This window comes from Bombina bombina, chromosome 3 (genome assembly GCF_027579735.1).
Source record: "Bombina bombina isolate aBomBom1 chromosome 3, aBomBom1.pri, whole genome shotgun sequence".
NCBI lineage: Eukaryota > Metazoa > Chordata > Amphibia > Anura > Bombinatoridae > Bombina > Bombina bombina.
In genome coordinates, this window is record NC_069501.1 from 525,315,270 (window position 1) to 525,387,358 (window position 72,089).

At 38.2% G+C, this 72,089-nt stretch overlaps 1 protein-coding gene across 1 annotated transcript; it reads right to left on the reverse strand.

Annotated features, from left to right (window-relative positions):
- Positions 1–12,013: 12,013 nt before the first annotated feature.
- LOC128653571 (pancreatic secretory granule membrane major glycoprotein GP2-like) lies at positions 12,014–28,060 on the reverse strand. The gene is made up of 9 exons (XM_053706952.1): positions 27,907–28,060; positions 26,178–26,279; positions 23,248–23,477; positions 20,692–20,846; positions 16,684–16,935; positions 13,998–14,157; positions 13,410–13,473; positions 12,807–12,842; positions 12,014–12,445 (listed from the first exon to the last, which is right to left on the reverse strand). Exons 1-9 carry the CDS (start codon positions 27,977–27,979, stop codon positions 12,384–12,386), a joined length of 1,134 nt encoding a protein of 377 aa, XP_053562927.1. The 5' UTR covers positions 27,980–28,060; the 3' UTR covers positions 12,014–12,383.
- Between the last annotated feature and the right edge of the window lie 44,029 nt (positions 28,061–72,089).

Sequence of the window (72,089 nt, forward strand, 5' to 3'; positions counted from 1 at the left end):
ACAGGGGGAAACATTAATCACAACCCTCTTCAGCAAGCCCACAGACAAGAACTCTCTTCTATATGCCTCAAGTTGCCACCCTCCAAGCCTAAAGAGAGCACTACCGACTTCCCAATTCAAAAGGGTGACATGGAACAATACCAGTATTGAACAGAGAAATGCACAGATGATAGAGATGGAGCACAGGTTCATACAAAGGGGTTACCACAGAGGTAGCCTGAAGGAGAGTAAAGAGCAAGCAATGAAGGATACGCAAAGGGAACTACTCTACAAGATGAAAAATAAGGAGAAAGATAACAAATTGACCTTCACGACCACATACACCACCGGTAAAGACAGCATCGCAGGAGCGCTGCTGGACAACTGGAACCTGCTCACAACAGATAAAGACCTACCCTTCAAGAACATGCCTCCACATCGGGTTGGATACCGCAGGGCACAATCCCTAAGAGATAAACTGATTAAAATGGATCCTATCAAATGCTATAGCAATGAGACTTGGCTAAAAAACAAACCAGGATGTTTTAGATGCCTTGGCTGTACCACATGTGGGGGCTTACCACGGGCAACCACTTTAGTCACCCCTATTCAACAAATAAATATAAAATCCGGCACAGGGTTACCTGTACCACATGCTTTATAGTGTACCTACTACATTGTGTTTGTTGGATGTTCTATGTGGGCAAAACGGTGGACGACCTACAGACAAGGATGGCCAACCACCGGTCAGCAATACGGACTGCCATTAAAAAAGGATCCTCTGACCAGCCTGTAGCCAGACATTTTTTAGAAGCGGGTCACAAGGTATCTGACCTTAAGTACATCCTCATCGACCATGTCCCCCCTCTTACTAGGGGAGGGGATAGGGCCATAATCCTCTTCCAAATAGAATCGAGGTGGATCTTCGACCTGGGGACAATGACACCCAGGGGACTTAATGTACACTTGGACTGGCATTGTTGCCTATAAAGGCTAGTAAATTGCCAACCAATTATGAAACATACGGTTGCTCCTTAGTATGCATGCAACTTGGTGTTTACAATTTTTTGTAAGATTTTCTGTATAGATTTTTGTAAATATTTTTGTAACATTCTTGTAACACTTTTATTGCATCTTGGTATGTTTAGAATATAGCTTCCACCACAAGCAACATGATTTAGGAACTATGTTGCCAGTGATACGTACATACATAATTGGCTTTGATATTTAGTTTTATTACCTATTTCACACCTTATGTGCTTTTCATGCATGGCCAGTATCCTTGCACTGGATATCTATTATGTATATTCTTTATACAGAATATTTGACTTGTGTACGGGTTAACATAACACTACTCCCTACTTTGCATGCAACTTTGTGTTTACGTGGGTATTGTATTTTATTTCATGTATGCGGTTCGCTTTTTCTTGTATTCAGTAACCAAGATATTGTAAGATTGTGGATCATACTGCCTATAACTTTCAGCCCTTCACCCTTTAAATGAGTTGTTGACTGCCTTTATTTACATATTTACATATAATATGTAGCAGCTGTGTTTCTGTTTTTATTACACCAGCTGTTTGCAGTTGGTGTCTGGTTGCCATGGCAACACTGTCACGTGACTCCGGTCACGGCCCTAATCAGCTGACGGATGTTAGATGATTAGTATGGGTATATAGGGGGTAAGTACTTGTCTGTTTTTGTATGCCTATTTTGAAAACAGGGCAACCCCGAAACGTCAATAAAGACTTTGTTCTTTACTACAAGACCCTGTGAGTGACTCCCTTACTTTGCTGATTTGTATAAATATGTATATATATATATATATATATATATGTATATTTATATGTGTGCATATATATATATATATATATATATATTACAATGAAGAGTGCTGGAAGGAATTCAGCGCTATTACAATGTCCCCAAAAAAATGTATCTTTAAGATAATTGCATGTGCATATACACAGATTATGATAATCTAAAATTCATAAAAAATGATTAATAAAAGCATAAAAGATGCACAAATATAGTCCCAAATGGCAAGAGGAGTGAAAAATTATTGAAAGAGATAAAATATAGTCACTGAAAAATTAATATCCATAAAAGGCTTCTGTTTTGTACTTACTAGACACTACCCCAATCATATGAGGTAAGTGTGATGCGTCGTAAAACCGATTATCTGTAGGTGGTGTGATGATTCTGGTATCAAACGATATGTGAAACCTCCCCTCACTGTCCTTGGAGATCCTTCCACCACATTCTGGTATATATCTACACCGGTATGAAGATTGTGTGTATGAACACGTAATCCCTTCAGCGGATGGTGATGAATTATTATAAATAAAGAGAGAAATAGCAAAACATAGCATGATCCTGTTTATTATTATAAAGGAAATAGACAGTGATAGCAAAATTCACACTTACATTTATAAACCTCAATGATAATGAGGTAACTGTAAAACATGAATCAAGAAAAACACATATAGAGCTAGTTTGGATCTATACTTCCACTCCTCCACTGCAAGTGAAAAAAAGAGGCTTTGCTAAACAAAGTGCTGCACCGGCCGGATACAGTCTTGTTATGTGTTGGTTCTTGAGGCCGAGAGTCAGTTCAGACAAAGAGTTAAGTGCCCGTTATATGAGCACTGATACCTGATGCATTTCAAAGGATATGCTATATAAGCTCCTTCTTCATCAGAGGTTTAATGTCGGACTGTCACTAACCCGGTCTTTTTAAATCTACGATTCGTGCCCCGTCCCCATGATCGGGAAATCCCATGGGCTCGGAAACGGGGGCTTGGCTTGATTCCATTGGAGACCAGAGGGGAGTGTGACTGATGTAAGATACGCAGTTGCGCGATAAGCTTACTTGCTAGATGTTCAAAAGGAATACACACTCCCCTTTATCGGATCTCGAAGGGAGCCTGACAGAAAAAAAGCGGCTTAGAACTTGAATTCTATAAACTAGTATTACGATGCGGTTAACATCTAAACAGAAGTGGGGATTTCAATAAAAGTTCAAATGGGATTCAAAGTAACTTATGAATCACCACACAACTTGAAACGTACATAAATATATAGAGTGAAAATTAAAAACTAAAAATGTATTTTTTCCTTTTATCAATATCTAAAAGTATTTTTAAAACCGATAATACTAATAACGACAAAACCCTAAAGATTATAGAGAATTGCCAAACGTTTAGCTGAAAGCGACTTTTGCTAACAACACTTGTAAAACATTATTCTTAAAAATGTATGTATATATATATATATATATATATATATATACGCGAAAATCAATTGCAAATGCAATTGGAAGAATGTACTGGGGTAGCACTTAACAGCACGGATTGGAAAGGAATTACAACTGTTGCCATGGGACATATAGCTCAAAGAAATGGGGGATTAAAACAACATTTAATAAAGTTATTAAAAAGGGGGATATACACGTTAAAAAATCACAGTCAGTGTGAATGTGAGTGAGAGGAGACCTGAGGCAAAAAATGTCTCAGGAATGGTATTTATTATGAAAAACTAAACTGTGTTCTCCAGGGGGTACCAAGCACATTAAATAGAGGTGAAGTTATCAATTTATAGTGCCAGGTTCAATATCTGACTTCAGCCAATGTTGATATTGTAATAACCCCTATTGGTAGTTTGGTGGGTAAAAAAGGGGGTCTCCTGCACAGGGAGAAAACCCCCAAGTTGAGTATATATGGTAACTCAAGTGGGAAAAGTTACCACCTGGTGGATGCCAGAGTTATAAATGGCCTCATGTTAGATACAATTATATTAAAATATATTGGGGTACTCTAATTGATTATTGCGTGGTGTACCGCAGGATACCGTATTGAAGAGGCCCCAGGTGTTATATAAAGAATCTTCTACTAGGTCTGAGTCAAATGTTAGTGGTAGTGTTTATACCTATTTTTCAGTTTCGTGATGTTGGGCTGCTGGTGTACGTCCCACACCTCTGCGCCAATATACCCTATTTAAATAGCGGCTGAATTTCTAAGCTTACCAACTGAAAGGCCCTTTCGTATATAATCCGTCCTCTATCTTAAGAATAACCCTCTATATCAAGATTTCCCTTAGTAGGTACCTGGATATATTCGGCACAACAATATCGAATTGTGGGGGTCTGGGGGCCTTGCTATAATGCCGTAGTATGACTACTTAAATTCAGTGGGCGAGATTGTTCTTATGGAGTATATGGCTATTGTATATTAGGTGTCTTATGTGCACTATAAGGACACAGTTTACGATGTACAATACGTTTATTTATAATGGTACGATTATTTGTGTAAGATCACAGTATATTATACTCGGTAAATGTATATATATATATATATATATATATATATATATATATATATATATATATATATATATATATATATATATATAAAATGTTTAAAATTATCATTTTAGAATGATACTAATAACGACAAAACCCTAAGGATTACAGAGAATTGCCAAACGTTTAGCTGAAAGCGACTTTTGCTAACAACACTTCTATTGAGTTATAAAACATTATTCTTAAAAATGTATATATATATATATATATATATATAATGTTTAAATTGAACTTTTTAGAAGATAAACCTTATTCTGTGTGTTAAAAAACAGATGTACAGTATATTTATACCCGGTGTCGGATTGAATCTCACAAATGTAAATTTTCTTTTAAAAAAAATGTAAAAAATCATTACACAAAAATGTAAAAAAATAATTACACAAGCAACCCCTAAGAACCACACTTACATTAATTGAATTAGTACATGAATGTATAGACCTTTTAAAAATACCTCAAAAACAATTCATTACAATTAATAATCTCAAAGGATTAACTAAATGAGCACATTACAAAAAGATTAAAAAGTGATACAAAATGTGTACTAATATAGTTAAAAATTACTTATTAATAGATAGAGATTAAAGCAAAAAAGTGGCTAAATCTATATCTTTATTGAGACCGTTTGGGGTGAGGGTCCCCATTTTATGTATCCAATAGGATTCCCTTTGTCTAAGATCTAGGATTCTATTCCCCCCTCTTTTTTGTGTTTAATGGTTTCAAGAATTGTTCCTCTTAGACATGAGGGATCCTGATTGTGGACATTTTTGTAATGTAAGGAAAGATTATGAGATTTCAACCCCTGTTTGATGTTCGTGATATGCTCTAATAGTCTGATCTTATAGGGACGGGTGGTACGCCCTATATATTGAAGATCACAACTACATTGGACCAAATAAATTACAAAATCTGTTTTGCAATTACACAGGGTATTGACCTCATACATAAAACTATTACTGGTCAATATTATCTTTTTGGTTGCCTTCTTATCATAATGATGATCGCATGCCACACAATTGGCTCTGTTATATTTATAGAAACCCACACTTTGGGTGGTCAGCCAATTATCAACCTTAAAACTTTTTAACTGACTCGGTGCCAGTAAGTTCTTAAAGTTTTTATTCTTGTGAAAGGTCAACTGAGGGCCAATGTCTGTAATATCTTTTAGCAACTCATCTTGGCCTAAAACATGCCAGTGTTTCTTAATGATAGCTTGGATCTCCCTGGCCCCTTCATTGTAAGTGGTAACAAAATTTGCACCCTTATATTTACATTTTTGTGTGCATTAGTTTGTAGTAAGTCGGCTCTGTTACTTTCTTTAGCCCTAGTGTATGCTTCTCTAATATGTTTATCCTTATATCCTTTATCTAGAAAACGATTGGATAATTGCATTGATTCTCTTTCATAATCTTCCATTCTACTGCAATTGCTACGGACCCGTTGGAATTGTCCAAACAGAATATTTTTAATCCAAACAGGATGATGGCCACTTTTAGCATGGAGATAGCCATTCCTATCTGTCTCCTTTTTGTATAATTTGGTAATGATAGTATTCTGTTCATGTGTTAGAACCAGATCTAAAAATTAAATTGCTTCAAAACTGGTTTTATGTGTAAAGGAAAGGTTATGATTATTTATACCAACAAACCTTATAAAGTCATTTAAAATATCAGTACCTCCCTTTCAAATAAGGATAATATCGTCGATATAACGCCCCCAGAAAACAATATGTTTCCCCAAGGGATTATTATTGCAGATAAAAAATTCCTCCCAGTGCCCCATATATAAGTTGGCATAACTAGGGGCAAAATGAGTGCCCATTGCCGTACAGCTTATTTGAAGGTAAAATTCATCTTCAAAAAGAAAAAAGTTATGCTCAAGTATGTATTTAATGGAGGTAAGAAGAAAAGTCTGTCTGTCACCTGATAGTGTGGTACATTCTTTGAGCCAATAGTCAATAGCATTCAACCCCTGTTCATGTGGATTACATGTATATAGGCTGCTGACGTCCATTATTACCCACTGAAAGTCTGATTCCCACTTCATATTGGATAATTTGTTAATAATATCCATAGTATCTCTTATATATGAGTTTAACGTGGGGACAAGTGGTTGACATATGTGTCCACAAATTCTGATAGTTTGGTTGTGAGCGACTTCACCCCTGACACTATGGGTCTACCTGGGGGATTTTGTTGGTCTTTGTGTATTTTAGGTAGATGGTATAGGATCACTGTTACTGGATCGGTGACACTTAAAAATTTAAGCTCATTTTCATTTAATACACATAAGTCCTTAGCATCATCTAGAAGGCTATTATATATCTTTAAAAATCAATTGTGGGATTTTTGGCAAGTTTCTTATAAACCTCTATATCCCCTAATAGTCTATAGGCCTCAGATACATAATCCTTTCTACCCTGTACAATCCCACCCCCCTTTTCTGCTTCTCTTATCAATTTCTCTCTGTCTATTTGTAATTGCTCCAAGAGTATTTTTTCTTTCTTGGATAAATTGTCTTTTTTAATCCTATATGATTTACACATTTTATTGAAATCCTCTTGTACTTTTATTGAAATCCTCTTGTGAGTGTCCTTTTGACTGGACTGGACTGGATAAAAGATTGGATAAAAGATCGAATTTGGTTTGTAAGAGGTGTGTTGATCATATGTTAAAACCAGGTTTCCATTTTCACTTCCTGATGACAGTTGTTCTAAACATTTTAAAGTCTCTAAATCTTCAATTTCATTTATTTCGATTTTTATATCACTTTGGTCCTTCACCAATGGATCCTTATTCTTTTTAAAATGTCTATGCAAAGTTAATTTGCGAATATATTTTTTCCAATCCACAAATAGTGTGAAGGAGTTCGGACCTTTGGTGGGAGCAAATGATAGTCCCCTTTTTAAGAGATTCTCCTCTTGTGAACTAAGGGTTCTTTTTGATAGATTGAAAAATCTTCAGTACTTCTATATCATGATTGGTCCCACTGGTCTTGATTTTTTTCTGTCTAGGTCTAAGTCCTCCTCTACATCCCCTCCTAGTCTTCTTTTTAGACTCTTCCCTCTCCACTCCGGGGTCTCTAGCCACTTCATTAGTTCCTGATGATACATTGGTTTGTATCTGTAACTGGGATGGTCTACTTCTAAAAAATCCTGCTTTCTATAATTACTATTGTAACTGGGTTTGTGAACATTGTCAGTGTTGTATATTGGGCTTTGTTGTGTTCTATAATGATATTTTTCTTTTTGGCATTTGGAATGTGATTTTAAGGGTTCCTCTGATCCCTCATAATATCTATTAGAACCCAAATTATTTATTTGGTGTTTATCTTTTGATTTGTGAAACATCTTTGATTGATTGTAATGGCTAAAATTATCATTATAATATTTACTCTGGACTTGTTTATTATTGGTTTTGTTTTTAGAATTAATGGTATTACTACTTTTGTTCCTATTTGTGTTTTTATTTTTATTCTTATCTATATTTGGGTTCCTGTTACTCCCTTTATATATATTTTCTTCGGATTGTTATTTATCCCATTACTTTCTAACCTGGTGTATGTGTATAGTGCACTAAAACTTTTGTTAGTTGCATAATCTGATTAGTCAATAGTTGCCCAATCAGAACCATGGGCTCCTTCTAATGAAGTGGCTGGGACTTCATCCCATTCATTATCTCCACCCCCCATAACTATTGTATTCTCTTGGGCATTTTCCTCTATATCTTTATTTTCTTTCAAATCTCGTAAGAATTTGTTTAGTTTATTGGACTCTACTTGTTTCTCAAATCTTTCAATTTTTATTTTGTTATCATTGTCCAATTCCCTATAATAGACATCTCCTTTAAAGTTATTTAATTTCTCCCTGATACCCTTGATTTGGTCTGTATATATTTTAACTTTTTTTCTGGCGAAACCTAATTAGAATATCCATTAAAGTGAAGGAGCATGTTTCAAGAGCTATTTCCCATTTTACAAAAGTTCGATTTCTGTAGTGTCAATTATAGAATCTTTTTCTAATTGTAATCCTCTAATTGTAATCCTATTATATAAAAGGCCAAGTGTGTTTGTCCGAAGCTGTCATGCGCAGTAGAGACAGCACAAGGACAAACACACCTGTCCTTACCACGCCCAGCATGATCAGAGGCACGGCCCGGCATGGCGGGGGGCGTGGCAGGGCACGGACGGTGCTACAGAGAGGGGAGAGAAATAGAAAGAGAGGGGGAGAGACAAAAAGAGATAGGAAAGAGCTAGAGAGAGGGGGAAGAGCAGAAGAGAGGGGAAAGTGAGCAAAAGAGAGCGGAGAGAGACAGAGCAAAAGAAAGGGGGGAGAGAGAGAGCAAAAGAGAGGGGGGAGAGAGAGAGAGCAAAAGGGAGGGGGAGAGAGAGAACAAAAGAGAGGGGGAGAGAGAGAGAGCAAAAGAGAGGTGGAGAGAGAGAGAGCAAAAGAGATAGATGGAGAGAAAGAGCAAAAGAGAGGGATGGAGAGAGAGAGAGAGAGCAAAAAAAGGAGAGAGAGACAGAGCAAAAGAGAGGGGGGAGAGAGAGCGCAAAAGAAAGGGGGGAGAGAGCAAAAGAGAGGGGGAGAGAGAGGGCAAAAGAGAGGGGGAGAGAGAGAGAGCGCAATAGAGGGGGAGAGAGAGAGCGCAAAAGAGAGGGGGAGAGAGAGCGTGCAAAAGAGGGGGAGAGAGAGAATGCAAAAGAGGGGGAGAGAGAGAGCACAAAAGAGAGGGGGAGAGAGAGCAAAAGAGAGGGGAGAGAGACAGAGCAAAAGAGAGGGGGGGAGAGAGAGCAAAAGAGAGGGGGGAGAGAGAGAGCAAAAGAGAGGGGGGAGAGAGAGAGAGCAAAAGAGAGGGGGAGAGAGAGAGCAATAGAGAGGTGGAGAGAGAGAGTGCAAAAGAGAGGGAGAGAGAGCGCAAAAGAGAGGGGGAGAGAGAGCGTGCAAAAGAGGGGGAGAGAGAGAATGCAAAAGAGGGGGAGAGAGAGAGCACAAAAGAGAGGGGGAGAGAGAGCAAAAGAGAGGGGAGAGAGACAGAGCAAAAGAGAGGGGGGGAGAGAGAGCAAAAGAGAGGGGGGAGAGAGAGAGCAAAAGAGAGGGGGGAGAGAGAGAGAGCAAAAGAGAGGGGGAGAGAGAGAGCAATAGAGAGGTGGAGAGAGAGAGTGCAAAAGAGAGGGAGAGAGAGCGCAAAAGAGAGGGGGAGAGAGAGAGAGCAAGGGGTGGGACCGCTGTACTGCAAAAAATGCCCCGTGTAAACAGGCTTTAGGACTAGTGATTTTATATTTAACATATCTTTCTAAGCTCGTGCTGTCATGCCAATTGATCAATTGTTTCCTGCTTAATTTTTCTAATTTCCCAAATAATTTCTTTGGGTCAATAATACTCAAATTTTCTAATAAAACTCTACCCTCCTCTTCACTAATAGATAGGTTCTTTGCTTTTTTGTTAGGATCAAAATAAGCTCCATACTCAAGTTCAGACATTATGGATAGGTGCTCAGAAATGCTGCTACCCTCCAAAAAACAGAAAGGATTAAAAAATGTGTGGGAAGTAGAATACCACTACAACTCGTGTAGCTGTAAGCTTTTTGGTATAGGGTGCGCAAAATCTAGGCCCAATCTATATAGAAATGTGTTATACACAATATGTTTATAAACATGAATAAATATATCATAAATACACACAAGTAAAATGTGCACGTATAAATAAATGTATATACGTGTATCTTTAAAAATACAATACCAACTAATATAAAAATATGAGTGAATAAATATTTCTACATATGACTAATATAAAAATATGAATGAATAAATATTTCTACATATGCAAACACATGTACAACTATATATAGGAAGACAAAACAATGGCTGCTATGAATAAAACATCCAGTATGCGGGAAAACCCTTTCCTGGTAATCCCTAAAATAAAATATTACAATGAAGAGTGCTGGAAGGAATTTAACGCTATTACAATGTCCCCAAAAAATGTATCTTTAAGATAATTACATGTACATATACACAGATTCTGATAATCTAAAATTCATAAAAAATGATGAATAAAAGCATAAAAGATGCACAAATATAGTCCCAAATGGCGAGGGGAGTGAACAATTATTGAAAGAGATAATATATAGTCACTGAAAAATTAATATCCATAAAAGGCTTCTGTGTTGTACTTACTAGACACTACCCCAATCATATGAGGTAAGTGTGATGCATGGTAAAACCGATTATCTGTAGGTGGTGTGATGATTCTGGTATCAAACGATATGTGAAACCTCCCCTCACTGTCCTTGGAGATCCTTCCACCAGATTCTGGTATATATCTATACCGGTATGAAGATTGTGTGTATGAACACGTAATCCCCTCAGCACAAAATGTGGAGCACAAAATATCGTTTTTGCTAAAGCGATATTTGCGCTTCACTTAGTAATACCAGCACACGCAAATGTGCGCAGGTATTACAAGTTAGGTGCAATGCAAACGCAACCTCACGTTCACATTGCACGGAAGCATTGCGCTCATGAGATTGTGCTTCCATAGGCTCCAATGAGAGCCTCGTTCTCATGCCGTCCAACACGGCATGAGAAACTAGCGCAGCAAAGGGGGTAAGTTGTGCAGCGATGGGCAGCAGATGAATATATACACATTAACACATAAATATACATGTATATAAGCATATACATATAAATTTATAAAGACCGCTATGTAAAGGCACTTTTCATTGGCGTTTTTTTTTTCTAACCCCCCACACATGTTTTTTTTTTTTTTAAAAAAAGGGACCTCAAATGTTATTTTGGGGGAAAATGGTGGACATTTAAAAAAATAACCATTGGTTTTTTGAGCGCTAATTGCTACCGCAAGCTCTATAAAGAGTGATTAATTGGCACTTGAGTTGTAATCTAGCCCACAATTATTTATATTAAAAAACAAAAGTGGCACACTTGGGACTGCAAGAAATGGTTTACTATGTATAAAATGTTATTATTATCATTTATTTGTATAGCATCGCAAAATTGCATATTCACATTTATATTTATATGCCTGAAAGGAGCCAAACAATATGTGCCTCCTTACCTAAGATATGTTAATGGACAGTTGGTCTTTACAATCCTGTGAGAATTAAAATCAAAAGGTATGTAGTTAGCTTTGAGACAGCAAGGTGCCAGGAAATATCTCCCTACCCCAAATAGACATTCAGGGTTAGCTGGAGGAGGGACTGGCCTAACCAGTTAAAATAATATAAAAAAAACAGTTGGAACTAGTTGATAGACTGCTGAAACTACCGATTCATCGAAGGCCACCTACCTGCACCCATTTTCATAGTGTTGGGGAACCCATCCCTCACCAAACATTTCTGAAGGTAGGGAATTCCCCCACATCCCCTCCCTTCCCCCCTCCCATGATGCATCCTTGCCTGCTTCTGTCCCACAGCAGATGAAAACAGTGATCCAGAGTGTCAATGTCTGCATCTGCTATCTGCTTCATCTGTCAGAGCTCCCTTACCATATGAAGACAGATCCCTTCTCCCTCTAGCTGCAGTCTTAGCTGTCAGAGCTGACAGCTGGGATTGCAGCATGAAGGAAAAGGTTGGACGTAGCTACTACGTTAACATAGTGCACTGGGCAAAGTCCCATTAGCAGAAAGGGTTAATATTGGTTTTAGATATATCACAAGAATTTCAGAGCAATACATTAGTTTATTCAAACATAGGTAAAACACGCACATTACAGTTTATCATTACATTGAGTTTGTAGCAGATGCTTATCCCAGACTACATAAAAAAGCAAGTTTTAGTGATCATATCTAAGCAGAAATGGTTTGATTATGTTTAAAAATTATGAAAGACAGTAAAAGCTCAAAATATTATTGAGTTGAAACTTCAGATCTCTAAGTTTGAATGAAATCTTATTTTTCGTCTCTGATAAGAGATATATAGTGTAGAAAAATAAATAATTTCTAAATCTTAAGAATAAGATGCTTATTATAAGTGTATAATCATGTGACTGATTCCTTCATATCTCTTCATAGCAATCCTTAGGAGACTTCTCAGTAGAGTTTATTGAAGACAAACATCAGTAGGCAGCTGATCATCATGGTGGCAGAAAAAGCTAGAGAAATTACAAAATAGTATTATAGCTTAATATAACTGACAGTAAGGTAATGAGGTTACATACATGTATACACCCACAGTGATTGTATCATAATGAGAAGATAGTTTAATTGTAGATATAAACCTAGTAAAAGTATCATAGTGAGAAGAGTATATCCGTATATACACACAGTGAATATTTTATACTAAGGAGGGTATATCAGTGTTTAAATACACAGTGACTGTATCATAATTAGATATAAACCACTGTGATATTCAGAAAATAGGATATCATGCGGTACTTGATTGAATATGATTAATATTTATCTGCACATAGTTAAGTAACAATATATTTAAAAATGTTTAGAGAATATTCATACCTGCATGGGTTCCTGAGCTGCCTGAATTGACCTGACCTGAAAAAAAGACATAACCATTTGATTAATATTGACAATCTTTCAGATAAAATATCTAATCATAGGAAAGGTTTTTCATAAAAGAGAGAGGAAATGAGTATAACAAAACAGAGGAGAGAGGGAGTGAAGGAGATGAGTGAATATATATGGCGGTTCTATATTAATACATCTAATACAAAAGGCAAAGAAAGAAGCTATTAAAGGGACATGAAACCCAACATTTTTCTTTCATGATTTTAGGTAGAACATACAATTTTAAACAACTTTCCAGTTTACTTCTATTAGCACATTTGATTCTTTCTCTTGTTATCATTAGTTGAAGGAGCAGTAATGCACTACTGGTTTCTAACTGAACACATGGGTGAGCCAATGCAGCCACCAATCAGCAGCTAGAACCTACGTCCTTTACTGTTCCTTAGGGTTCCTAGATAAACCTTTCAGTAATTGATAACAAAAGAAGGAAGCAAATTAAATAATAAAAGTAAATTCGAAACTTGTTTAAAATTGTATGCTCTGTCTAAATCATGAATGTCTAATTATGACTTATTATTTAAGGCATAGACTTACCATCCAAATTCAAAGACAGCGACACTGCACCTAGGCTTGGATCAGAGGCTTTGCCTGCTTTACACTATAAAGAAAGAAAAAATAAACATGATGTAATCTAGAAAAATTCTAAATGAGATATTCTCATTTTTTACTTTAGAATGTGTGTATGAACAATTGAGCTGCACATATTTAGGATGTCATTTATAAATAGTGACTATATATTTCACGCTAGACATATACATTTCTTGCTAGTAGATAAGTACACAGTAAGACAAAAGGAAATAGTTGCAGCTTACAATGATTCATTGATGTTGATTAACTGATTGGTTGATTCAATTTAAAGTCTTGGAAAACATAAAATACTAATAGTGCATATTCTAATTCTTTAGAAAAGCTTATTGATATTTTTTCTACAAAATTCATCATTAAATTCTAATGAAAATGTTGTTCATAAATCATTTAATAACCTAAACCTAAACCTAAACTATAATCAGAATTAAAGATTCACAATACAATAGTTTTATGGTAACTTCTTTTTTTTTTTTTTTTAAATTAAGGGGCAATTAAAATTGTATTAAATAAAAATGACTGTTAGGTTTCACTTACCCCAGTACAGCCCTCAGATTTGTCACACAGTCGTGCATCACAGAAAATGTTTAGAGTGTCAAAATCCTGAAATTTGAATGCACTAAATCTTATCCTGGATTCCAATGCAACTCCATTTTGTTCTACTGCCACATCAAAATCGGCATCAGGTGCTGGACAACTAAGAATAAAAATGCACTTGAATATATAGGTAGCCTCTCTCTTTGTTGTATAGCAATATATTAATTGCAAACAGCCAATAATCTCCAAAACATGCTCCCAAATTCTATTTAATCTGCTTATTTAAAAACAAAATATACTTTGTCTCTCCAGAAACACCACAAGCTATGCTATTGGTTAGAAAGAGTTCATCTGAGTACTATACAATATTGTACCTTGGTTAGAACTGAACTCACGTTTTCTTCAAAGACATTTAAATACAATGGGCTCCATGCACTAAGCAGCGTAAGCTGCTCCAGAGCCCTTGAGGGGCAGGTTCACACATGCAAGCCTGCTTCCCGCAATGTAAGAAGCAGCGGTCATTAGACTGCTGCTTTTTACACTCTACGCCACCTCTAAAGGTGGTGAGGAGAAATCACAGAGTGCTCACTCACTTTGGATGATTGACAGTCCCTTCTCTCACGCGATTGGTCGTGAGAGAGAAGGGGACGGCTTTACACGCTTACTTGAGTGTGTAATGATACACACAAGCAGCAGATTCTGTTTATTCACTGCGCTATGTAGCGAAGACGAGCGGATAACTTCTTGAGTTGAGAAGCTTGTCTGCTTGCCTTTTAATACATGGGGGCCAATAATTAATCACATAACTATTTCAAATAGGTACTGCCTTAAAAATCTAAACCTCGTATGGGATATTAAAGGGACTAAGTTTGAGAAACTCTTGTCTGAGGATTACTAATAAGCATTCAGGTAACACAGCACACCTGGATAACTATGCCTAGTGAAATTAAGCATCATTACACTTTCCTTGCAGCCCATTTCACAAGAGTACAGTAAAATGTAGGTCATATTAATCTGAAATAGTTCATACAAAATTCAGTTTTTCAATTCTCTTAATTGCAAGTTGTTTTCTGACAAATTATCCTGGACAGATTTGGTTACAGTAACTCCTGCTAGAATAATGATAAAGATAAAGGCTGGTTCCCTTTTTATATGGTGTATAGCAAGTAACATTAATGTGGAAAGGAACGTTTTTAAAATGTACAATTCAAATGGTTTAGTATTCATTTTACTTCACTTAGGACTAGTTTCCATTGCTGTTGTAAACTGTGTAAACTGCAGGTAATATGAAATAGCTTCATTAAAGTCTATGGAGATTTTTTATGTTGCCACAAGTTTACACAGTTTACAATAGCAATGAAAACTAGGACTTAAAGGGATACTGAACCCAAATTTTTTCTTTCATGATTCGGATAGAGCATGCAATTTTAAGCAACTTTCTAATTTACTTCTGTTATCAATTTTTCTTCGTTCTCTTGATATCTTTATTTGAAAAAGAAGGCATCTAAGCTAAGGAGCCAGCAAATTTGTGGTTCAGAACCATGGACAGCATTTGTTTATTGGTGCTGTCCAATCAGCAAGGACAACCCAGGTTGTTCACCAAAAATGGGCCGGCATCTAAACTTAAATTCTTGCTTTTCAAATAAACATACCAAGAGAATGAAGAAAATTTGCTAATAGGAGTATATTAGAAAGTTGCTTAAAATTGCATGCTCTATCTGAATCACAAAAGAAAACATTTGGGTACAGTGTCCCTTTAATGTATCTAGAGCAAAAAAGATGCTTCAACCTAATTTTTTAAACATACTTTATAACTATTCTAAATATATTCACCCTTCACTGAATTGCTAAAATTATTTGGAAAGTGAAATTGTATTTAGAGAAAAAATTAGAATAGATAAATGTGACTTAGCTTTAGGTTAAACTAGACCTGTGCATTCAGATCATTCGTTTTGATCCGAATGCTGAAGAAGGCGGCTACTCGCAGCATTCAGCTCTTTTCGGAGCCACATTTATTCTTGTGAAAGTGCAACGCACTAAGATCTGGATTTACATAGGCCTTGGTGTGTTTTACTTTGACAAGAATAAATGCGGCTCCGAAAAGAGCTGAATGCCATGAACAGTCTCCTTCTTACGCATTCATATCATAATGAATTATTCAAATACACAGGCCTAGTATTAAGGATATAAACGTGCTAAAAATGCTATATTATGTTAGAGCACTTTATTATTGCAATGCTTGTATATAACTGGTGGTTAAAATCGGCTCCAGAACAGAAATACCCTATTGGTAGCTAGCAAAACATTTCTGGCCAACCCAATAACAAGAGACTAAGGTGATCCGCCAATCATCAGCTAGCTCTCAGTAGTACATGCTGCTTCTGATGTTATGTATGTATGCTATGCTTCTTTTATGCAACAAAAGATATCAACAGGACAAAGTACATTTTATTATAGTAGTGGATTTAAACGTTTATCTGAATCATGAAAATTGTATTTTGACTTTCATAACCCTTTAAAGGGAAACATTAAAATACACATGAAAATTAATTATTTAATTGAACCAATAAATAATTAACTGTGGCCAGTGTTAATTGTTTTAATGAATGAACCCAAGTACAATCAATAACTACTTATCATTGAATGAATAGAGGATTTAACCAAATTTAAAAAAAAAAAATCTTACCCTCCTTCCACTATTGGAACATTGTTGGGATCATTGTCATTCCGAGCATTGTAAGGAGATGCAAAACATTTCACAACTCTTAGGGTAAAGTTAGCTCCATCTGGACCATTAATAAGGAAGCCCAGGTATACATTTGTTTGCACATTTACACTTTCCCCATTCTGAAATGGATCAGTGTATGATGGACTCTTGAAAGCAGCCAAGGTAAGGGGATATGATCCTTCTCCATAGAGTCCTGGGAGGTTAGTGGTACTGTGAAAATAAAACAGTTTGGTGATGTACAGTATATATATGCAAGTAAGCTTAAGTAGAGATGACTTGTACAAAAGTAATGCTAAACTTTGTCTAAGCACCATTATTTGATTTTACTCAATATAACATTTGAGAGGGAAGAGAATATTAAAATAACTTCTACAACTTTCAGTATATCATTGGCGATATACACAAAAACATTAAAATGTGTATTACTAAATAAGGGCTAGATCCTGCCTGCACTAACTTGTGCGCATATTACAAGTTGAAAGTAAATGCACTTAATCGGGTGTAAACTAAATTAGTGCGTATCAGGTTAGCATGAGTGAAGACCTAGCATAAAGTATAATAGTTAGAAATAAATGTGCACCAAACACATCATAAATACATTAAACTTGTGTTACACTCATATATACACTATCTGATAAAAAAATATTCATATAAATACATTTTTTATAAGCATTAAAAGATATATGAAAAGGTGTTTAAAATATATATACAGTATATGTGTGTGTGTGTTGGAGAATATATATGTATGTGTTTACAATATGTATATACATGTGTATTATATGTGTTTATATGTGTAAATATGTATATAGACACATTGGAACCCTTTCCACTCAATTACCTTCAATCTTGGGAAAGCATTTTTAATCATTTTAATGTTTCAATATATTATGTGTTTTACTGAGTATTGTGCATAATTTATATATTTCTCATAAAATATTTTTAAATATATTAGTTTTAATGAATAATTATAATAAAATTAAATTTAATATTATAGTGATTTATTATAATTTCTAAGAACCTCTATAATAATGATATATTTTTATTAATACTATTTCTCAATATTTTATGAAAATAAATGGTGTGAGGTCTGATCTAAGCATTTGGTTCAAAGTGGATCTACAGGGCCAGGGATCTGATTTGAAGTCTCATGTGGAAATAAGGCAGTGAAGACTAGTGTCTGATCAGATTTGAGTATGTGGCTTACAAAGGGACTACAGAGCTAGGACTCAGATTTGATGTGGGTATGTTGCTAAATGAGATGCTGCAGAGATAGGAATCTGATCTGAGGTCTAATTGTAGACAGGTGTCTGTGGGTCTTACATGTTATTGTGTTAATTTTCATGTGTGTGTAGAAAGTGAGAAAACCTAAGTGGCTGAAGGTTTATGGTGGATATTGCAAGAGGCTGAGATGTAAGGACAATGATAAAAATGTCATGATCTGCAAAGTGGGCTACTGCCTTTGAATACCTGGGCTTATCTTATTTTCCTGGCTCAGTCTTTCTTGTTTTCAATTTGTAATCTGCTGCTAAGTCCTTTTTTGGAGGACAAACAATTTATGTAATAATAATTACATTTGTTATATATAGTTTATCATGATGTAGCTCATGACTTGGAAGCCAAAGACGATTCCTAATTTTCATGTAGAGCTATTAGTTCATGCACAGATATTATTGTAATTTTGCTAGATCAAGGGAAGCAAAGTACACATCTTCGTCTGTTTCTGTTCTTCGCTGCTATGAGCAACCTATCTAGCATAACATTGAGCAGTGGAAAAGAGGTGCAGGGTAGCGCTAATGAAAGCACAGAGCTCAATTTGTATATGGTATATCTATACTAATATGGTGATGTATAAAAAATATATGTCTAAAAGAGATAATAACTATGTGAATCTTTAAAAATTTATTATACAATAATCGTATAATCATATAACAATAGTGCCGGCACTGATTAAAACAGTATAATAAAAGGACATAAACATAAAATACATAAACAATGGGTGTTGATTTCAAGTAATATTGGCAAAAGATAAAAATGGCAAGAGAAAAAGTTAGCTTGCTAAGTATTTTGGCAGCCTAAACTTCAAATGTGTCCGTATTGGATAATTCACAAATGTTCTCATATAGGGCACATTAAATTACCGTCTCTGCTATGTGTGGAGTTGTCCGTTGTTTTTATTAAGTCCCGTGACTTTGTGCAGAGTGATTCTCCTGGTGTAAGTAGAGCAAGTATTAATGTAGAGAGCACGCTGGTAATTGTAATCCTTCAGTGCTTGCTGTGAGTGATCCTGTAGCGTCCTAGGGTAATGGCCACAGTGGCAGATGTAAGGGTAGGTCCTGGGACCGAAGGTATTAGCTGATTTCTGATGCTTTGTTTGACAGCTGTACCAAACGAGTCCTATTACCCTTACAGTATCAGAGTCGGAAGTGTGCTTCAAACCCCAGATGTATTGCGGTAATCATAAGGTGGACACAAGCGGTAGGCAGATCATGGGCCGGTTAATTAAGCATATATCAGCCTCTGTGTATTGTGAGAGGGATATTGCACCGTACCTACTGTAACCACTTGAATCAGAGTAGAAGTTATGTGCAGACGAGCAAATCTACGCGTTTCAGCCCGATAGGCCTTTATCAAGATCTTGATAAAGGCCTATCGGGCTGATTCAAGTGGTTACAGTAGGTACGGTGCAATATCCCTCTCACAATACACAGAGGCTGATATATGCTTAATTAACCGGCCCATGATCTGCCTACCGCTTGTGTCCACCTTATGATTACCGCAATACATCTGGGGTTTGAAGCACACTTCCGACTCTGATACTGTAAGGGTAATAGGACTCGTTTGGTACAGCTGTCAAACAAAGCATCAGAAATCAGCTAATACCTTCGGTCCCAGGACCTACCCTTACATCTGCCACTGTGGCCATTACCCTAGGACGCTACAGGATCACTCACAGCAAGCACTGAAGGATTACAATTACCAGCGTGCTCTCTACATTAATACTTGCTCTACTTACACCAGGAGAATCACTCTGCACAAAGTCACGGGACTTAATAAAAACAACGGACAACTCCACACATAGCAGAGACGGTAATTTAATGTGCCCTATATGAGAACATTTGTGAATTATCCAATACGGACACATTTGAAGTTTAGGCTGCCAAAATACTTAGCAAGCTAACTTTTTCTCTTGCCATTTTTATCTTTTGCCAATATTACTTGAAATCAACACCCATTGTTTATGTATTTTATGTTTATGTCCTTTTATTATACTGTTTTAATCAGTGCCGGCACTATTGTTATATGATTATACGATTATTGTATAATAAATTTTTAAAGATTCACATAGTTATTATCTCTTTTAGACATATATTTTTTATACATCACCATATTAGTATAGATATACCATATACAAATTGAGCTCTGTGCTTTCATTAGCGCTACCCTGCACCTCTTTTCCATGTTTTCTCACATTAGCGTTTTGGAGATTCGCTAATGTTCTGGGTCAGCTACAGAGCCTGAGAGTGTTAGTATCTTTCACATTTACTTTTGCAGTCATAACATTGAGCAGTATAAGCAGAGATGCAAGAGGGCGCTCTGGTTAGTTTGCATGGGTAAATGATATGGCACTATGCTGTACAACCTGGGAAATGTTTTGTAACAAGAATCATTTTTAATTGAATACATGTATTGGGTTTTGCATGCTCACTTCACAAATCTGTAAGGAAAATAGAAAAGTTTAGTGTCCCTTCCATGTATCTAAACCTTGGTTTAACCATTTCTTTTCTAGAGAAGACTATAATCCCTTGTGTAGTGATGTGCTACATGATCCTACAATGACAATTTTTTTTTTTTTTGCCAATGGCTCAAACGTGTATTTGCCACCTAGAAACCAGTTTTAATTAGGTGTTTCCTTTTCCAGAATTCATATTTTACAATAAAATAAAAACAGTATAGATTTATATTCACCTCACGATTGGATTAAGAGTGACATTGAGGCTGCTCTGCATTGTCAGATTGTAAGAACAACTGAAGTTGACTTCAATAGGATTGGCAGCTGCCAGTAATTTTTTCAGAATGTCAATGCGAAGTGTGTTTTGATAAGTCACTTTTGAATCGGCAATCTTTTGAAAGAGGTGAAAATATACAACCATAAATATACAAATATAATAGAACTTTATACATTCTGTAAAATAAAATAAATTAGAGGTATTGACCTGCTGTAACACTCCAATTACTCTGCTGAACTGATGTAAGGCTAACCCAAGAGTTTACATTGGTGGTGGTAGTTGTGAGATGCAAAATGTAAAACTATTTGGCTAATTTCCAGATTAATCTTTGCTCTTGCAACCTTCACCTGTGATTGACTCAGTTGCAATAGACACACATATTTTTTAGATAAGTTCTAAACTATTTTATTTATATCTATGTCAGAATCTTACAGTATGTTTTTTTTCTTTCCACAATTAATTTATGATTTAAATCTTTAATATTATTTTTCAGTATTAAATATATAAAATATTCATATTTTTAAGGTATGGTGTATATGTTAAGGAGACATAACATTAAGTCAATTAACAGCAGCATATGAAAAGTCAAAATCAATTAATGAGCTCAATATAAACATGACACATGATTAAGGGGTAACCCCCTAAAAGTTGTGTTTTTTTTGTTGTTGGTGCCAATAAATCGTTACTTTATACTGGGCTGCTGCCTCTTTGGGACTTCTCAACATAAACATTGCAAGTTATGATTTAAAGTCAATGGGATCCAAGAAAATTGAAAATCCAATAGGGTTGTAAACTTTTATCTTTCTCAGCATTTTAATAGCAATCTTAAGTCTAGAAATAATCACATCAGCAATGTAAATTAAACTTTCATGATTAGTTTTATTGGTATGATTTGTTGAAAAGCATATTTAAAGGGACACTGAACCCACATTTTTTCTTTCGCAATTCAGATAGAGCAGGCAATTTTAAGCAACTTTCTAATTGACCCCTAATATCAATTTTTCTTCATTCTCTTGCTATCTTTATTTGAAATGCAAGAATGTAAGTTTAGATGCCGGACCATTTTTGGTGAACAACCTGGGTTGTCCTTGCTGATTGGTGGATTAATTCATCCACCAATAAAAAAGTGCTGTCCAGAGTTCTGAACCAAACAAAACACGTAGATGCCTTTTTATTTAAATAAAGATAGCAAGAGAACAAAGAAAAAATGATAATAGGAGTAAATTAGAAAGTTGCTTAAAATTGTCTGCTCTATCTGAATCAAAAAAGAAAATTTTTTGGGTTCAGTGTCCCTTTAAGTAGGCTCAGAAGCTGCAAAGCACTACTGACGAGCTAGCTACTGATTGGTGACTGCACATAACTAAATAAAATGGGTTGTTTGTTATAGAAAACTATATCTAGAGGGACCATTTTTACTAAAAAAGTAAATGTTTATCCAAATGCTTTTCTGAAATTATTTAAATGTCCAATACTTTAGAAAGTACAACATATATATTTTTAGATTGAATCATAAAACATTTGCATTTTATAATCTACTTTAGTTAAAGGGACATGAATTTCATGACTCACATAGAGCATATTATTTTAAACAACCCAGTTTACTTCTATTAACTTATTTGATTTGTTTTCTTGGTATCCTTTATTGAAAAACATAGCTAGATAGGCTCAGGAGCTGGGTGCTTGCTGCTGATTGGTTGTTTAACATAGATACCTCTTATCATCAGCTTACTAATGTGTTTAGCTAGTTCCCAGTAGATTATTGCCACCCCTTCAATAAGAATAACAAGAGAGTGAAACAAACGATAATATAAATCAAATGGAAAGTTGTTTAAAATTGTATGCTCTATCTGAATCATGAAAGAAAAATTGGTGTTTCATGCCCCTTTAATATAATGAAACAAATGTCTGGTTCCATTATATATGTTGCTTAAAGGGGCATACAACCAACATTTTTCTGCTATGATTTAGCTAGAACATACAATTTTAAACAACTTTCCAATTTAATTCTATTATCTAATTTTCTTAATTTCTTGTTATCCTTTGTTGAAAAGCAGGAAGGTAAGCTCAAGAGTGTGCACGTGTCTGCAGTACTATATAGCAGCAGTTTTGCAACAATGTTATACATTAGCAAGAGCACTAGATGGCAGCACTATTTCACGCTACCTATCTAGATATCTCTTCAACAAAGAACAACAAATGTAGAAAGCAAAATTGTATCCTCTATTTGAATTATGAAAGACATTTTTTAGGTTTCATGTCCCTTTAAAGTGTTGTGTATTTGCGTTATATTTACAATTTTCATGATGGCTGTTACAGAAAAGTACTATATTATTATTATTGTTATTATCTTTGCTTTTATTATATTTTAGAAACTGACAACAAACCCCAAACACTTTGAACAGTAAGAGGTATGACATTAGTTTTCAGGTTATAGATTAGATATAAACTACACAGTAGCAGGAGATCGTATGTAGCAAATAATGACATTACCTCTTAGCTAATTATAAAATCTTACCGTTACTCTGTTTCCGCACTGTCCAACCTGAGCTTTAACTTGAAGAGCCTGTACGCGCACATTATTAGCATCAACTTCAGTATAGGTAGAACTGCAGTTGTCACTAGCATGATCTTTCAGCTGAATTGTTGTCTCATTATATCCAAGGTAGTTCAGAAGACATATACTAAATTTTGGTGTAATTGTACCTTTTCCATCACATGTCACAGATGGCTGCAAATTTGAAATAGCTGAAAATAAAGGAAAATATAACATATCACTAAAGCATAAACAAACACATTTAAATTACATGGACATTCAAAACATATTTATAAATCAGGATTTAATCTGGACAGTAATAGGACAAGAAGTGTCATTATATTCATGAACTATTCTAACTTCCTTTACATATTTAAAGGAATATAAATATTATTAACCATTGAGTGTACTTTTCACTGTAAAATATTTAACTTCTTTCTGAGGATCTGATGATCAAACACACCCTCATTGAGAGAAATCTTGCAAAACCTTTGGTGGCTTTTTAGAGCTTTATATTGCCACTACTCCTTGCTAATTCTTCTTGACCTGTCCTCTGCCTTTGACATAGTTGACCATCCTCTCCTCCTAAAAATACTACATTCATTTGGCATCCGAGACACAGCCCTCACCTGGTTTGTCTCATATCTCTCAAAACACTTGTTTTCAGTTTCCTTTAACAACACATCTTGTGATCCTATGACTCTCACTCAGTTGGATTACCGCAAGGCTTGCGTCCCTTGCTTTTCTCTCTCTATACATCCTCCCTTGGGAAACGTTTAGCCTCCTTTGGATTCCAGTACCACTTATATGATGATGATACCCAAATCTATCTTTCCTCTCCTGATATCTCTCCCTCTTTACTCAACCAGATTTCCAAATGCCTCTCTGCAATTTTCTCTTGGATGTCTTCACACTACCTCTAACTCAATCTGTCCAAAACTGAGCTGCTTTTTATTCCCCCCTCTTCGAGACATCCAACACCTGACATTTATTTGATGGTTGGAGACTCTATTCTCAACACCTCACCCCAGGTTCACTGTATTGGGGTTATACTAGGCTCAGAGCTCACATTCAACCCACATATACAAGCGCTTACCAAATCCTGCCGTTCACACCTACGCAACATTTCCAGAATTTGTCCCTTCCCTACTCAAAAAACTAAAAAATACTTATTCATTCCCTCATTTTGTCACGCATTGATCATTGCAATATACTTCTAAATGGCCTTCCAAAACACCCCCTCTCCTCCCTCCAATCTATTATGAATGCTTCTGCTAGACTCATCCACCTAAGTGGCTGATCTACATCAGCTGCTCCGCTCTGCCAGTCTCTACACTGCCTCCCCATACACTCCAGAATACAATTTAAAGTATTAAACCTAACTTACAAAGCACTCAACAGTCTAACTCTCAACTATATTTCCTCTCCCATCGTGAAATATTCCCCATTCCGTCCTCATCGATCAACCTCTGACCTACCTCTCTACCCTCCTGTTATCTCTACGTCCCACTCTCGTCTCCAAGACTTTGCACGTGCTGAACCTGTCCTCTGAAACTCTCTACCCCGCTCCATAAGACTGTCTCCAACCTTGTATAGCTTCAGACGCTCCTTGAAAACCCACCTATTCAGAGAGGCTTACCATCTCTCCTCCATCCCTCATCCTAACCAAACTAATACATGAACTGCCTGACTCACTGCTGCAACTACAACTGATGTGACAAGCTACCCCAACCTTATGTCTCTGCACCCTAAACCTGTAGACTGTGAACTCTCCGGAGCAGGGCCCTCTTCCTTCTGTACTAGATTTATTTAGTGTTGTTATGTTTTGCATTTTATCACAAATCCTTGTCATTGTATACCCCTATCACTGTACCCAGCGCTATGCAATTTGGCGGCGCTATACAAATAATTGATAATAATAATTATTGCACATTTTAAAATAATATTAAATGGTTATATTGTAATAGTAACAAATGCCTGTCAGCTTAAGTCCTTGCCATTAAGAGAGGGCTGCAGTACATTGTCATGACTAAGGGATAAAGCAGATACTCAGCTAGTACAAAAAAGAGCTCACTCAAATAATAGAGCAGCCCCTAACTCTCCAAAGCAACTGGCTCATGAGGAGCTGCAGTGTTGTATATGTCTAAGGCAGCATTAAAACTAAATATAGCACTGAACATTTAAAGCTTTCAGATCAAACAAAATTCAGTAACTCCCTTGTATACTGGGAATAAACAATCAAATACTTATTGGCAGATTGCATCAGGCATGGGAAGCAAGTAAAGAGAGACACAGAATTTACACTTCACCCTATCTGTAATACAGTTGTCCATTATAATAAGCATTTGAGAGCGGCAAAAGTATATATATAATATCATTTTAGAAAACAGATAACAGAAAATTCAAAAACAACTATCATGTTTAGCTCTTTAATAGTATTTTTGTTTAATAATTCTACAGAAAGTTGTAAGAAATATCACCAAAATTAGTACAAGCTTATGTTTTCAGAATAAGACCATTCGGGTCATTTTAATTCTCTAAATTGTATTTATTTATGGAAGTATAACATGTTGTAATTTTATATGCAGCAAAGTACACATTTAAGATGAGAAAAGAAGTATGCTCATCTAAGTATTTGGATTCATACATATCTGGCAAGTGCCTCATATATACTCAGAGAAGTTATAGACATGCTCATCAGATTCTAACAGTATTTTAACACACAGCCATATACTATAATCTGTTATGTTTTAGTAAAGTAAATATTACATGAATTTGAGTGTGTCCTGTTTGTGCTTATTGGTATCTGTGTGTGTATAAGATGGTGTGTGTTCTTATATTTAAATCACTAACACTACATGAGCTGTCTTTACAGAATGTGGGTAGAATAAATGAAGCTAGCAGATACTTACTCTTGCCCTTATAGTAGGTACTATTACATATACAAGATGAAACACCAGCATTAGTGACACAAGCCTCATCATTCAAACAAGATGGAGTGCAGGTGAGTGCTTCTGTAAAAGACAAAGCATAATTAGAGAAAACACTATAGACACAGTAATCCAGCTCAAAACCATCAGCATAGATATGACACCTAATAAAAAATATATATATTTCATACTGTCCCCAAGAGTGATGAACAACTTTCTAACACATGGTGGCACAAGATGAATATTTTAATGGTAAAAGTAAAGTCAAAACTAAACTTAAAATGGATTAAATAGAGAAGGATATTTTAAATAACTTTTCAATTTACTTCTATAATTATTTTTAATTCTTTTGGTATCCTTTGTTATTGGGACGGTGTACTGTCATTTTTTTGTCCCCTATAATGTGTTACCAATGATCTATTTTACCTGCTGCAGTGTAATACATTGTTTACAAATAGCCCAAATTACTTTTATTTTACCATTTGACAAAGATGATTTTGCCAGGTGTATCCCTGCTTATACTGAGAATTTCAGTAACAATACTGTGATTGAAAAACTGTGTAAACAAGACGATTTAAATTAAAACATGGGGGGTTGCAGAGAGGCACTAAAATATTAATTTTACATAAAATCTTTGGGATTTTTTTTTAAACTTCCATTGTAATATAAACCTGCATAGTGAGTAAGGAAAAATCAGTTTTTCTAAAATTCTTTGAAGGGTCTCGCCTTACGGAGGATGCTTTTTAGATCATGTCTCCAGAACAGAGAGCTTTAGATCATTGGACACTAAGGGCTTGATGATCAAAACCTTGCCAGCATGGAAATAAACCTCACAAACTTTTTGGGGGCTTTTTTTGATCTTTATATTGCAATGTAAGTTTTTCTCCTTCACATCCTCAACTCTGCATAGCAAAATAAACAGTTTTAAAGTTAAAGTTGCATTTATTAAAAAAATTCAGAGCCCTCGTAGTACTGACGAGACTGCTTAGATCATCTCACCAGAGTGGAGAGCATTAGATCATTGTGCCCTAGGTATTGGTCTTTTAAGAAACATTGATGAATAAGATAAGAAGGACTTTGAGTAAACTAGTCAGTTAATGAGGACTGCTCTCCTTACAAGCCCAGTCCATTTTAGCAGGTTGTGGTTTCAATGAACATAAACTACAATTTCCTATACAAAATAAACCTAATGGAGCAATTTTCCATATTTTAAACTCAGGAGCTAGTGGAAACACATTAAACCAATATTATAGTACAGTGTGCCTTTAAAGAATAATCCTAGGTGAACTAAGGAGCCTGCATGTTTCAATAGCTTTTGCAGTGTTTGCAACAATGTTTATAGCTATGTTGTTGATAGTTGCAAACACTGCTGTTATAGAATGCTAAAGAACCACGCACACTCCTAAGCTCCTATCAGCCCACCTAGGTTTACTCTTCAACAAAGGATACTAAGAGAATAAAACATAACTTTATGAAGTCAAACCAGGTTTAGAAAACAATTACTGTACATTATGAATATGAATCCTTCAAGCTTTTTGTCATTTAGCAGCATTAGATACAGTTTTTTTTAAACCTGCTACATTTGGTTCATTTGTGCAATAGATGTGACATTTAGAAAACATTATTATAATTATGAGGTTGCATCCCTGTAGAAATAAACTATATGTAACAGTATAACAAACAAGCAAACGCATTTAAAATTCACCCTCACCTGCATGGTGCAGCAGAGCAGCGAGTACAAAAGCAGATAGAATTTGCATTGCTGGTAGCCTGGTCCTGGCCATTTTTTTTTGGTGTTGTGTTTGAAGATGAATGAGTATGTTCTCCAAATGCTGCTTTTATAAAGAACAACACTATGTCAACTATAGCTGAGGGGTAAAAGGGTGGAAAATGACGAATTGACTGGAGGGTTAATAAATATATGAAAAAATATAACCAAGACTCTCCCTGCCTATTTCTGGCTCAGTGTTTTAACCTCAAATGACAAAAATTTGAAGAATGGTTGTCATACGCATTAGTATGATTCAAGTGCATTCACAAAGTAATTTTTTTGTGACGACTTTACCCTCTAGGTGATGTTACTAAACAATAATACAATATTTTGATGACTCCTGCACGGTTTCTTCATATACGAACATTTATTAACTGATGCAAATAAAACCAGATCACACTGCTTTTAACTTTTTCAAAAAATAGCTCTCAAGTTAGAAATATTCTATGGTAATAGTTGGATGTGTTCATTTACTTGTCCTACTTTTACATTGCTGGTGTTCATTTTTTATACCTGTCTCTTAAAATGACAAGCAATAAAAGTTCAAATGTTCTGATCACCAAGTGAAAGCTCTAAGTGTGTTACTAAATTGAAAAATAAATCTATAAAAAATATATTTACAAAGTAGGTAAGACTTTTCAAACAGTCTTAGTGGCAAGGCATGAGTCTATTAAGATCATGATAAATATCCCATGTGAATTTATAGCAACATATAAGCATTGCCACCGACTCCAATAGTGATACTTCACAATGGGTCACTCACAAGATAGAGTCTATTCATTACCCCCGCAACCTGGATTCCCCCTAACAAACCGCCTCTCACTGGGCTATTTGTATATTCAGTCACCATTCACAGGGCTCCAAACAGAGAGGATGAGCACTGCCTATAATCCCTTTCGATTCTGGCCTCTCTGGCACACTCCGGGGCTCAGCCACCTGATCATCAAGCACCTCACTGGCTAATCCAGCCCCAAACATCAGCTACAATTAAACGAAGGATCATAGCGAGCTTCTAAAATCTACCTTTTATTAAAGGGACACTCAATCAAAATTAAACTTTCATTATTCAGATAGAGCATGCCATTTTAAACATCTTTCCAATTTACTTCCATTAACTAAATGTGCACAGTCTTTTTATATTTAAACTTTGAGTCACCAGCTCCTAGTGAGCATGTGCAAGTGTATGCATTTGAGAATGGCTGATGGCTGTCACATGGTACGTGTATGCATTTGTGATTGGCTGATGGCTGTCACATGGTACAGGGGGAGTGGAAAAAACATAACTTTTAAAATTGTCAGAAAAAAAACCTACTGCTCATTTGAAGTTCAGACTAAGTGCTATTGCATTGTCTTGTTATCTTGCATTCGTTGATTATGCAAATCTACTGTGTTGACTGGTCCTTTAACAACATAAATAAAAATGCAAAAAAAAAACATGACAAAGGAAATCTAACACTTTTTGGCCATCATTGCCTTATTCATAGACACAAACCACCTGCGGTATGCTCAAAGTTAAATATCTTTCAAACAAAGCCTATTGGCTTATAGAGTCTATCATGGTTATGCCCTGCTAGGTCACATGATGCAAACTAAAATGTACATAAAAGGTATTGATGAAAATCTGCTTAGCAACGGTAAACATACTGGCTATTAGTGATGTCGCGAACCTAAAATTTTCGGTTCGCGAACCACGGACTCGAACTTCCGGTATTGTTCGCGAACGCGTGAACCGCGCGAACCGCCATTGAATTCAATAGGCAGGCGAACTTTAAAACCTACAAGGACTCTTTCTGGCCACAATAGTGATGGAAAAGTTGTTTCAAGGGTCCTAACACCTGGACTGTTGCATGCTGGAGGGGGATCCCTGGCAAAACTCCCATGGAAAATTACACAGTTGATGCAGAGTCTGCTTTTAAGCCATAATGGGTCTAAATCAACTAACATTCCCAAAGTGGCTGTCTCAAAACATCCCGGACAGAAGATAGATTGATAGTGATAGATAGGATAGATATATATACATAGATTGATAGTTAGATAGAATCGATAGAAGAGAAATAGATATATTTGTTAGATATATAATTACCCTAATAAATTCTAATAATCAAACATGCGTTCTTGGACCCAACTAGCTTGTGTCAATTAGTACTTTTCTTAGCACTTTAATCCCTGTTCCCCCCCCCCCCCTATCGTGGGAGTTCTATATGGCCTGCCAGATTACCCTGAAAAATTATAATAATAAGACATGTGGTCTGCTACCTATTTTAACGAGGTTGTGTTTTAAGTACTACCATTCTTAGCACTTTAATCTCTGTAACTCCCCCTATTTGGTGAGGTCTATATGGCCTGGATGATTACCCATACAAAATATAATAATAAGACATCTGCTCTTGGTCTGCGACCCATGGTAACTATGTTGTGTTAATTAGTAATGTCCTTCGCATTTTAATAGCTGTTACTCATACTCACCCTATCGGTGGAGGTCTATATGGCCTGCATGATTACCCTTACAAAATATAACAACCAAACATATGTTCTGGGACCCATGGTAAGTAGGTTGTGTTATGTAGTACTGTTCTTTGCATTTTCATACCTGTTACAACACCAAATGGTGGCAGGTCTATCTGTCCTTCATGATTAGCTGCACCCAAACCCAAAAAAAAGCAGAGTGGTCTTAGACTAACACCCATGGCTAACTCTGTTGTTTCAATTAGTACTATTCTTAGCACTTTCATCCCTGTTATGGGCGGTCTACATGGCCATCATGATTAGCCGAACAAAATACTACAATCCAACCTTTGCTCAGTCTTCATAGGCCCTTCATTGTCTGTATTTTGATAGTACAGTTCTTATTATTTTTATAGCTGATACAACACCGAATGTTGTCAGCTCTATATGGCCTGCAGGATTAGCTGCACCCAATACAAAAATAAATCCAAGCGGTCTTGGATTAACACCCATGGCTAACGCTGTTGTTTCAAGTAGTACTATTCTTAGCACTTTCATCTCATCATCCCTGTTACTTCCAGGACTCTCGGTGGTGGTCATCATGATTAGCCTAACCAAATACTACAATCCAACCTTGGCTCAGTCTTCCTAAGGCCCTTCATTGGCTGTATTTTGGTAGTACTGTTCTTATTAGTTTAATAGCTGATACGACACCGAATGTTGTCAGCTCTATATGGCCTGCATGAATAGCCGCACCCAAAGCCAAAAAAAAAGCCAAGCGGTTTTGCACTAACACCCATGGCTAACTCTGTTGTTTCAAGTTCTACTATTCTTAGCTCTTTCATCTCATCATCCCTGTTACTTCCAGGACTCTCGGTGGTGGTGGTCTACATGGCCATCATGATTAGCCTAACCAAATACTACAATCCAACCTTGGCCCAGTCTTCCTAAGGCCCTTCATTGGCTGTATTTTGGTAGTACTGTTCTTATTAGTTTAATAGCTGATACGACACCGAATGTTGTCAGCTCTATATGGCCTGCATGAATAGCCGCACCCAAAGCCAAAAAAAAGCCAAGCGGTTTTGCACTAACACCCATGGCTAACTCTGTTGTTTCAAGTTCTACTATTCTTAGCTCTTTCATCTCATCATCCCTGTTACTTCCAGGACTCTCGGTGGTGGTGGTCTACATGGCCATCATGATTAGCCTAACCAAATACTACAATCCAACCTTGGCCCAGTCTTCCTAAGGCCCTTCATTGGCTGTATTTTGGTAGTACTGTTCTTATTAGTTTAATAGCTGATACGACACCGAATGTTGTCAGCTCTATATGGCCTGCATGAATAGCCGCACCCAAAGCCAAAAAAAAGCCAAGCGGTTTTGCACTAACACCCATGGCTAACTTTGTTGTTTCAAGTTCTACTATTCTTAGCTCTTTCATCTCATCATCCCTGTTACTTCCAGGACTCTTGGTGGTGGTGGTCTACATGGCCATCATGATTAGCCTAACCAAATACTACAATCCAACCTTGGCCCAGTCTTCCTAAGGCCCTTCATTGGCTGTATTTTGGTAGTACTGTTCTTATTAGTTTAATAGCTGATACGACACCGAATGTTGTCAGCTCTATATGGCCTGCATGAATAGCCGCACCCAAAGCCAAAAAAAAGCCAAGCGGTTTTGCACTAACACCCATGGCTAACTCTGTTGTTTCAAGTTCTACTATTCTTAGCTCTTTCATCTCATCTACCCTGTTACTTCCAGGACTCTCGGTGGTGGTGGTCTACATGGCCATCATGATTAGCCTAACCAAATACTACAATCCAACCTTGGCCCAGTCTTCCTAAGGCCCTTCATTGGCTGTATTTTGGTAGTACTGTCATCCTTTTGAATAAAAGATTACAGTAAAGGCATTGATTTTAGAAAGCCACAGATCATTATTTGCAACCGTGAATTTAGAAAAAAAAATTGATTACACAGCCGTGACACTTATTTATGCTCAGGCCTTTTTAATACGAGGGTCCCGGAGCCTCAACCGAAACAACAGCATGAAAGAGGAGATATGTCATCCTTTTGAATAAAAGATTACAGTAAAGGCATTGATTTTAGAAACCCACAGATCATTATTTGCAACCGTGAATTTAGAAAAAAAAATTGATTACACACCCGTCACACTTATTTATGCTCAGGCCTTTTTAATACGAGGGTCCAGGAGCCTCAACCGAAACAACAGCATGAAAGAGGAGATATGTCATACTTTTGAATAAAAGATTACAGGAAAGGCATTGATTTTAGAAAGCCACAGATCATTATTTGCAACCATGAAATTACACAAAAACATTGATTAGACAGCCGTGACACTTATTTATGCTCAGGCCTTTTTAATACGAGGGTCCCGGAGGCTCAACTGAAACAACAGCATGAAAGAGGAGATATGTCATCCTTTTGAATAAAAGATTACAGTAAAGGCATTGATTTTAGAAACCCACAGATCATTATTTGCAACCGTGAATTTAGAAAAAAAAATTGATTACACACCCGTCACACTTATTTATGCTCAGGCCTTTTTAATACGAGGGTCCCGGAGCCTCAACCGAAACAACAGCATGAAAGAGGAGATATGTCATCCTTTTGAATAAAAGATTACAGGAAAGGCATTGATTTTAGAAACCCACAGATCATTATTTGCGACCATGAATTTAGAAAAAAAAATTGATTACACAGCCGTCACACTTATTTATGCTCAGGCCTTTTTAATACGAGGGTCCCGGAGGCTCAACCGAAACAACAGCATGAAAGAGGAGATATGTCATACTTTTGAATAAAAGATTACAGGAAAGGCATTGATTTTAGAAACCCACAGATCATTATTTGCAACCGTGAATTTAGAAAAAAAAATTGATTACACACCCGTCACACTTATTTATGCTCAGGCCTTTTTAATACGAGGGTCCCGGAGCCTCAACCGAGACAACAGCATGAAAGAGGAGATATGTCATACTTTTGAATAAAAGATTACAGGAAAGGCATTGATTTTAGAAAGCCACAGATCATTATTTGCAACCATGAAATTACACAAAAACATTGATTAGACAGCCGTGACACTTATTTATGCTCAGGCCTTTTTAATACGAGGGTCCCGGAGCCACAACCGAAACAACATGAAAGAGGAGATATGTCATCCTTTTGAATAAAAGATTACAGGAAAGGCATTGATTTTAGAAACCCACAGATCATTATTTGCAACCGTGAATTTAGAAAAAAAAATTGATTACACAGCCGTCACACTTATTTATGCTCAGGCCTTTTTAATACGAGGGTCCAGGAGGCTCAACCGAAACAACAGCATGAAAGAGGAGATATGTCATACTTTTGAATAAAAGATTACAGGAAAGGCATTGATTTTAGAAAGCCACAGATCATTATTTGCAACCATGAAATTACACAAAAACATTGATTAGACAGCCGTGACACTTATTTATGCTCAGGCCTTTTTAATACGAGGGTCCCGGAGCCTCAACCGAAACAACAGCATGAAAGAGGAGATAGGTCATACTTTTGAATAAAAGATTACAGGAAAGGCATTGATTTTAGAAAGCCACAGATCATTATTTGCAACTGTGAAATTAGAAAAAAAAATTGATTACACACCCGTGACACTTATTTATGCTCAGGCCTTTTTAATACGATGGTCCCGGAGCCTCAACCGAAACAACAGCATGAAAGAGGAGATATGTCATACTTTTGAATAAAAGATTACAGGAAAGGCATTGATTTTAGAAACCCACAGATAATTTATATGACCCGTGTAATAGAAAAAAACATTCATTAGACACCGGTTACACTTATTTATCCTCAGGCCTTGTTAATACGAGGGTCCCGGAGCCGCAACTGAAACAACAGCATGAAAGAGGACATATGTCAATCTTTTTGAATTATAGATTACAGGAAAGGCATTGATTTTAGAAACACTGAGATAATTACTTGCAACCGGAAATCAAAAAAAAAATTGAACAGACACCCAGGACACTTTATTATCCATAGGCCTTTTCAGCAGAGGCTCCAGGACCCTCAACAAAAACAAGAGCAGGGAGCTGGGCATAGGAGTACAATGGAGTGTGACAATAATAATCTGAAGGTGAAGATTGCATAGTTGTGGCATTTTAATTTTGTTATCGTGGGAACTTAGTACTTGCAATGACCTTGCTCTGGTGAATCCATATCGCAAATGTGTTATTTAAGGCACTGTTTGTCTATTTTTTTGAATATCAGCATTTGTTAAATGAAGCTCAACTTAGGCTGGTGAGAAACAACCTTTCTTCTGGCTGTTTGCAAATGTTGTGGCTCTGGACAAACATGTGAATAAGGGGCCATCAGCCATATTCTGCACGCAACCCCTTTGATGATTGACGATAAACATGTGTCACCTGCAAGCAGAGCTCGTTACTTCTGTCTAAATCATCTTCCTGGTATGGACAGGCCACTGTTTCCCACAGCAAGTACGAATTTTGAAATACAAGATTGTCTTGAGTATGGTAGGAAACCAAAGTTTATTTAATTCTGTACTATCTATCACCACAAAAAATGAACTTCTTGAAGCAACAAAAATGCCAGCAATTTCATGTGCTTATGGATGACAAGGACGTCATGTCCTTTGGTGCACAGAGATGGAGACGATTTTTGCCCTCCCTGTACACTACCCAGATGTCTCAAACATCACCAGAAACACAATACAGCCACTCTTGTGAAGTTCCTGGTGTTCCGGTAGCCATCTCTTTGCGCTCCTAAAGGAATACTTTATCAGTGTTTTTGTATACATCCGACAACAGCTTCGGAGACTGTGGTGACGCACATGTTATTTACTGTTGTTCCAGCTGTGGCAATATCAATTGGCATGAAAAAGTTAAGATTTGTGGGTTGTGGAGCCTATAGCTGTTAAGGTAGGATGTGTGTTTGAGGAGCTCCAGGTCTTACAAGTTACTTTGGAGTTAGTTTTCAACCTTAATTTAATTTTCTTTTTGGGATTCATAGTCACACTTTCTGGGGCTATCCAAGAGGAGCCTGGTAAAAGCAGTAGTAGTCACCCCTTATATCAACGGGTACGGAGACCTGTTTTTTGCGTTTCCAATATTGCGCCATACCCCAAACTAATCCTGAATGAAAAAAAAAAATTAAAATTTGGACTAGTGACGCACATTTTATGCACGCTGTGGCAATTGCAATTTGCAATAAAAATAATCTGCTAACAACAACCACTACCTACGACCACACCTGACTCCTGAAGTCATGCTTCAGTTATTAAGTCAAGTTAAATTATTTTTTTTTTCTTTATTATGCGCAGCAGAGGCTCCAGGACCCTCGACAAAACCAGCAGCAGGAAAGAGGACATATGGCATCCTTTTGAAAAAAATGATTATAGGAAAGGCATTGATTTTAGAAACACAGAGATCATTAGTTGCAACCGTGAAATCACAAAAAACTTTGATTATACACCAAGTACACTTATTTATCCTTAGGCCTTTTTAGCAGAGGCTCCAGGACCCTCCACAAAACCAGCAGCATGAAAGAGGACATATGGCATCCTTTAGAAAATTAGATTACATAAAAGGCATTGATTTTAGAAACACAGAGATCATTAGTTGCAACCGTGAAATCACAAAAAACTTCGATTATACACCAAGTACACTTATTTATCCTTAGGCCTTTTTAGCAGAGGCTCCAGGACCCTCCACAAAACCAGCAGCATGAAAGAGGACATATGGCATCCATTAGAAAATTAGATTACAGGAAAGGCATTGATTTTAGAAACACAGAGATCATTAGTTGCAACCGTGAAATCACAAAAAACTTCGATTATACACCAAGTACACTTATTTATCCTTAGGCCTTTTTAGCAGAGGCTCCAGGACCCTCCACAAAACCAGCAGCATGAAAGAGGACATATGGCATACTTTAGAAAATTAGATTACAGGAAAGGCATTGATTTTAGAAACACAGAGATCATTAGTTGCAACCGTGAAATCTAAAAAAACATAGATTATACACCCAGTACACTTATTTATCCTTAGGCCTTTTTAGAAGAGTGTCCCGGAGCCTCAACAGAAAGAACAGCATGAAAGAGGACATATGGCATCCTTTTGAAAAATAGATTACAGGAAAGGCATTGATTTTAGAAAGACAGAAAAAAATTGTTACAAACGGGAAATCTAAAAAAACATTGAATAGACACCCAGTACACTTCTTTATCCTTCGGCCTTTTGAGCAGAGGCTCCAGGACACTCAACAAAACCAGTAGTAGGAAAGAGGACATATGGCATCCTTTGTGAAAAAAAGATTATAGGAAAGGCATTGATTTTAGAAACCCGGGGATAATTTGTTGCAACCGTGAATTTGAATTAAAAAAAAAGATTGGATGGACACCAGGTACAATTCTTTATCCATAATGCCTTTTTATAAGAGGGTCCAGGACCCTCAAACAAAAAACCAGCAGGAAAGAGGACATATGGCATACTTTTGAACAATACAGTAAGAGTACAGGAAAGGCATTGATTTTAGAAACCCATAGATAATTTTTTGCAAATGTAAATTTGAATCAAAAAAATGATTCGATGGACACCCAGTACACCACTTTCTCCTTAGGCCTTTTTATATAAGAGGGTCCTGGACCCTCAAAAAAAACACCAGCAGGAAAGAGGACATATGGCATACTTTTGAAAATTAGATTACAGGAAAGGCATTGATGTTAGAAACACAGAGATCAGTTATATGACCCGGGAAATAGAAAAAAAACATTGATTGGACACCCAGTACACTTCTTTATCCTTAGGCCTTTTTAAAAGAGTGTCCCGGAGCCTCAACAGAAAGAACAGCATGAAAGAGGACATATGGCATCCTTTTGAAAAATAGATTACAGGAAAGGCATTGATTTTTGAAAGACAGAAAAAATAAGTTACAACTGTGAAATCTAAAAAAACATTGAATAGACACCCAGTACACTTCTTTATCCTTCTGCCTTTTTAGCAGACGCTCCAGGACACTCAACAAAACCAGCAGTAGGAAAGAGGACATATGGCATCCTTTGTGAAAAAAAGATTATAGGAAAGGCATTGATTTTAGAAACCCGTGGATAATTTGTTGCAACCGTGAATTTGAATTAAAAAAAAAAGATTGGATGGACACCAGGTACAATTCTTTATCCATAATGCCTTTTTATAAGAGGGTCCAGGACCCTCAAACAAAAAACCAGCAGGAAAGAGGACATATGGCATACTTTTGAACAATAGAGTACAGGAAAGGCATAGATTTTAGAAACCCATAAAAAAAAATTTAAAAGGTAAATTTGAATAAAAAAAATGATTCGATGGACAGCCAGTACACCTCTTTCTCCTTAGGCCTTTCTATAAGAGGGTCCTGGACCCTCAAAAAAAAACACCAGCAGGAAAGAGGACATATGGCATCCTTTTGAACAATAGAGTACAGGTACAGCATTGATTTTACAAACCCAGAGATCATTTTGGTCAATTGTTAAATAGAAAAATAAAAATGAGTGGCCAACCAGTACACCTCTTTCTCCTTAGGCCTTTTTATAAGATGGTCCTGGACACTCAAAAAAAACACCAGCAGGAAAGAGGACATATGGCATCCTTTTGAACAATAGAGTACAGGTACGGCATTGATTTTACAAAACCAGAGATAATTTAGGTCAAATGAGAAATAGAAAATAAAAATGAGTGGACACCCAGTACACCTCTTTCACCTTAGGCCTTTTTATAAGAGTGTCCAGGACCCTCAAACAAAATACCAGCAGGAAAGAGAACATATGGCATACTTTGGAACAATAGAGTACTGGTACGGCATTGATTTGTGAAACCCACAGATAATTGTTTGTAAAAGTGAAATAGCACCAAAAAACATGCTTGGACTCCCACTCCAGGTCGTTCACCTTCAGCTTTTTTATAAGAGGGTCCAGCACCCTCAACAGAAACAACTGCAGGAAACACCACCACATATGCCATCCTTTTGCACAAGCGAGTACAGGTATGGCATCCATTTTAGAAACCCAAAGATAATTGAGAGGAACCAGGAACATTTTTATAAAAACTGGATGGGGCAACCATTACTACAGGTCGTTCTCCTTCAGCCTTTTTATATCATGCGCCACGACCCACAACAGGCACAACAGCATGAAACAAAACATATTCCACCCTTTTGCACAATAGAGTACAGGTATGTCATAGATGGAACACGAAGATAATTTAGATCAACCAAGAGACGGATAAAGATGCTTGGTCGTTCCTACTCTTTCAAATTTGTTGTATTTTGCGTTCAATTGAATGGTCCACCGGATATGAGTCATGTGTAAAGTTGTACAATTCGTAACAGTTTAATCACTAGTGTTATGTGCCTTATTTTTTTTTATTTGAGTTTTGTACCCACAGAGATGCAGCAGAGGCCAGAAAAATTAGGAATGTACAAATGACTGAAACATTGGGGTATTGTTGGAGCAACTGCTGTAGCAGCGGCCAGAAAAATCGATGTTTGTAAAACATTTATAAAGTGCCCTAAAAGCTTGTGGCTTGAACACTAGTTGTTGGCGGATAAGTCAAGCAAGTCCTCCGTCTTTATAACCAAAAAAAAAAGGCCAGCCTGTGTACCAGTTGTAGCCCAAGGCAGCTCATATCATCATCAGTAGTTTTTTATTCAAATGTATCACCCAATGTCAGTACATTCGGGATCCAGCCCTCATTCATTTTTATAAAAGTGAGATAGTCAAGGCTTTTTTGACCTAGGCGACTTCTCTTCTCAGTGACAAAACCTCCTGCTGCACTAAAAGTCCTTTCGGACAGGACACTTGAAGCGGGGCAGGCCAGAAGTTCCATTGCAAATCGGGATAGCTCAGGCCACAAGTCCAGCCTGCACACCCAGTAGTCAAGGGGTCCATCGCTCCTGAGAGTGTCGAGATCCGCAGTTAAAGCTAGGTAGTCTGCTACCTGTCGGTTGAGTCTTTCTCTAAGGCTGGATCCCGAAAGGCTCTGATGGTGCATGGGAGTTAAAAAGGTACGCATGTCCTCCATCAACAAGACGTCAGGAAAGCGCCCGGTCCTTGCCGCCGTGGTCGTGGGAGGAGGAGGATTAATTTCATCTCTTCCCCTGTTACATTCCCGTGGTGCTGTGACATCACCCTTATACGCTGTATAAAGCATAGTTTTTAATTTATTATGAAAATTCTCCATCCTTTCCGACTTGCGGGAATTTGGTAACATTTCAGGCACTTTATGCTTATACCGGGGGTCGAGGAGCGTGGACACCCAGTACAGGTTGTTCTCCTTCAGCTTTTTTATACGAGGGTCCCTCAACAGGCACAACAGCATGAAAGAACCCATTTGAACAAGGTTGGATGCTGAGCTAATCATGTCGCGTTCCTCCTCCTCACTGATCTCACTGATGGTATCTTCTTCCCCCCAGCCACGTACAACACCATGGGTACCAGAGAGGTGACAACAACTAGCACCCTGGGATGACTGTTGTGCTCGGTCTTCCTCCTCCTCATCCTCCCCAAAGCCACATTCCTCCTCTGACTCCTCTTCCTCACAATCCTCTTCCTGCGTTGCCGCAGGTCCAGCAAGCAATGCTGATTCGGCTATTTGTGGGGGTGATGGACACCACAACTCTTCCTCTTCCTCTTCACGCTCATCTACTGCCTGATCCAGCACTCTTCGCAGGACACGCTCCAGGAAGAAAACAAATGGTATGATGTCGCTGATGGTGCCTTCGGTGCGACTGACAAGGTTTGTCACCTCCTCAAAAGGACGCATGAGCCTACAGGCATTGCGCATGAGCGTCCAGTAATTTGGCAAAAATATCCCCAGCTCCCCAGAGGCTGTCCTAGCACCCCGGTCATACAAATACTCATTAACAGCTTTTTCTTGTTGGAGCAGGCGGTCAAACATTAGGAGTGTTGAATTCCACCATGTCGGGCTGTCGCAAATCAAGCGCCTCACTGGCAGGTTGTTTCAACGCTGGATATCAGACAAGTGCGCCATGGCCGTGTAGGAACGCCTGAAATGGCCACACACCTTCCTGGCCTGCTTCAGGACGTCCTGTAAGCCTGGGTACTTATGGACAAATCGTTGTACAATCAGATTACACACATGTGCCATGCACGGCACATGTGTCAACTTGCCCAATTTCAATGCCGCCACCAAATTTCTTCCATTGTCAGAAACAACCTTGCCAATCTCCAGTTGGTGCGGAGTCAGTCACTGATCCACCTGTGCGTTCAGGGCGGTCAGGAGTGCTGGTGCGGTGTGACTCTCCGCTTTCAGGCAAGTCAACCCCAAGACGGCGTGACACTGCCGTACCCGGGATGTAGCATAGTACCTGGGGAGCTGGGGGGGTGCCATAGATGTGGAGCAAGATGCAGAAGTTGAAGAGGACTCAGCCGAGGAAGAGGTTATGGAAGAGGATGGAGTAGGAGGAGTAGAGGAGGTAGCAGCAGGCCTGCCTGCAAGTCATGGCGGTGTCACCAACTCTTCTGCAGAGCCACGCATTCCATGCTTGTCAGAAGTCAGCAGGTTTACCCAATGCGCAGTGTAGGTGATATACCTGCCCTGACCATGCTTTGCAGACCAGCTATCCGTGGTCATATGGACCCTTGCCCCAACGCTGTGTGCCAGACATGCCATAAATTCCTTTCTCACAACAGAGTACAGGTTTGGGATTGCCTTTTGTGAAAAGAAATTTCTGCCAGGTACCTTCCACTGCGGTGTCCCAATAGATACAATTTTTTTGAAAGCATCAGACTCCACCAGCTTGTATAGTAAAAGCTGGCGGGCTAAGAGTTCAGACAAGCCAGCTGTCAGACGACTTTGAGAAATTGGCTTCTTACGCTCAAACATGTCCTTGACAGACACCTGACTGTGGGCAGATGACCAGGAACTGCTACGTAAGAGAGACTGAGTGGAGGATGGTTGAGAGGGGGCAAGGAGGACAGCACTGGTTGACGTGGCTGAAGATGCTGGAGCAGGAGGAGGAGGGCAGCTTTCACTTTGTGTGCTGCTTCTACTCATGTGTTCTTCCCATCGGCCTTTGTGATGGGAGACCATGTGCCTTCGCAAAGCAGTTGTACCTAGGTGGCTGTTGGACTTCCCATGACTCAGTTTCTTTTGGCACAGGTTGCAAATGGCATCGCTGTTGTCAGAGGCAGACACACAAAAAAAATGCCACACTGCTGAGCTCTGCGATGACGGCATTCTGGTGGTGGCAACAGCATGCGTTGATGGGCGTCGGCGGGCTGTCTGGCTGACCCCTGGTGACGATGCATGCTGTCTGACTGTGCCACTAGCTCCTTGAGATGACCTCCCCGTGCTTCCAAATCGTCTCCTCCTCCTCTCTGTCTCCCCATCTGAACTTTCCCCCTCTTCTTCTTCTCTTCTAGCAGGCACCCACGTGACATCCACCGACACATCATCATCAACCGCTTCACTTGTATCTGAAACATCAAGAAAGGAAGCAGCAGCGGGTACAACATCACCATCATCATCACACCGTACCTCCATGTCGGTAATGCTGCCTGACTGAGACTGATCACTATTATCTACATCCTCTGTCAATGATGGTTGCGCATCACTCATTTCTTCAAAATGATGTGTCAATAACTCCTGTGACAGATCAAGTGAAGCAGCTGTGGTGCTAGTGCTGGTGGTGGCGACAGGCGGCGGAGTGTCACTGGTCACTTGAGACCTGCCCAAAGCACATCTGGACTTAGATGGTGCGTCAAGGTTAGGAGGACTAGCAGCGGAAGCTGAAGAAGATTGGGTTTCCTGTGTTAGCCATTCAACTAGGTCCTCCTCAGAAGTTTTTGCATCCCCCCTGGCACCCGGCGTCTGAACAATGTGCATATTTGTAGGGTCTAAAGGAATCACAGCACCACGACCACGACCACGGAACCTGCGGGGTGGCCTGCCTCTGCCTGTCATTTTTTTTTAAATGGACACTCACAATACTATTACACCAATTGAGTGGTGGCACTGTGAAAGTGGGCACAGTATACGCTGTGAGACTGACAACAACAAAAAAGACAGATGTTTTAAAAATCACAAATTGTTAATTTTTTGAAATATTACTAGTACTGTGGCAACAAATATGATTGTTTGGCACTGTTTGGCAAATGAGCCTGTCTGGCACACACGCTGGGAGAAAGGAAACTGCAATTCAATGGCACTAGGAGACTGAAGAATCACAGTCAAAACAGTTATGATTAACAAAAATTCCAATCCTGTTACAATAAATATGAGTGGTGGCACTAATTGGCTAGTTGGGACTGGCACACAGGCAGGCAGGCAGGAGGAAAATGCAATTCAAGGGCACTAGTAGACTGCAGATTGACAGTCAAAACAGTGTTGATTGACAAATTTTGCAATACTGTTAAAAGAAATATGATTGCTAGCACTAATTGGATAGTTGGGCCTCGCACACAGGCTGGCAGGCAGTAGAAAAGTGCAATTCAATGGCACAAGCAAAATGAGGATTAAGATCAACCATCAAGATTTATTTTATTTAAATTAGTAACTATACTATGACAAAAAATTAGGATTGGTGTAAATAGTTGGCAAGACGGCCTGGCACAAAAGGATGGCAGGCAGGAGGGAGATGCAATGAATCAAGGACACTAGGAGACTGATTACTGACAGTCTAAACAGTGATGATTGACAATTTTTGCAATACTGTTAACAGAAATATGATTGCTGACAACAATTGGCTAGGTGGGGGCCTGGCTCAAAGCAGGCTGCAAGGCAGGAGGAAAGTGCGTTTCAATGGCACCAGCAAACTGACGATTCAAATCACAGCAACTATTACCAAAAATTTTAATTTTTAATTATTAGAATACTGTCACAACAAATATGATTGGTGTAAATATTTTTTAAGTAGGCCTGGCACACAGGCTTGGAAGGCTGTAGAAAAGTGCAATTCAAAGGCACGAGCAAACTAAGGGTTAAGATCATCAACAATAAAGATTTTTTTTATTATAATTAGTAACTATACTGTGACAAAAAATTAGGATTGGTGTAAATAGTTGGCAAGACGGCCTGGCACAAAAGGATGGCAGGCAGGAGGGAGATGCAATGAATCAAGGACACTAGGAGACTGATTACTGACAGTCTAAACAGTGATGATTGACAATTTTTGCAATACTGTTAACAGAAATATGATTCCTGACAACAATTGGCTAGGTGGGGGCCTGGCTCACAGCAGGCTGCAAGGCAGGAGGAAAGTGCGTTTCATTGGCACCAGCAAACTGACGATTCAAATCACAGCAACTATTACCAAAAATTTGAATTTTTAATTATTATAATACTGTGACAACAAATATGATTGGTGTAAATATTTTTTAAGTAGGCCTGGCACACAGGCTTGGAAGGCTGTAGAAAACTGAATTCAAAGGCACGAGCAAACTGAGGGTTAAGATCATCAACAATAAAGATTTTTTTAATTATAATTAGTAACTATACTGTGACAAAAAAATAGGATTGGTGTAAATAGTTGGCAAGACGGCCTGGCACAAAAGGATGGCAGGCAGGAGGGAGATGCAATTCAAGGACACTAGGAGACTGATTACTGACAGTCTAAACAGTGATGATTGACAATTTTTGCAATACTGTTAACAGAAATATGATTGCTGACAACAATTGGCTAGGTGGGGGCCTGGCTCACAGCAGGCTGCAAGGCAGGAGGAAAGTGCGTTTCAATGGCACCAGCAAACTGACGATTCAAATCACAGCAACTATTACCAAAAATTTTAATTTTTAATTATTAGAATACTGTGACAACAAATATGATTGGTGTAAATATTTTTTAAATAGGCCTGGCACACAGGCTTGGAAGGCTGTAGAAAACTGAATTCAAAGGCACGAGCAAACTGAGGGTTAAGATCATCAACAATAAAGATTTTTTTAATTATAATTAGTAACTATACTGTGACAAAAAATTAGGATTGGTGTAAATAGTTGGCAAGACGGCCTGGCACAAAAGGATGGCAGGCAGGAGGGAGATGCAATTCAAGGACACTAGGAGACTGATTACTGACAGTCTAAACAGTGATGATTGACAATTTTTGCAATACTGTTAACAGAAATATGATTGCTGACAACAATTGGCTAGGTGGGGGCCTGGCTCACAGCAGGCTGCAAGGCAGGAGGAAAGTGTGTTTCAATGGCACCAGCAAACTGACAATTCAAATCACAGCAACTATTACCAAAAATTTTAATTTTTAATTATTAGAATACTGTCACAACAAATATGATTGGTGTAAATATTTTTTAAGTAGGCCTGGCACACAGGCTTGGAAGGCTGTAGAAAACTGAATTCAAAGGCACGAGCAAACTGAGGGTTAAAATCATCAACAATAAAGATTTTTTTAATTATAATTAGTAACTATACTGTGACAAAAAATTAGGATTGGTGTAAATAGTTGGCAAGACGGCCTGGCACAAAAGGATGGCAGGCAGGAGGGAGATGCAATTCAAGGACACTAGGAGACTGATTACTGACAGTCTAAACAGTGATGATTGACAATTTTTGCAATACTGTTAACAGAAATATGATTGCTGACAACAATTGGCTAGGTGGGGGCCTGGCTCACAGCAGGCTGCAAGGCAGGAGGAAAGTGCGTTTCATTGGCACCAGCAAACTGACGATTCAAATCACAGCAACTATTACCAAAAATTTTAATTTTTAATTATTAGAATACTGTGACAACAAATATGATTGGTGTAAATATTTTTTAAGTAGGCCTGGCACACAGGCTTGGAAGGCTGTAGAAAAGTGCAATTCAAAGGCACGAGCAAACTGAGGGTTAAGATCATCAACAATAAAGATTTTTTAATTTTAATTAGTAACTATACTGTGACAAAAAATTAGGATTGGTGTAAATAGTTGGCAAGACGGCCTGGCACAAAAGGATGGCAGGCAGGAGGGAGATGCAATTCAAGGACACTAGGAGACTGATTACTGACAGTCTAAACAGTGATGATTGACAATTTTTGCAATACTGTTAACAGAAATATGATTGCTGACAACAATTGGCTAGGTGGGGGCCTGGCTCACAGCAGGCTGCAAGGCAGGAGGAAAGTGCGTTTCATTGGCACCAGCAAACTGACGATTCAAATCACAGCAACTATTACCAAAAATTTTAATTTTTAATTATTAGAATACTGTGACAACAAATATGATTGGTGTAAATATTTTTTAAGTAGGCCTGGCACACAGGCTTGGAAGGCTGTAGAAAAGTGCAATTCAAAGGCACGAGCAAACTGAGGGTTAAGATCATCAACAATAAAGATTTTTTAATTTTAATTAGTAACTATACTGTGACAAAAAATTAGGATTGGTGTAAATAGTTGGCAAGACGGCCTGGCACAAAAGGATGGCAGGCAGGAGGGAGATGCAATTCAAGGACACTAGGAGACTGATTACTGACAGTCTAAACAGTGATGATTGACAATTTTTGCAATACTGTTAACAGAAATATGATTGCTGACAACAATTGGCTAGGTGGGGGCCTGGCTCACAGCAGGCTGCAAGGCAGGAGGAAAGTGAGTTTCATTGGCACCAGCAAACTGACGATTCAAATCACAGCAACTATTACCAAAAATTTTAATTTTTAATTATTAGAATACTGTGACAACAAATATGATTGGTGTAAATATTTTTTAAGTAGGCCTGGCACACAGGCTTGGAAGGCTGTAGAAAAGTGCAATTCAAAGGCACGAGCAAACTGAGGGTTAAGATCATCAACAATAAAGATTTTTTTAATTTTAATTAGTAACTATACTGTGACAAAAAATTAGGATTGGTGTAAATAGTTGGCAAGACGGCCTGGCACAAAAGGATGGCAGGCAGGAGGGAGATGCAATTCAAGGACACTAGGAGACTGATTACTGACAGTCTAAACAGTGATGATTGACAATTTTTGCAATACTGTTAACAGAAATATGATTGCTGACAACAATTGGCTAGGTGGGGGCCTGGCTCACAGCAGGCTGCAAGGCAGGAGGAAAATGCGTTTCATTGGCACCAGCAAACTGACGATTCAAATCACAGCAACTATTAACAAAAATTTGAATTTTTAATTATTAGAATACTGTCACAACAAATTTGATTGGTGTAAATATTTTTTAAGTAGGCCTGGCACACAGGCTTGGAAGGCTGTAGAAAAGTGCAATTCAAAGGCACGAGCAAACTGAGGGTTAAGATCATCAACAATAAAGATTTTTTTAATTTTAATTAGTAACTATACTGTGACAAAAAATTAGGATTGGTGTAAATAGTTGGCAAGACGGCCTGGCACAAAAGGATGGCAGGCAGGAGGGAGATGCAATTCAAGGACATTAGGAGACTGATTACTGACAGTCTAAACAGTGATGATTGACAATTTTTGCAATACTGTTAACAGAAATATGATTGCTGACAACAATTGGCTAGGTGGGGGCCTGGCTCACAGCAGGCTGCAAGGCAGGAGGAAAGTGCGTTTCAATGGCACCAGCAAACTGACGATTCAAATCACAGCAACTATTACCAAAAATTTTAATTTTTAATTATTAGAATACTGTCACAAAAATATGATTGGTGTAAATATTTTTTAAGTAGGCCTGGCACACAGGCTTGGAAGGCTGTAGAAAAGTGCAATTCAAAGGCACGAGCAAACTGAGGGTTAAGATCAACACTAAAATTTTTTTTTATTTAAATTAATAACTATACTGTCTGACTGTGACAACAATTATGATTGGTGTAAATAGTTGGCTAGACGGCTTGGCACAAAAGGTTGGCAGTGGCAGGCAGGAGGTAAATGAAATTCAATGGCCCTAGGAGACTGAATATTTGCAGTCCAAAAAATTATGTTTTTTTTTTTTTTTATTACTGTTACAAGAATTGTGATTGGTGCCACTAATTGGCTACTTGGGCCTGGCAGACAGGCGGGCAGATATGAGTCGTGGATGGTAGGTAGGGCAGTAATTTAACACAGTATGCTGTGTAAGTGACAAAAACACAGGACTGATAGAAAATTAAGTTACATTACACTAGCAAAATATTTTAAAATTTTAGATTTTAATATTAAAATTATGTTAAGAAGTGCAATGCACATATGACTCTATGAGTGGTCGCACTGGCTGGCTGCTACGTAGGGCAGCAATTATAACAACAGTATGCTGTGTAAGTCAGATAGACAGTTAGACACAGGCCTGATAGAAAATACAATTAGATTACACTAGCATAATGATTTAAAGACTTTTTTTTGGAAATTTTAAGAAAAAGGTTAAGCACATACATATGAGTCGTGGCTGATAGCCTTGGAAGGGCAGCTATTAAAAACAGTAGGCTATGTATGTCGGATACACACACGCCTGATAGAAAATACTATTAGATTACACTAGAAAAATGATTGAAATTATTTTTTTGGGGGGGAAATTAAAAAAAGGTTAAACACATATGAGTTGTGGCTCATAGACTAGGGAGGGCAGCAAGTAAACACAGTAGGCTCTCTATGTCAGCAAAACACACAGGCCGGATAGAAAATTAGATTTGATTACACTAGCAAACAAATTTAATATTATTTTATATTAAAATTAAGGTGAAAGAAAAATAGATATGAGTGCTGGGTGGCTGCCTGGCACAGACCAATTAACCAAAAGACTGAAAAAAAAGAGGTATATTAATGCATGATAGTAAATGTAATTAGATTACACTAGAAAAATATTTTTTTGTGTTTTTTTTAAAATTAAAAATAATGTTATTAACAGATATTAACACTGCTGGCTGCTGGCTGGCACAGAGCAATGAACCAGAGTATATGCTGTGTGACACTGGCCTGATAGAAAATGAAAAAAAATTACACTAGAAAAATAATTATATTTTTGGGTTAGTTAAATTTAAACTAATGTTGTTAGGGAGATATCAGTGGTGGCAGTAGTCACAGCATATGCTGTGAGCCTTAAACACACAGCTGAAAGCCAGGCAAATGCTAAAAAAAACCAAAAAAAAAACGGCACGAAATATAGCCCTAAAAAGGGCTTTTTGGGGTGCTGTGCTTGCAGCAGAGATGAGTGGAGTCCTTCTGGACTGTAAATACACTAGCCTAGCTATGTTTTTCCTATTAATGTCAGGAGCAAAAACACAACACGTCCTCTCATTAAAAAAGCAAGGTCGTTATGAGTCTAAAATGGCGGATTCCGAGTAGCTGGGAGTGTCTGTGAGGGAGTGTCTGATGTTGATTGGCTCTAATGTGTCAGGCGGCTGTGACATAAAGGGTCAAAGTTTCCACAATGATGACACATAGGGGCGGATCGAACATCGCCATGTGTTCGCCCACAAACGCGAACGCGAACAACCTATGTTCGCTGTGAACCGTTCGCGGGCGAACAGTTCGGGACATCACTACTGGCTATATCAAAACACTGTAACACTATAAGCTAACAAAATGACAACATTAATACATCTGTTAATTTTCATTTAGGTCACTGACTGTTCAAGCTCTTCTGGACTGTTTTAGCAATTATGATGCTGATCTTAAGTATTATAATATTCAGGTTTTACAGTTTCTCCTTACCCATAACTTTTTTGAATTTGATAGATTATGTCATTTACGAAATGGGATGGCTGTGAGGGCCAAATTTGCAATAGCTTTTGCCATTCTTTTCATGGTGTGGTGGGAGCTTTCCCATGTTTTTGGTGATCAGAATCCATTTAGGAGATATATATAACAGCTTTCAAGTGGTATATTGATGATTTGGTGCTTATTTAGACAGGTACACGGGAGGAGGATTCTTGCTTTGTATCCTTTCTGAATAACAATGCTTTAGGCCTCCAGTTTACTTTTGATTTTGTGGTAGACAATGTCAGGTTTTTGGGTGATCCTTCCCTTCTCAAGATTTTTACTACATTTTATGGAAAAACGATCATGTCAAATTCACTGTTACATGCTAAAAGCAGCCATCCTAAACCTACAGGGTTTGGTGAGGCAATGGGACAGTTTATGTGCCTTAACTCCCTTAGTGACCAGACCGATTTTCAGTTTTCTTACCGTTAAGGAACAGGGCTATTTTTACATTTCTGCAGTGTTTATGTTTAGCTGTAATTTTCCTCTTACTCATTTACTGTACCTACACATATTATATACCGTTTTTCTCACCATTAAATTGACTTTCTAAAGATACCATTATTTTAATCATATCTCATAATTTACTATAAAAAATATATAAAATATGATGAAAACATTGAAAAAAACAATTTTTTTCTAACTTTAACCCAAAAAAATCTGTTATACATCTACAACCACCAAAAAACACCCATGCTAAATAGTTTCTAAATTTTGTCCTGAGTTTAGAAATACCAAATATTTACATGTTTTTGCTTTTTTTGTAAGTTATAGGGCAATAAGTTCAAGTAGCATTTTTCTATTTCAAAACAATTTTTTTTTTTCAAAATTAGCAAGTTACATTGTAACACTGATATCTGTCAGGATTCCCTGAATATCCCTTGACATGTCGATATTTTTTTTTAGTAGACAACCCAAAGTATTGATCTAGGCCTAGTTTGGTATATTTTATGCTACCATTTCACCGCCAAATGCGATCAACTAAAAAAAAAAATCTCAAACTTTTTCACAAACTTTTTGTTTCTCATTGAAATTATTTAAAAACAGCTTGTGCAATTATGGCACAAAAGGTTGTAAATGCTTCTCTGGGATCCCCTTTGTTCAGAAATAGTAGACATATATGGCTTTGGAATTGCTTTTTGGTAATTAGAAGCCCGCTAAATGCCGCTACACACCACACTTGTATTATGCCCAGCAGTGAAAGGGTTATTTAGGTAGCTTGTAGTGAGCTTGTAGGGTAAATTTTAGCTGTAGTGTAGTAGACAACCCAAAGTATTGATCTAGGCCCATTTTGGTATATTTCATGCCACCATTTCACCGCCAAATGCGATAAAAAAAAAATATTGTTAACTTTCACAATTTTAGGCTTATCACTGAAATTATTTACAAACAGTTAGTGCAATCATGGCACAAATGGTTGTAAATGCTTCTCTGGGATCCCCTTTGTTCAGAAATAGCAGACACATATGGCTTCGGCATTGCTTTTTGGTAATTAGAAGGCTGCTAAATGCTGCTGCGCACCACACTTGTATTATGCCCAGCAGTTAAGGGGTTAATTAGGTAGCTTATAGGGTTAATTTTAGCTTTAGTGTAGAGATCAGCCTCCCACCTGGCACATCCCAACCCCTGATCCCTCCCTGAACCCCCTCAAACAGCTCTGTTCCTTTCCCCACCTCACAGTTGTCACTGCCATCTTAATTACTGGCAGTAAACCTGCCAGTACTAAAATAAAAGGCATTTTTTAAAAATATTTATTCTGCAGTGAAGGATACCCCCTTAGCCCCAACCTCCCTGACCCCCCTCCATACAGCTCTCTTACCCTACCCCCTCTAACTATTTTCCACCATCTTGGGTACTGGCAGCTGTCTCCCAGTACCCAGTTTGCTAAAAAGACAACAACTCATATTTCTTTAGTGTAGCGGCCCCCCCTACCCTACCCCCTCGAAAATCCCTTTACAAACATTTATTTCCCTCTTTTCCTCTCCCTCCCTCTCCCAACTCAATGTACCGTGCGCTTGTGCACCCCCAACTCCGCGCTCCCGCTGACTAGTGTGCACTGCAGGGACAGGATCCGGAAGTCCCTTCAACAATGGGACGCCCAGCCGCCTCCCTGCTATGGCTCGCACCCACTAACGATCTGCACTATCGCCGGCCGATGCAGAGAGGGCCACAGAGTGGCACTTTCTGCATTGGAGGCTAAAAAAAAGAATATTGCAGAATGGCTCAATATCGAGGCATCACTGCAATACCCTGAAAGCATCTGGAAGCAATCACGATCGCTTCCAGCTCTTGAAACCCCAGAGGACGTGCCAGGCGCATCCTTGGTCATTAACTGACACTTTATGTAGGACGTGCCGGACACGTCCTTGGTCGTTAAGGGGTTAAAGGGATAAGAAAGCCATTTTTTTTCTTTCATGATTCAGATAGAACATGCAATTTCAAGCAACTTTCTTATTTACTCCTATTATCAAATTTTCTTTATTCTTTTAGTATCTTTATTTGAAAAGCAGAAATATAAGCTTAGGAGTCGTCCAATTTTTGATTATTAATGGCAATATTATTTACTTTTAATACCATGACCTAAAAGTTGGTTGCTGCTATTTTATAATGTTTTAATTAGATTATTGTACAGCTACATATTTGATAGCTATTGAAGGGACTTTTGGGATAGGTTTCGAGAACAGCTAACGAGTAAATTACTAAACTGATGTTAAATTTTGGTGGTAGAACCTATTAGTTGCTTACATTTATTTTATAATGCCTTAAAACAGATTATTGTGGGGGGGGGGGGTGGAGCGTGTGGGCGTACGGAATGGCCGCACCACACTAGAGCTCCTGTCTCAGCATTTACGGAGCCCTTTCCCTGGAGCACAATAAGTGACACAGATGCTCAAATAGAACGGCGACTACACTCAGGATCACCACCGGACCCATCATACATTAGGCTTGTGCCTATAAAACGACAGTTTGATACACAGATGTGACTTGTGGCATAGGCCGCATATAAGGCGCCCCTCAATTTCAGACCTTTTGACCCTATTGATTCTCTGTTAAAGTAACATTGTCTGTTTAAGTATAATAGCTAACCAAGGTAGTTAGGCAAACAAGGTTTTGGGGTAACCAAGGGGAAATATATTTATTTTATACTTTTAAGTTAAACCTTTTATTAAGAATGTGTGAGAATCTCATTCAGTGTACAGCTTGCCACATGTTTGCATCACTGGAGCAGCCGCTTCTGGGATTATATGTTTGTGGCAAGTGCGAGCATATTGTCTCTTTAGAAACTCGTATTGGGGATCTGGAGGAACGAATTGCAACACTACATGAAATTCAGACACTTGAAAGGGAAATGGATAGGACTGAGCTGGTTGTTAATGGTTCCAGCAGTGGGAATGGGGAGGATTCAGATGAGGAGACTCCAGGATGTAGCTGGGTCACAGTTAGAGGGCGAAGTAAGCGGAAGAGACAGGCCAGTTCTGAGCTGGTACACCCCAATAGATTTGCAAGATTAAGTGAAGATGTTGGGGATATCAGTTCAGGGGTGGCAGTGTCAGAGAGGGCTGTGTTGCCTAGTATAGTGAACAGTCCTTTAGCTGTGGAAGAGGAGCATACTATGGTGGGCAGTCCTTCAGTCATGGAAGAGGGGCATACAAGTCAGGGCCAGAGGCAGATGTTGGTGGTAGGAGACTCTATTATAAGGAAGGTTGATAGGGTAATTTGTCATCCAGACCCTTTACATAGAACAGTTTGCTGTCTTCCAGGGGCTCGTGTTAGGCATATTGTGGAGCGTATTGATAGATTGTTAGAGGGATGCGGGTCTGATCCTGCAGTCATGGTGCATATTGGTACTAATGAAGAAATCAGTGGGAGATGGAGAGTCCTAAAAAATGACTTCAGGGAGTTAGGTAGCAAGCTTAAAGCAAGGACCTCCAAAGTAATATTTTCTGAGATATTACCAGTGCCGTGTGTTAACTCAGTAAGGCAGAAGGAGCTAAGGTCTGTTAATTCATGGCTAAAAACATGGTGTAAAAATGAGGGGTTTGACTTTTTAGAACACTGGGCTGATTTTTCACTAGGGTACAAATTGTACAGTAAGGATGGATTGCACCTGAATGACATGGGTGCAGGTGTGTTGGGGGAAAGGATGGTAGCACGTTTAGAGAACCTTTTAAACTAGGCAAAGGGGGGGAGGGTCAATTAGAACAAAATAGAACAGAGAGATCAGTGTCTGAATATGTCACTCCCTTAATATCTCAAGGAAGGGATGACTTAAGAAATGTCACATTAGAAAGTATAGAGGAAAGTACACCAAGTAGCAGCAGAAAGCACATGAAAATTAAATGTATGACAACAAATGCAAGAAGCATGACAGGTAAAATGGGGGAGCTGACGCTCTTAGTTGCAGAAGAGGACTATGATGTTATCAGTATAACTGAAACTTGGTGGGATGATTCACATGACTGGGCAGTTAACTTAGAGGGGTATACATTATTTAGGAGGGACAGGAATAATAAAAGGGGTGGAGGAATCTGCATGTATATTAAACCTGACCTTAAACCTACAATAAGGGAAGATATTTATGATACAAGTGACAATGTAGAGACCCTGTGGGTTGAAATAAAGAGTGGGGGGAAAAATCCTAAAAAAATGTTACTAGGAACATGCTACAAGCCTCCCAACATTAGTGACCCGGAGGAAACTCAACTATTTATCCAAATAGGTAAGGCTGCTAATAACAGTGCTGTAATTATGGGAGATTTTAACTACCCTGATATAAACTGGGCCAATGAAACTAGTAATTCAGCTAAGGGGGATAGATTTTTAAATGTTCTCAGGGATAACTTCTTGTCACAATTAATAGAGGAGCCAACTAGGAGTAAAGCTATATTGGATTTAGTGCTATCAAACAATACAGATATAATATCAAACATAGAAGTTAAAGAACATTTGGGTAACAGTGATCATAACATGGTCACATTTGAAATCTCTTTTCATATGCAGTGTTTTAAAGGCTTATCTAAGACTTTTAATTTCAAGAAAGCAAAATTCAACGATTTAAGGAAATCATTAAATAATATAAATTGGGACAATGTATTTTCTAATAAAAATACAGAGGATAAATGGATAATATTTAAAAATTTGTTAAATAAATATACATATCAATACATACCATATGGTTATAAAAATAAAAATAAAAAAACTAAGCCGTTATGGCTAAATAAAAATGTGTTAAAAGAAATTAGGAAAAAACGTAGGGCATTTAAATTATTAAAAGAAAATAGTACAGACTCAGCATACAATATTTATAAGGAATGTAACAAAGCATGCAAAAAAGCAATCAAATTAGCCAAAATTGAAAATGAAAAATTAATTGCCAAGGATTCTAAGTCTAACCCTAAAAGGTTCTTTAAGTACATAAATAGCAAAAAGTCTAAGAAGGATAATATAGGTACATTAAAATGTGTGGAGGGTAGCATGATAAATAATGACAGGGAGAAGGCTGAGGTACTAAACCAGTTTTTTTCTTCAGTATACACAAGAGAGGAACCATTGAATGATACTTTGGAACAGAATAGAACATGCCAGTCCATACCACTAACTGGGTTTTGTTTAGAGGATATCAGGAAAAAACTAAAAAATATTAAGGTAAATAAAACTCCAGGCCCAGATGGAATACACCCAAGGGTGTTAAGTGAACTTAGCACTGTTATAGACAAACCTTTACTCTTAATTTTTCAAGACTCATTATCCTCAGGCATGGTACCCCAGGATTGGCGTAAAGCTGATGTGGTGCCACTCTTCAAAAAGGGAAGCAGGGATGATCCAGGAAGCTATAGACCAGTTAGTCTGACATCAATAGTGGGGAAGATATTTGAAGGGATTATAAGGGATTATATTGATGAGCATATTCGTGTAAACAAGATTATGAGTTCTAATCAGCATGGCTTTAGGAGAAATAGATCATGTCAAACTAATCTAATTAGATTCTACGAGGAAGTAAGTAAAAATATAGATAAAGGGGAATCAGTTGATGTGATATACTTAGATTTTGCAAAGGCATTTGATACAGTGCCACATGAGAGATTAATGCACAAAATTAAGGGACTGGGAATAGCTGAAAATGTTAGCTCATGGATAAATAACTGGATAAAAGATAGGGAGCAACGAGTAGCAGTAAATGGATCATACTCAGATTGGACAAAGGTAATCAGTGGCGTCCCCCAGGGATCAGTACTGGGCCCTGTTCTTTTTAATATTTTTATAAATGACTTGGAGCAAGGATTAAATAGCGACATCTCTATTTTTGCAGATGATACTAAGTTAAGTAAGGTCATTAGGTCAGAGCAGGATGAACTCTCTTTGCAAAGGGATTTGCTAAAATTAGAACTATGGGCAAGTGAATGGAAAATGAGATTTAATACGGAAAAATGTAAGGTTCTACATTTTGGAAGTAAAAATAAGCAGGCTATGTATTTTTTAAATGGGACAAGACTTAGCCAAACACAGGAGGAAAGGGATTTGGGAGTAGTAATAGATAACAAGCTAAAGATGAGTGCACAATGCAGGGCAGCGGCTTCAAAGGCTAATAAGATACTAGCATGTATTAAAAGAGGCATTGATTCAAGGGAGGAAAGCATAATTCTGTCATTATATAAAGCCCTGGTAAGACCTCACCTTGAGTTTGGAGTGCAGTTCTGGGGACCGATTGCTAAAAAAGATATTGCAGAACTAGAAAAAGTTCAGAGAAGGGCCACAAAGCTAATAAGGGGATTGGAGAAATTAACCTATGAGGAGAGGCTAGCCAAACTGGGTCTGTTCTCTTTAGAAAAAAGGCGCTTGAGAGGTGACATGATTACTTTATATAAATATATTCAAGGCCCATATACAGAGATGGCAGAAGCTCTTTTTATTCCAAGAAAATTGGTTCTGACAAGAGGTCATAATTTAAGGTTGGAGGAAAGGAGATTTAATCTCCTGCAACGGAAACGTTTTTTCACTGTAAGAGCAATAAAATTGTGGAACTCATTACCAAAGGAGGTAGTGAATGCCAATACCATAGATACATTTAAAAATAGTCTGGATAAATTTCTGTATATAAACAAAATTCATGGATATGATTGCTAGTATTAAATGGGTCACATTTTAATGGGGTTATTTAAGCTTAACTGGAGCTTTTTGTAAGTATTTTAGATTTGTATAGGTTGAACTCGATGGACTTCAGTCTTTTTTCAACCTTATCTACTATGTTACTATGTTACCTCCCGAGGTGAGGCACAGCGGCCGCAGCTCACAGAGCTCAATAAGGAGTGGATATCACCCAGAGTACAATCAAGAGACCCCGGCCTTCCAACAATGCACAATATACACTGTGTGCAGAATTATTAGGCAAATGAGTATTTTGACCACATCATCCTCTTTATGCATGTTGTCTTACTCCAAGCTGTATAGGCTCGAAAGCCTACTACCAATTAAGCATATTAGGTGATGTGCATCTCTGTAATGAGAAGGGGTGTGGTCTAATGACATCAACACCCTATATCAGGTGTGCATAATTATTAGGCAACTTCCTTTCCGTTGGCAAAATGGGTTAAAAGAAGGACTTGACAGGCTCAGAAAAGTCAAAAATAGTGAGATATCTTGCAGAGGGATGCAGCACTCTTAAAATTGAAAGCTTCTGAAGCGTGATCATCGAACAATCAAGCGTTTCATTCAAAATAGTCAACAGGGTCGCAAGAAGCGTGTGGAAAAACCAAGGCGCAAAATAACTGCCCATGAACTGAGAAAAGTCAAGCGTGCAGCTGCCAAGATGCCACTTGCCACCAGTTTGGCCATATTTCAGAGCTGCAACATCACTGGAGTGCCCAAAAGCACAAGGTGTGCAATACTCAGAGACATGGCCAAGGTAAGAAAGGCTGAAAGACGACCACCACTGAACAAGACACACAAGCTGAAACGTCAAGACTGGGCCAAGAAATATCTCAAGACTGATTTTTCTAAGGTTTTATGGACTGATGAAATGAGAGTAAGTCTTGATGGGCCAGATGGATGGGCCCGTGGCTGGATTGGTAAAGGGCAGAGAGCTCCAGTCCGACTCCCGCCAGCAAGGTGGAGGTGGAGTACTGGTTTGGGCTGGTATCATCAAAGATGAGCTTGTGGGGCCTTTTCGGGTTGAGGATGGAGTCAAGCTCAACTCCCAGTCCTACTGCCAGTTTCTGGAAGACACCTTCTTCAAGCAGTTGTACAGGAAGAAGCCTGCATCCTTCAAGAAAAACATGATTTTCATGCAGGACAATGCTCCATCACACGTGTCCAAGTACTCCACAGCGTGGCTGGCAAGAAAGGATATAAAAGAAGAAAATCTAATGACATGGCCTCCTTGTTCACCTGATCTGAACCCCATTGAGAACCTGTGGTCCATCATCAAATGTGAGATTTACAAGGAGGGAAAACAGTACACCTCTCTGAACAGTGTCTGGGAGGCTGTGGTTGCTGCTGCACACAATGTTGATGGTGAACAGATCAAAACACTGACAGAATCCATGGATGGCAGGCTTTTGAGTGTTCTTGCAAAAAAAGGTGGCTATATTGGTCACTGATTTGTTTTTGTTTTGTTTTTGAATGTCAGAAATGTATATTTGTGAATGTTGAGATGTTATATTGGTTTCACTAGTAAAAATAAATAATTGAAATGGGTATATATTTGTTTTTTGTTAAGTTGCCTAATAATTATGCACAGTAATAGTCACCTGCACACACAGATATCCCCCTAAAATAGCTATAACTAAAAACAAACTAAAAACTACTTCCAAAACTATTCAGCTTTGATATTAATGAGTTTTTTTGGGTTCATTGAGAACATGGTTGTTGTTCAATAATAAAATTAATCCTCAAAAATACAACTTGCCTAATAATTCTGCACTCCCTGTAGATCAGTACCGGCAAGTCACGGATGCCTCTAGTGGGTGATACATCGTCTTCATAGGACGCCATTTTGGGGGTAAGAGAATCTGAGACACCCTCTTAACACATAGATAAGCCCCTCTTCAACACAAACTTAAGCAATTACCACCGCATTAACCAGTAACTCATCCAATGTTATAGCTACACCTTAAGTGTTAAACTATGCTCTTAAAAAAATTGGCATACATACCCTAAGTGTTTTTAAATGACGCAGCAATATAAATAGAGTGGTCTTCATAAACTAAAGAGGGACTTGCACTATGACTCCTGAGACATTTCAAAATGCTGGTCTATTTTAAGGGCTTAGCAGAAGGTGAAGGATAGTAGAAGAAAATAAACAATATAATTGCACTCACTCTGCAGATTTCAAGCACTTTTGCGCTACTGCGTGATTGGAAAGCACTACTAGCTTAGACCTTTCACATTGTAACACTAGCCTATCTACAAGGATAAGGATCTATACAGAATATCCCCACACTAATAACTCTTTTATTTTTTATATAAAGCTACTTGGGCACTCAAACACCTTGCATAATTACTTCTTCCTGGATTTAGTTCTGCCGTCTCATAGCTTAGGCTTTATTTTGCTCCTTAAATACAGCTGAATCAGTCTGGTGTGCCTATTGAGGTATACAGACCTTGAGCAATGTCATGGCGCTGCGAAGAAATACTAAAGCAGACAATAACTTAAAGTCAGGTAATACTGTCAATACTGTGAGCACCTTTTTTAAGAACACAGATCGGCCAAAGAAAGCTGAGGTGTCACAAGCGTATAGCAACGATGAATCCTTGTCGGATCACACCGATATCTCTCAGGCATCCCCGACCACTCCTGCACTGCTTGGGCAAAACGCTGATGAACCTGTGACCTTAAAGGCAATGGAAGCCCTTATAAATCAAGTAAAGATCTGCATCAAATCAAAATGTGCAGACTTAAAAAAAGATATAAGTGAGCTGGGCCACCAAGTGGAGGTGCTAGAAGAAAACAGAGAAGAAATAACTAAAGAAATGGCAGACATGTCTCACTCAATAGAGGCACAACAAGCACAGATTGTGGAGCTAGAAAATAAGCTGGATGACATAGAAAATAGAACACGGAGGAACAACCTGAGATTTTGGGGTGTTCCTGAATCAGTAAGCAGAGAAGACATACTAGATCATTTACAAAATCTATTTCAGTCATTGGCAATAGCAAATCAAAGGGTTGTTGATGAGATCCCCCTTGAGAGAGCCCATCGTGCTTTACGGCCCAAGCCCAAAGATAATCAACCCCCTAGAGACATTATCGTTTGTTTCCAGAGCTTTAAGGACAGAGATAAGATCTTTCAATTGACCAGAACACAACCATCCTTCTCTTTCATGGGAGCTAAAATCCATATTTTTCAGGACCTCTCAGTATGTACACTGCAACCCCGGAGAGAATTTGCCTACCTTACACACCATCTTCGCTCGCTAAAAATACCTTATAGATGGGGATTCCCAGTGTGTTTACTAGTTATTAAAGATGGAAAACATCATGAATGCTTTAATCCGGTTTTTGTAAACAACTAGACCTTCTTCTTCCTGAAATATCCGAACCCCCTCCACCAAAGAGTATGTCATTGCCTGCAAAACCTCAAAGAAAGATATGGCCGGAGATTGCTGGCAAACAAGCAAGGAAGAGACACAGTCAAGATCCATCTGGCCTGTTGGACACCTCCTGACCCCTGACATGACATGCTGTGATCTCGGCACTCAGTGAGTATAAAATGCGGTGTATATTGTCCACATAAATTACACCTTCAGCATTGAAATTGACTCTCATACCAAAAGACTTTTACTAGCATTATCTTGCTAAATCTGGAGCTATTTGCTCCCATGATCACCAGGACATAATTGGAAGTAGTAAGCAACTTTTGTGTTTTTGTGATCACACTGTTCAGGTTTTGTCTAAATGTTGCAACTTATTGACAGTTACCATTGAAATATTACGGTGCGAGACCCTTTTCTTGGCCAAGTTCCTTTTAATGTATTTTTCACGACCTACATACTGTCTTGAGGGTACCCATTGTTGGCGATTAGTATTGTATGTCACTATAATAATGTTTACTCTTTTTTCCAATCTAGGTATTAGAAGGTTTGCACATTTTTACTGTTAAGTTCTGATTGTAGTTCAACGACCTAAACCCCATCGAGCAGAGCCTTAGTATTTAAATGTCACTTCTTAGTTTTGCACTTGTATATGTTGGGAGGGGCTCCATTGAGCTGAACTTCCTCTTACTAATTTAACTCCTTGTCTCTTATTTTCCTTTTCACTCCCCTTTCGGATTCAGTTCCACTAAAACCTCTTTCTCTTCTTTCTCTTTCTCATCTTCCTCCTTATCTTGACACTTTTCGTTTTCTATCTCTTTTTTCCTTAGTTCAAAGTTTTTTATTGTTTTATATCCTATTTACAAACAGAGTTTGATACCAGTACAGAGTGCATCATAGTAACAGCAATACTTGTCTCTCTCAGTCACATACGAAAAGCATTCATCCCTATAGCATAGTCGCCAGCTCACCTAAGAACACATAGCACACCAACCTTTAGCAAGCCAATTTAAAATTGCGACACAAAATGTTAAGGGCCTCCTGTCCCCGCAGAAACATTCCATAGCGTTTCATGATTTCTTCAAAAAGCAAATAGACATCATAATGATACAAGAGACACATTTAAAAAAAACAGCGAGCCCGCCCTTTCACATTTATACTATGATCAGCACTTCCTGAATTCAGGTCCGTCAAAACACAATGGAGTGTGTATCTCCTTTAGAAGAGGTTCTTCCTTCGTCCTCCTAAATAAATACCAGGATCGTGAGGGCAGAATATTAATTCTGGTTGGTCTATATTATGGCAGACCCCTAACTTTGGCCAACATATATGCCCCTAATTGCCCTTCCCCCTTCTTCTTTCGCACAGTAATTAATAAGTTAGTGGATATCTCAAAAGGCCCAATACTAGTAGGAGGTGACTTCAACTTTCCGATTAACCCAGCACTAGATACTTCTACAGGTAAATCCTACATATGCCTCAACCAAATAAAAGCTAATTGGAAAGCTATTAGGACAATCCCCTTTTTCAATACATGGAGGATTACTCACCCCATAACCAAAGACTTCACATTTTTCTCCCACCCCCAACATTCTTACTCTTGCATTGACTACATCCTATGTGACCAGAACACTCTCTCTACACTAATAGACTCTAGGATATACCACACCTCATGGTCCGACCACAGCATGGTTAGCTCCATCTTCACATGGTCTTCTAGACCACAGCACCAACAACACTGGAAGCTCAACGGCCATATATTCTTAGACCCATTGATTACTACAGACATAATGGAAAAAAATACTGAATTTTTTACTTTTAACGTCCCCGCTCTCACTTTGGCCACCAAAAATTGGGAGGCCTACAAATGTTTTATTAAAGGCGTGATTCTGGGTCACACACACAAACTTCGCAAATAGATGGCGGCACAATACACATTATTAACAACCAATTTCCAAAATAGTGAGACTGCGTTGAAACAGAACCCACTTAGTCCACAACTCCTAACGCAGTCACAGCAGGCCAGAGAGGCTCTAAATCAGTACCTAATTAAAAATGCCCACTTACGCACATTAACATCCAAGTCTAAATTCTACATTGAAAGCAATAAAACTGGCCGTCTACTGGCCAGGTCTCTCAAAAAGAAAAGATACAAAACCTTTATCTCAAAAATTTCAGGCCATACTGGATCTTCCCATTCTAAAAGCACAGAAATAGTCAACCAATTTGCAAACTACTACTCCTCCCTATACAATCTTCCAACCCTACATCCTGACTCTAAACTGGAAAGGATAAATAACTATCTTTCACAAGTCCAACTTCCTACTCTCTCCGAGAAAGATAATGAGTCCCTTGACTCGCAATTTACTTTACAGGAAATACTTATAGCAATTAAAAATCTCCCTCTAGGTAAATCCCCAGGTCCAGATGGGTTTACCCCTAAATTCTACCATCTATTTAAAATCCACCTGAGCCCCCACCTTCTCACAATGTATAATTCACTAAATCTGGAATGTCCTCTCCCTCAATCCCTTTAGATTAGATAGAAGCCACAATAACGGTCATCCCAAATCCAGGAAAGGACGCAGAACAGGTTTCCAATTATCACCCCATATCCTTGATTAATATTGATATCAAATTATACACCAAATTAATAGCTTCCAGATTAAACAATATTCTTCCTAATCTTATTCATACTAACAAAGTGGGTTTTATTCTTAGAAGAGAGGCTAAGGACAATACTATTTGTGTCCTTCAAACTATATTTACAGCCAATACCACTAAGACCCCGGTAATCCTACTTTCCACGGATGCTGAGAAGGCCTTTGACAGGGTGGACTGGGATTTCTTATGGGCCACCCTGTCAAGGTTTGGCTTTTCAGAGACATTTATCTCTCATGTCAAAGCACTCTATAACAATCCAGTTGCCAGGATTAGCACTAATAGCACTTTATCCCAAAAGATCCCCATTAGAAATGGTACGAGGCAGGGGTGCCCCCTCTCTCCTCTGTTATTCGCCCTGACAGTAGAGGTGTTGGCTAACAAAGTTAGGCACATTGACCAGATTGAGGGTGTGACCCTGAGCTTGACTCAGCAAAAATGCCTTCTATATGCAGATGATATCATATTCTCTGTGAGCTCCATATCTACCTCACTCCCGGCACTGCTCACAGAATTAGAGGAATACAAATTGGTCTCCACCTTCTCGGTTAATATAGATAAATCTAAGTTATTGCCCCTCCATATCTCAGAAAAAGAAGTTAAGTTCATTAAGACACAAATTTCTTTCCAAATCACAAATAAAATACGCTGTCTGGGAATAGATATTTCATCCACGCAATCAGATCTAATTGACCTCAAGTACATCCCCATTCAAAGAGAAGCCCAAATTTCCCTTGAGACATGGCATAAAAAAGGGCACCTTTCTTGGACGGGCCGTGTAAATGCGCTCAAAATGAATCTCCTCCCTAAATTTCTCTACCTGTTTCAGGTCCTCCCATTGGATGTTCCTGCCTCGTACCTATTGCAACTACAGAAAATGTTTGACTCATTTATTTGGGCTCAGAAATGTACTAGAGTTACTTAAAACACCCTATATCTTGATAGAGAGCATGGAGGATTAGGTGCCCTGAATTTATTTGCATATTATAGGGCAGCTCACCTGGCTCGGATTGTTGCGTGGAAACATTCTCTACACAAGAAACCTTGGGTTCAACTGGAATCCTAATCCTCTTTAATTGGTGGTTATAATCTAGGAGATATGTGCTTCACCTTGCCCAATCATAGACTCCTGAAGTTTACACAAACTATTATGTAGCGGCCACGCTGAGAGTGTGGGATAAAACACTTGCCCTTGACAAATTAATCTCGTCTATACCCTCTCCCCTCACCCCTCTCCTTAATAACCCACTCTTACTACATTCACACTTTATACAAATGCCGATTGTCGCAAACTCCCCCTCCAATATCCCAGCACACCTAGTACTCTATAGGGGACAAATTTGCCCGCAGCTGGAACTCTCCCATCTATTAGGCCCTCCATTTCATCTCTGGTTTCCATACCTACAACTGAGACATGCTATCACAAGTAGTCCCGCCACTAAAGACCTCACCAGACCTCTCACTCCTTTTGAAACACTGTGCACAACCCCTTCCATGATGAGATCTCATATCTCCATAATATACAAATTGTTTAGAGGCTCCTTCCCAACTAAGAGACCCTCCTATATATCTAAATGGGAGAAAGAACTGGATACCGCCCTCTCTGAGATGCAATGGAGCCACATTTTTATGGAAGCTAAAAAGTCATCCCTTTCCTTGGTATTCGCCAAAATGAATTACAAGCTATTATCCAGATGGTACCTTACTCCACAGCGACTCCATAGTATTTTCCCAAATTCCTCCTCTCTTTGTTGGAGACACTGTGGTGGAGCAGGATCTCTGTCACATATATGGTGGTCATGTCCTTGCATACAGACATATTGGACAGATATTTCAAAATGCATAAACACTACCTTAGGGCTCAACATCACACTCTCTCCTAGTATAGTCTTGTTACAAGATACCCCCCTATCCACTGCATATACCGTAAACATCTATTTTGTTGCCTACTTAATTGTGCAAAGCGTCTAATACCTAGATTTTGGAAGTCTACACAGACCCCTAACTTCCCAATGTGGCTGAGAGAAGTGGATCACATTTTAGCAATGGAGCAAATATACTACACCTTTCTGGGTAGGCAAGATTTTATTGCAGACATTAAGTACATTTGGGAACAAGGGAAGCCCTCACTATAGGGTGTTGATACTGAGGTGAGGCCTCCCGATAAGTGAAACTCTGTATTAGCCCTTCGTAGGCAAGGCCAAAATGGGAATACACCTTTACAGCTTTAAATAAACAGTTTTAGTAAATTGTTAACCTCTACTAAGTTAATATCCACTGGTCAAAATGTCGAAACAAATTGCTGTAAATATACTTTTTCAATACATATCTCTGTTACTGACATGATGGGAAATGAGACGTAAAATGATTGTGTACATGTATTTTCTGTACTCTTGTTTGAAAATCCTTAATAAAAACAGATGATTTAAAAAACAAACAAAAAAAAAACAGATTATTGTACAGTCATAGGGGTTCTATCTGACATATTTGATATGTATTAAGTAGGCTGTTGGACTAGGTTTTGTGAGCAGCCAATGAATACATGATTAAATTAATATTAAGTGAGACCAATTAGTTTATGTTTTAAAATTTACAGTTATAGCGGTTGTTGTTTCTTTTAAAAGGATAAATGAAAATGAACAGATGTATAACGTTTGTCATTTTGTTAACTTATAGGGGTAGATTTATCAATCAGCGGATGCTGCAATCTACCCCCGAAGTTTCAGGTCTGCCTGAAACTTAAATTAAGAAGCAGCGGTCGTAATTGCACAAGCATTTCACCAGAAATGCTTGTGCAATGATAAATGCCAACAGCCTATGCTGTTGGCATTTATCGATGTCGGGCAGAGATGATCATCTACAGAGGATCATGTCCACCCGACATTTGATAAATATATCCCATATTGTTCAAATGTTTTGATATAACCAATATGTTCACCATTGCTAAGCAGATTTTCATCAATACCTTTAATTTATGGACAGTTACATTCTAGTGTGCATCATGTGACCTCTCAGGGTGTAACCATGATAGACTACATGAGCCAATGAGCTTTGATTGAAGAATTTTTAACTTTGAGTATACCAGAGGTGGTGTATGTCTATAAATAAGACAATGATGTCGGAAACGCGTTTGACAGATTTCCACTGTCTGCAATGTTTTTTTTATTGTGTTTTATGTCGCTGAATACCAATAGTTACTAAAAAGTGCTTTTTAGAAGCACACGGGGTTCCTTCTTTAGAAGGCAACAACCATTAAAGGGACATAAAACAAGTTGGAATAGAGACAAAATCTAATAATGTACTTTATTACTTTACCTGCAAATTTATACTCTAGTGCCTCACCATTAACCCTTTATTTTAGCGCTGCGGAATCTGTTGGCACTCTACAAATAACCGATAATTATAATAATAATAATAATATTTTAAGTTTACGAATTGTACAGTTCTAACTCCCCCCCACACATTTCCTTCTATGGCTGTATCTATATATACAATTGCTTTAGTAGAATGCAGAAGTACACAGTCATTATCTGCTGTAGCATGCCTAAAAGCATATAAGCTGCTGTGAGATACAATGCCTGTGTTTCTGATGCTAAACACTGATAAGGGAGGCTGGATCAGACTACTCCAGACAGCATAGCTATGTAAATCATTTTGCTTATTTTTGAAAATTATTTTAAAATACTTTCCAGCAATTTTTAAACAATTTTTTATGCAAACTATTTTTTTTTATTTTTTTTTTAAATAGTTTTTATTGAGGTTGTGAAAAATGTTACAAACAAGAATCATCTTTAAACAATAATAACATGGTGATACTGAGACATACATTATTAGAGCCTTAGTATAGTTGCGTAGTTGAGAGATAAGAACTCCGGTCATAGAGTCTGAGCATTTCTGGAAGGCTATAAATACTGTGTCCATGGGATATATAGCTATGTCCAAAATTCCAACTATCTATGTGGGAATAAAGGAATCTACAATATGAAGTTGAAAATGATATTCCGAACCTGGTTGGCTTGTATGTCAATAGAAACTTGATGGGTTTTGTAATGGAACCTCAGTTTTATGTTATATAGATAGGGTAAATGATCCCTTCCTTGCTAGAGATAGGTTTCATAAAGTTATCTATGTACATAGGATTGAGGCAAGTAGGGGGTTAGCTTTTGGTTTTGGTCACTCTTGGACCATAGTATACAAGAAGAGAGGGAAAGAGTGCAGTGGGCAAGAGCCGCTCTAATTGAAGAAAAGAAGGGGAAGGGAGATGGGATGGGGGGAGGCGGAGCTATTTGAGGTGTCAGAGTAGTTAAGTGGAGGGAATAAATATAGGTCGTATCACATGGCAAAGAAAGTGGATCCCAGAAGGGGAGCTTTACTGTGTATGTGATTAAAAGGAAAGGGCAGGGTTATCTTGAGTAATATAATAGGACTTATCCGTTCTCTATTTAACCTGGTGAGTACTTTAGATGTCTGTTTGAGTTGGAACAAATAGAGTGCTAGTGGGTAATGACCCCCCAGGGGGCTTAATATTGATGTGATAGATAAACACTATAACTGGGAGGGATAAATAAAATAGGGCCAAGTTAGAGCCAAGGGGCTGGTAAGTTTACAAGGAAAAATTGATAGACCCCTGTGTGACCCTTATATAGGCTGGGTAAGGAGTCTCTAATAAAAGTTAAGCTAAGACCAAAAATATGACCTATGGTGTGATAAAATGTGTAGGGCGATATATAGGAGAAAGAGAGAAAGGGGCATAATGGAGCTATTAGAATATGAATATGTATATATAGCCTCGTCATTTTGGTAGGGCATAGAATCTGAGCTAGTAGACCATAGGGCTAGTGTATCAGATAAATAGACAGATATCTGCCGTAATCCATTAACTTGCTAAACATTTGTGAATGTCTTAAGGTGTGTAGTTTAGGTGAGGATAATTTTGAGGAGCTTGGGTATGATGGAGGAATAGTAGCATAGAAAGCTGAAACTATAAATTGTAATAGGCATGAGCTGAGTGACTTAGTAGTACAAGTTATTCTACATTCACTGATAAAACTGTACCATACTGTCCCGGCCGCAGACAGCACGAATGTAGAAGCTAGGGGGTTCATGTAGGTCAGCTACTGCCCAGCAGTTGTCTCAGCATATTTATACCAGTTTCCAAAAAGGTATTTCTATCCTCACATAGATTTTAAGTAAACAGGCCTCACTATGTAAAAGGGCTTAGGTATTATGGACTCCTTCTATAGCCTGAACTTCAGTAGTAGTGGGGAGTATGCCTATCCAACTAGGTAAGTCTTGTAAACACTGACAGGGTCAATATTTTAAATAGAACAGGTTACCATCTAATATGTTACACAGCTCCTCTTACCATTTGCATTAAGACATAAAGGGATGTGTAGGGAGATCAGATCATGTCACTAATAGTTGAATGAGTGTATCGTAGGTAGAGCTGGGTATTATTTGCCGTGCTACTGTATGGAGGAATAATGTACACATATACATATATATGGGTATAAAAGGTGTAAACATAGGAAATGTCAGCAGCATAAGACCAATATATGCACAGCCTAAAGCTAAATAACAGACAGTTAAATAAAGCTAGGTAACATCGAGTATAATAAAGAAACTGTGAAAAGAATCATACCCAGCTTATATAGTTACATGCAGATATGAACACATATATAAACAGAGCCAACCATCTAATTTCTTACGTCAGCAGAGTCATCTAACATTACAGACAGAAATGAGACATTTGGCGAGAGTTGGGCTGAGAGAAATCATGATCTGTTATATATAGTGACCTTCATCCTCACCATTGTCTCAACATCCTACTTTAATTGCTACTCACTGCTGTTCTGACCAACCATTTTCTATATTAATTTCCGGCAGGTCTAGAGCTATGAAATAAACATTTACATCGGAAGCTGTATGGATATTATAAAAATAAACCTGTGAGATCTAACATCTTAGGTGAAGCATATGGGTAGGTGCTATAACTGGGTGAAGGGAAATTGTAAGGCTAACCAAACATATAATAAACAGGACCCTTGAACATTACAATATGCAGATGTGGGATATATAACCTAATAATAAACATTTTGCTGTATTTAGGCAGGATATGTAACAGAGATTCTGGTAGGGGAAAGTAACTAACAAAGAAAAAGCTGCTCCTATCAATGAGCTGAATAAAATATCAGAAAAACAAAAACATATGATAGATTGGGCATCAGACCTCACAGCAGTCCTCTGAGCGGTAGGTATATGGTCAATGTCCCAAAGATGGGTCCCCCTTGAGGGATAGAGAATCTCAAAGGGGATTACGCAATACCAAGCTTAATGTGGCGAGCGGGTAAAAACCGGGTGAAAAAAGTGTAGGTTTTAGATGAGGAGTGTAGGCATTGATGGTGCCGGTGCCAAAACCAAGGTCCAGGGAAATTAACTGGCAAGGGTGAGTCAGGTCTGAGCCTCAGAGGGCCGGTCACTTTTCCCGACACTACTACCCGGACCTATGAAGCATTTCTGTTGTAGGGAGCTTTTCTGCTATTAGGTGTTTCCCACTCGGCATCTGCATAGTCAGTTAAATTCCGGAGGTCCCGCAGTTCCCAAACCAAGCTAGTAGTCAGTGTTGGCGCCCTCAGTGAGAGATTGGGGGATTTTGAGTCCTTGGGTCTCGGCAGTTGGCTCAGGGGGGCAGCGAACACCTCCCATGCACCTTGTATTACTCCTTCCTTAGACATGGCTGTCCCTTGTGCATCTGAGTAACGCACAGTGGTAGAACTGTCGTCAGGGATCTCTGCGGTATCTTCCGATTAATCTGATGTAGGGTTACAGGCTAACCTTATTTCTTGAGCCAGCAAGTGATGATGAGTATCGAGCTTGCCAATTAAGGCCAATATAGCGCTTACAAAACGATTTTCCATAGTGAATAAAGGAGCTGTTTAGGATATCCTGATGTTTAGTTGCATAGAGTTTTCCTCAGCCAAGGGGCAGGTTTCGTGCCGCTAATGCGCAGGAGTTCAGTGTGTTGTATAGCAGGCTACCTTTGTGGCTCTCCGTTAAACAATTAGCTGTAACAATCTTCAGGGATCATATAGAGATAGTGATGGGTCCTCTACTTAGCCATCATATGTATAGTAGCTGGCTGTGCTCAAGTCGGCATTCACTCTGAGACCCTCATGGCCTAGAAAATGGCCGCTCCTCATCACAATCGGCAGTGTACTGTGGTAGTTAAAAAAAGAAATAGCTCCGATCTTCTTATTGAGGCTTTACACCTCCACTGAGCCCTGCAGCCTTGATCCCTTGATCATCAGTCAAACTTCACTAATATGTTAGAAAATGCTGAGCAGTTTTGTTATAAATTTTATATATTGTGTGAGCAGAGCTCTCTCAAAATGCGACCGTTCAGCAGTCTGGCTTGCTCTGCCTCCTATGCAAACTATTTTTACTTAATTATTAGCCCTTTTAGGATATTCACAGATCTCTACATGTTTTATGGCACTTTATCAATGTGGAGCTGTTGACAAAGGTGATGGATTTTCCTTAAGCACATTACTACATTTGATTCTCCTTTGATATTGTTAATAAAAAGAGAGGAAAGGAGTGATGGTAATGCGGGACTATGTCAACTCTAATTTTGAGTGAGTTACATTGTTCTACAACATTATTCTACAATTTCATACTTTTCTGTCTCTTACAAACTTCCTAAGGTTTATTCTTTTCCATTAGGAGTGAAGATTTCAGACTGTTTTTTTTTTTTAGAGAGACTAAGAGAGGCTGCAGCAATCTACAAGGAGAGTATTATTACTGGTATAGATTTCTTTAATTATGTTTAATATACTTTTTTGTAGAATGTTTCTTACAATATAGGAAATAGTAATATAATAATCTTTTTAGGAAAAATAATTATAATAGTCAGTTTTGGTGATGATGCACAAAATGGTAAATGGCAACCAGTTATGACCAAACTGTTAAAATGATATCAGAAACAAGAAATCCCACCATGGTCTCTTTCTAAGTAGATATCTAAATAAAAAAATAGAATCAATAAGTGTGAGTTAGTTTCTGCATTTGTAAATACTACTCAGAATTACAACTATGAAAAAAAAAAAGATTTTTAGAGAAAAAAAGCATAACATAGGAAAGATAGTAGATAGAATCCAACAAGGAAAGTACACCATAATCTTGGATTCCATAATACACCAAAAAGAGGGAAAGATCACCTGTGGCTTTATTCAAAAAGACACATCATGTGTATTTTCTAGCAGATTCACTTTATTCTGCATTGTTTTTTCAAGCATTTTCAAAAAAGAAATGAAGGGAAAATTCATGGCCTAAAATATGTACACGAATGTCAGAGTCAGACTTTTGTGTTTAATCCTGGAGGCAAGATGAAGCCAGTAAAGGTATTGGCAGAGAGGTGCAGCAGATGAAGATCAATGTGTAAGGAAGATGAGTCTGTCAGAAGCATTCATGATGGATTGTAAAAGAGCTAGGCGGCAGCTAGGGAGACCAGAGAGGATAGAGTTGCAGTAGTCGAGGCAGGAAAGGATGAGAGAGTAGATTCAAATCGTAAGGAAATGTCTAATTTTAGAGATTTTTTAAGGTGGAAGTGGCAGGATTTGGACCACGGACTGAATGTGAGGAGTAAAAGAAAGATCTGTGTCAAATGTGACCCCAAGACATCGGGCATGCGGGGTAGGTGTAATGATGGAGTTATCAACAATTAGAAAAATGGGGGGTGGACATTTTTGAAAGGGGGAAAATAAGGAGCTCAGTTTTGGAGAGATTTAGCTTAAAGTAGTGAGAAGACATCCAGGAAGAGATATGAGAGACAGTTAGTGACACAGGTAAGCAAGGAAGGAGATAGGTCTGGTGCAGAGAGGTATATTTGGGTGTCATTGGCATACAAATGATATTGAAACCCGTGGGACTTTATTAGGGATCCTAATGATGACGTAAAAAATTGAGAAGAGAAGGGTACCGAAAACAGAAACTTGCGATACCACAACAGAAAGTGGTAATGGGGCAGGGGATGCCCTAGAGATGGCTACACTAAAGGTACGATTTGACAGGTAGTAAGAGAGCCATGAGAGGGCAGTGTTGCAAATACAGAAGGAATTGAGGGTTTGAAGCAAAATAGGGTGGTCAACAGTATCAAAGGCTGCAGACAGATCAAGGATGATAAGCAGAGAGGAGTGGTCTTTCAATTTTGCTGTAAGTAGGTTGTTGGTAACCTTAACGATTGCGGTCTTTGTGGAGTGATGGGGGCGAAATACATATTTCAATGAGTCAAGGAGGGAGTTTAATGTAAGGAAATGGGATAGACGTGAATATACTAGCTTTTCAAGAAGCTTTGAGGCAAGAGGGAGTAAGAAAATTGGGCAGTAGTTGGATGGGAGGTTGGATCGAGAGAAGGTTTTTTGAGTATAGGTATGACCAGTGCATGTTTTAGAGATGAGGGAAATATACCGGTGCTGATGGAGAGGTTGAAAATGGGTGTGAGTATAGGGGTAAGGGTAGAAGAGAGGGACAAGAATAGCTGTGAGGTGATGGGGTTGAAGGGACAGGTAGTGAGAGGACAGTATAATGGAAGAAACTTCTTCTTCAGTAACAGGGGCAAAAGTGCTACATTTTTGGCTATGTGGGTTTTGGATGAATGCAAGCTTTTGAGGGGGTGGGAGACTGGTAGTATGTTAAAAGCTGATTTTGTTTCTTATGGAGTCAATTTTGTTATTGAAGTTACTGGCAAAATCTTGAGCTGAGAGAGAAGTTTTATTGGGAGGTGGGAGTGGGCAGAGAAGTGTATTGAAAGAAGAGAACAGACGTTTTGGGTTTAAAGAA

Coding starts and splice junctions, on each gene's coding strand:
- LOC128653571 (XM_053706952.1), bottom strand. CDS start 27,979: ATGGCCAGGACCAGGCTACCAGCAATGCAAATTCTATCTGCTTTTGTA. Junction 23,478..26,177: donor TACCTACTATAAGGGCAAGA/GTAAGTATCTGC, acceptor CTTTATTTTCAG/CTATTTCAAATTTGCAGCCA. Junction 12,843..13,409: donor GCTGTCTTTGAATTTGGATG/GTAAGTCTATGC, acceptor TCTTTTTTTCAG/GTCAGGTCAATTCAGGCAGC.